This window comes from Lathyrus oleraceus, chromosome 3 (assembly GCF_024323335.1).
Source record: "Lathyrus oleraceus cultivar Zhongwan6 chromosome 3, CAAS_Psat_ZW6_1.0, whole genome shotgun sequence".
NCBI classification, from domain to species: Eukaryota; Viridiplantae; Streptophyta; class Magnoliopsida; order Fabales; family Fabaceae; genus Lathyrus; species Lathyrus oleraceus.
In genome coordinates, this window is record NC_066581.1 from 92521332 (window position 1) to 92593420 (window position 72089).

The 72089-nt window shown below is 39.2% G+C and overlaps 1 pseudogene; it reads left to right on the plus strand.

Annotated features, from left to right (window-relative positions):
• The first annotated feature begins 683 nt into the window (after positions 1-683).
• LOC127133763 (uncharacterized) lies at positions 684-783 on the plus strand (annotated as a pseudogene).
• Positions 784-72089: the final 71306 nt, after the last annotated feature.

Below are 72089 nucleotides of genomic sequence, written 5' to 3' on the forward strand. Positions count from 1 at the left end.
CTACTTTGCTTGCTAGTTGTTTAAGTTGTTCGCCAGTGTGTATGTTCTGGTTTAAGAAATCTTTATTGGTTTGTTGTTGGGAAGCTATAAAGTTTTCCATCATGATTTCCAAGTTGGATTTTCTAGGGGTATTATTGTTAGGATTTGGTTTCTGGTACCCCGGAGGTATAGATGGGGTTTGATTCGGAGACTGTCCAGGTGCGTATAAAGCATTATTACTCTTATATGAAAAGTTTGGATGATTCTTCCAATTTGGGTTATAGGTATTCGAATAGGGGCTTCCTTGAGCATAGTTTACTTGCTCTGTTTGGATTCCAGTCAAGAGTTGACATTCCGCAGGAGTGTGGCCTTGGATTCCACAGACCTCGCAATTCTGAGCTATAGCAACCACGGCGGTTGGTGGTGATACATTTAAACTTTCAATCTTCTGGACCAAAGCATCCACTTTTGCATTGACGTGATCAAGGTTACTTATCTCGTACATGCCAGTTTTCGGTTGAGGTTTTTCCACTGTTGTTCGTTCGGTTCCCCACTGATAGTGGTTTTGGGCCATGCTCTCGATAAGCTGGTAAGCATCAGCATAAGGTTTGTTCATTAATGCACCACCTGCAGCGGCGTCTATTGTTAACCTTGTATTGTATAAGAGACCATTATAAAATGTGTGAATTACTAACCAGTCTTCCAAACCATGGTGTGGGCAAAGTCTCATCATGTCTTTGTATCTTTCCCATGCTTCGAAAAGAGACTCGTTGTCTTTCTGTTTAAATCCGTTTATCTGGGCTCTTAACATAGCTGTTTTGCTTGGCGGAAAATATCGGGCAAGGAAAACTTTCTTCAACTCGTTCCATGTGGTGACTGAGTTGGAAGGTAGAGATTGAAGCCATCTTCTAGCGCTATCTCTTAATGAGAAAGGAAAAAGACGAAGTCGAATTGCCTCTGAAGTGACACCATTAGCTTTAACAGTATCAGCATATTGAACAAATACGGATAAATGAAGGTTTGGATCTTCGGTAAGATTTCCAGAGAATTGGTTCTGTTGCACAGCCTGCAGCAGTGAAGGTTTAAGTTCAAAGTTGTTTGCTTCGATTGCGGGCGGAGCAATACTTGAATGCGGTTCATCTTGCGATGGAGCGGCGTAATCTCTAAGAGCACGAGCTGGTTCTGCCATCTCGGTTAAAGAAGGAAAAATGTTTTTGATATCAGGAAGGTTTATAGGAGGGAGATTGTTTTCAGCACGATATTCCCGAATTCGTCGTAAGACTCGGAGATATAGTTCGATATCGTTGATTCGTAAATAGAGCGGTTCGCCTTGAGAGCGAGTGCGTGGCATACAAATCAACGAAAGAAAGAATAGAAGGAAAAAGAAACCTTAGTCTCTACAGCGTAACGGAAGAGTTACGATATCGATTGAATAAAAGTCCCCGGCAATGGCGCCAAAAACTTGATCGCTCGACTGTGCGAGTCGAGAATGGGATACAAACTGCAAGTGCACAGTTCTATCGCGTAGTTTTAAAAGATATCGATCCCACAGGGACTTATGAATCGATGTACCGTTATCTAAGGTTACTACGTAAATCTAAGGTGAAAATGTTTGATTGTTTGGGGAAAAGGGAGCTAAGAGCTAAACTAATATCTAGATTAAATATTAATAAAACGGATATCGGTATGTGGTTCGTCAAAACTAGGGAATCAATTCCTTGTCGGTCTCTCGGTTTTAAAATAAATCGTTTCGACTAACTTTATTGGTTAAAGGTTTTATCTCAAACTCTCGCTCTGTTGAAGAAACCATGATCTTATGTTAATGTTGCTGTCACTTATAATTAAGTCAAAAATCATATTTTGAAAACAATAAAGTTGCAGAAACTCTTTTTAAGAAAATACTGACCGTTTTAAACACCCTTATCTCAAACTTTCGCTCTGTTGACTTAGGTTATACAATTAAATCTAAATGCTTAACTCTCGTCCTCACATTCAATCTTTAAAAATACTTTTTGGAAAAAGGTCAGAATTTAATTAATTCTAAAACTTGCTCTCGCCCTGAGATAGATTTAATGACTAACTTACACTGTCCAGTTAAAACCTCAAACTCTCGCTCTGTTGGTTTCAACTTCTTTATGTCTTTTACCTTTGTAAAAAAATCTTGTTATTAAACCTGTAAGTTAAGACCGTAAAAAGATTGATTCTAATTTTAAGTTTGAATAGACCGACTTAGTTTTGATCCCTCTTTCTGCTTACTTTACATACCGATACCTAGGCAAATTAGCCAGACATGCTTACTAAATAATAATTAATATCATGCATACACAGACTCATTTCAGGCAGGCAATGCAAATAAACAATAGAATAAAGCATAAAAATTAAATAACAATTAAAGAACCTGAATGCGTAATACAATGGTCTTGAACACTCCACCACAAGCCGGTAGGATTTGTTCTTCGATTCTTCAATTAAACAGTAAATTAAATCAAGGAAATAAAAAAAACTCGAATATAACGTAAGGTTAAATCCGGTATAAAGTTGCCCAGTAGTTTCCGGTGTAGAAACTACTACGCGAAAAATATCTAAAAGCTAAGAACGGGGGAAAATAAATTGCAAGGGAAAAAGAAAACAAAGCTTGCAAAATAAAATAAATAAAATGGACGATGCTGGAAAGGAAGAAAAATAAGCAAAGGCGTGAAAAAAATAAATTTGGCAGAGCTTCCGCAAAACTGAGCGTGCAAAAACTGTGTGTCTTTTGGTTTGTGAGACGGCTATTTATAATGGCCTTGGTAGCAGCATTCCGTTTCTCTCCTTCTTCAGCGTGGCTATATCCACGGCGTGCATATAGGAGACCAATTCCTTAACGTTATTCTTCAAGTCCTTCTGAGGGCGATACTTGCGCCACAAAGGTAGTGGGGTTGCGTGACGCTCGTCACGCTATGTGTGACGTCCGTCACAAGGCTCCTTCGCGTGACGCTCGTCACGCGTCCTGTGACGTCCGTCACAGGCACAGCATTGGTGACTTGTGCGCTTTGGGCTGGGCTTTGGCCTTTGGTTCCTTTTCTCTCCTTTTTGTTGCTTTTTACACCTCCTTTTCTTCCCTTTTTCACTTTTGCTTCAAAATGGGTACCTGATATAAATAGAAGAGAAATACTGCATAATATCTGATAAAATGGGATAAATTAGTGTAAATGATAAAATAATTTAATTGAATTAAGTCTTAAAAAGCGATATAATTTCGTGTTATCACTTTCCATGTCTGAAATTTTTGCAAATAAACCCTTTAAGTTCCTTGAAAATTTTCTCTCCTTTTTGATGACATGAAATGCAGATGAATGCATGAATGTATGAATGCAACAATCACACTCAAGGATCAAGCAAAGCACACCAAACAAAGGTCATGGGAAAGCTCAATGTATCCCTAATATCAATCATCCATTTTGGTGGATTTTAGGTTTTCACCTTATCGACACCCAAGTTCCATTGATATTAACGGTACATGAACCGGCTCAAACATCCTTAATATCAACCAGCCGCTTTGGTGGATTTTGGTTTTACACCTGATCCGGGATCCATTGATATTAACGATGTTTGGACGACTCAACCATGAATCACGGGTTTGCTGAGAGTCACGAGCATGAAGTCTTGGTTAAGAACCACCCAAAGGGAATGCACTAGGGTTTAAACCTGCCAGACATGTTCTACCAGAGGTTCCCATAATCATCGTCCCATCTCTCGGATACTATCGGAGGAACGAATACTCGTATTCCAAAAATATTCTCAAGAGAGACTCTTATGAGTGTAGTATCGCGTGACAATCGCATCAGAACTTACATCTGAACGACCTCCGCACTACGTCCTAAAAATAGGCCAAGATGGGTTTGGTAAACTAAGGTCCTTGGCTTCTAAGGCACATGATTGAAAGAATAATGCCTAACCACAAATGACTTGTGTGACATTATTAATCCAACATGACCTCCACCAAGTGAATGGACTCGCAAGTCAACTGGCTAAGGACTACTCCACACCAGTCAACAAGACTATGCCATTCTCCTATCCTAAGGTGCACTCGAGTTCGGGTATAGAACTCATCTCACAGAGATCACCAAAGCAAACAGCATTTGTATATCAAGCAATTCAAACATTACAATCAATACAGTTATCCCAAATTGTACAAAAATATGTCAAATAACACATAATAATATATCACACAACAATGGTGAAAAGTAGGCAATACCACCAAGGAGTTTTTCTCCCCAGCAGAGTCGCCACTTTTCTGTAGCGGTGTATTCGTCGCTATATGATTTATCAATTAAATCATAAGCAATGTATACAATGAATATAGAGTCGCCACCGCACTTTTATTTATCCTAAGGACTGGTTAAAAAGCGAACAAAAACCTAAGAAGTTTTACACGTAGAAAACTAATGAAAAAGATCAGAGAGTCTGGATAAGGGGTAAATTACGCAATGGGAAGGTGTTAGGCACCCAATGCGTCCTAGGTACTCCTAGGGAGCCCTTTTCACACTTGTTGTTTGAAAATTATTATTTGTCATGACATAAGCATTGTGCAAACATGATTGGGATGATGAGGAAAGAATGTACATGTTAATTATTTTTGTGTTCGAACGGATGAACCCGCTGCCTACGTACCTTCCATCAAAGGTAAGGATCAAAACGCCGTAGTTCGGCTAAAAGATTTCCAAAACATTTGTGAGTTCAATTTTAAACAATAGCACTTAAGGTTCTTCATTATCAATGGGAGAAAACTCGACCAAGACCAACATCCACCATGTGAGGATAGCTTCGACGCACTAGAGGGGTTAACCCTGTTTTCAGTACGGAAGTCTTATTGTCGACTCACTAAGGATAGGGTGAGGTTTACATCAACCACAATGAGAATTGAAACCTATGGCTAATGCATGAAAAGATTAACAAGAATGGACAAAGCCAAAACATTTGAGTGAGTGAAATTAATGGATTAGGACTATTCACAAAAGGAGTCAAAGTATGATTAAGATTGATTCAAAATGAAGTATTCACAAAATGGAATTTGAAAGATCATGGACTTAAGGTCCAAGTTTCTAATTTGGAAAGAGTGAGAATGTTTGCACAACACTTATTTCAAGCTTTTTAAAAGTATGTGTGAAAAGGTAGGACACAATGGGATGAATGGAATGGATGTAAAACTTCTTAGAAGGGTCCGCCTCTTGAAATCATATAGAAGATGATTCAAGTGTGTCCTTAGGAATAAGCTACAAATGAGCAATAATCTGGTAACAGATGAAAGTTAAATAAAAGCGGATACTGGATGCCACTCAATGGTCTTATACCTGTCTCCTAAAACAAGTAAAGATATCAGAAGCCACTCTATGGACTTACTCTAATCTCCATCAGAATAAACAAAAAAAACCAAACAAGGAAGTCAACTGCCAATCTATCTGGACTTATGTTAACCTCCACAGTATGATCCTAGGAGTACAAATGCCACATCACAGGGACTTACAATGAATCCTCACATACAACAAACAAATGCACTAGGCAATGGGTATGAGTGACCAATGAGGTCTTACACTCTACCCCTTCCATGTCATGGGAACAGATGCCAACTTACAGGGACTTATAACTGGTTCCTCAATGGGTAAGCAAACAAATCACATAGGTATGAACTAATGGACATGCCACAAGGAGCAATGAATGATAGTAAATGCACTAAGGCAAGCAAGCAATCATGTACAAATGCAAAATAAATCACAGATAATCAGATAGCACACTCTATAACCAAACAAGGAGGCTCAATCAAAAAGGGTTTGACTATGAAAGTCCACTGTAATAGGTAAGTGTCGCTCTTAACCTGGCCATTGAAGGGCTCAGGTGAAGCAGATGAAAGGATATGAGGGGTGTGCCTCATTGCTTCTATCTCATGTCCGAGAGAGCATGTAAATATAAGAATGTGGGGGAGTTCAGAAAGATGGAACTCTTTCCCCAATTAGACTCTATAGATCTTGGGTTTGGATCTCAATGCTACAACCATGTAATTGGAGCAATGAGAAGACTCACTGAATAGTGGGAGATAGGCTACTTATCTCTACCTTCCACCAATTGCCTCAAATGAGGACTTTTCCTGCTTGGGACAAATATAAACATACACAATCAATGCCTCTTAAGGAGGACTTCAGACAATTTGCCCGGCCAAATAACAGGCCGGGTCTCCAGACTACATGAAGAAGAAGGTTCTATACCTCAATGCAAGTTGCTATTTAAGCAAAGCAACACAAGTTCTTAAGAGAACTGAGCAACTAAAGGGTACCTGAAAACATCCAACAGAATCAGCATCCCATTCATAAACAAACAACAACATAAGAATCGATTAACAATATTCAATCATAATCAATAGTGTGCATATCACAAGGTTCACATGAACCAAGTTCAAACATCCTACAAAACAAATAGGTTAGTCCACAAATGTCAAATAAGACAATCCAAGATGTGGAACAATTTCCTTAATCCTTAACTTCTTAACCTGAAAAGGCACAATCAACTTCAAAGGTAAGTAACATGACCACTAGGACTAGCCTAGGGTCAAAAAGATGGAAAAATCTTAAAACAGCAACCAATTCATGATCAAAGTCAAGCTATATCAAATACAAAGGGATACCAATTGGTCCCATATTCAAACTATACACCTATTTCAATCTATGCAACATGGAAGGCAAAAGATGCAATATTAAACCACATACAAGCAACCAGCGAGATCACATCCAAATAAATGCCGAAATGGCACCAAAAAATCCACAAAAATTACATTCTAACCAGAAGACATTCAACAAGCTACATGTCAATTTTTAAGCCATTTGGACTAGTGGAACTATGGGAATTAATTCAACATGTCTAAGCATGCAAAAACACAATCAAATGAAGTCCAAAAATATACATCAACTTCAATTAAATGGTAAACAGTGAGATTAAATGGGAAATGGATGGGACCAAGGCCAAATGCTAGCTTAACATGTTAGGAACTACCCTACCAAGTTTCATGATCATAGGGTTAAGGATGTGGATTTGGCAACATATATACAAAAGGTTACACAAGTAAAGCCCTAAAATGCTAGGCAGCAAGGAAAAATCCTAATTAATTAGGAAACGGATTATAAAAATCCACAAAAATTCACAGTGAATGTTAACATATTAAAGGTGCTACATGCAAAAAATTAAGGCCATTGGCCAAGGGGAAGCATGGCAAAAAAATCAGGGAATTCAGCATGTCACATTGTGTCACATTTTACTACTCACAAGTTCAATAAATCATATATCAAAAACCATAGGCCCAAAAATTATGAAACCTATGTCAAAAATTCCAGGGATGAGTTAGGAATCATTATCTAAATTTTCAATTCAATTGGATATAGCATGTTGATTCTATAATTAAAATGGTATAACATATGGAAATAGCATACATTAAAGATATCTCTAGGTCAATTTATTTTTCTACCAAGCAACAATTCATTCTTGATTTTTATAAAATAATAGAGAAAAAAAAAAAAGATGATTAACAAAAAAATCCTGAAATTATTTGGATCATCATTGGTCAGTTTATGATTTTTTTAAAGATTTTTAAATAATTATTTAATATTTATTTGGATTAATAATGATTTTTTTTTTAATTAATTGGAACGGATGGCAAAAGAGTAATAAGCGCTTCCTGATGCAAAACGCTGCCGTTCCACTAAAGTGATGTGTCAGCTTATGATTTGTTCTGGCAATTGAAAACATGAGTTGGAATTGAAACAAGATGGAAACGGATCTAGCAAGCGAAATATCCAGAAAACTATGAAGTTCATCATCTGTTCTTCAGCTTCATCAATGTTCTTGGCTGGGAATTCTAGGTTTCGGACGAATTGCCATGAAAACGAGCGATGCGTACACCGTTGGATTCGTCTTGGTCTCAGGAACAAGAATACATAAGCGACTTCAGCTATCAATTACTACACAGTGCGAATCGAGCGAAATAAGGAAACGCATCGAAACTTCAATTGCGAATAACTCACTCAAATCTCAACGAATTTACAATCCACAACTTGTTATACAATCTACGAAGCATACTCTACAATATCCCTAACACGATTTAGCAAATGGCGATGATCGAAATCCAACCTTTCTTGATTGTGCAGCAATGGAATCGCGCGGATTGAGCGTGAAATGTTGAAACAGTCCAAGATTGATGTTGTAGAAGTGTAGTGGGATCAATCTTCTAGCTCGATTGTGTTGCTAGCGACGGATTCTTCAAGCTGTTATGAAGATAGAAGTTGCTTCAACAGTGCAATTTCTTGATGATTTTTGATCTCACACCTGCAAACAGAAACTCAACAACCAATACAGATGATGAATTTGTCAAGAATTCGCTCAAAGATTCATGAGAATGCTCAATTGATGAAGAAAGTGTTATGAGATTTTTTTGGTAAAATGGGAGAAGAATGAGAGAATCGCTTTGGATTTTCTGTTATGATTCTGAAAATGTGATGGTGAAGTTGTGATTAGCTTTGTAATTCTGTTATGGATTTAGTATATATATGGATCACTAATCCAATTCTTAATTATGCTTAAGCAAAAAAGGTTAATTAGCAAGTATGCACACATGTGAAGCCTTTGGCCTTTTACTCTTGAAATGGTTAGAAACACCTTAGCAGCAAATTTCTCACTTGGAACCAATCACAAATATCATTTGGAAGCTGGTTGCATAAGTTTCATTTCCCAATTCCTCCTATTTTCCAATTTGGACCATTTTGCCCCTCCCTCTAATTAGTTCACTTCAAAAATGAGCTTTTGCATTGAGCACTTTCAAAGAAATCCAATTATGCACCACGAAAGCACATATTAAATGGAGTTTGTGCATATAAAGAACTTGCAATTTGGACAATCCATGTGGTAGTTATGCCCTCCTGATTACGGGTCTTTTTTGAAATTCACTGAGCCATATCTTGCAAACCATACATGAGAATTTCAAGTTCTTGGACTTTTTGGAATTGTGAGAACAAGATCTTCAACTTTCATGTTGGACAAATTTTGATTTGAAGCTTGTATCATGACTTCATCTTGAGGGGAAAAACTTTCCATTTTGGGCAGCTGAAATTACAGGTCCACTTGCCATTTTGGGAAACTGTCTGTCTGACTTCAATTCCTTCAACCTTGACCTTTGAAATGTCAAATAGGACTTGTATGGACATGAATGAGGTCTTTCTAACCATCTCACACCCTCCAAGCCCCGATTAAATGCACAGTTGACCACAGTTGACTTTTGTTGACTTTGGATGATTGGGCCATGTTCTGATGAATTCCAAGCCTTTTTTACTTGAGATCTTGATTCCAAATGATATCACAAGTTATATGAACTCTTTATGAATGATCATGGTGTCCAAATTCTTCAGGAATGGCCACCCTCTATTGTTCAAGGCCGGATTTGACTGCTTGACTGATGATTGCTTCAGCTGCAAGCAACATGGTTAGATGACAATATTTTTGTACTTTTGGTTAGTAAACATATGAAAAGCAATGATATACAAATGCAACACATGCTTGGTGATCAAGAATCACACTCACAAGGTATCCCACCCACTAGGAGAGGAGCTAAGGTATGCATTGATCCTTGAGGCCATGATATGATATGATATGGGCCATGAGGGATCTTAGGGCCCAAAATTGGGGTCTTACACACGTCTTCATTCAGAAAGAAGTTACTAGCCTGTCTTCTCAAGGTCTTCTTATCTTTGTTTGATGCCCCAGGTGGGTATTCTTGACTCTGGAGATAACACTTGATATCGTGGTACCATGGCTTGTCATCAGAGACTTCTTCCATTGCAAATACATGAGCGGGTCTATCAAGATGCATAACATCGATCTTAGGCACATCATTCCAACGATTCACAATGATCATGGAAGCCAAAGTTTCCAAGGCATCTTCCATTTGATTTTCCTCACGAGGGATGTGATGAAATTCAATCTTGTTAAAGAAAGTAGATAACCTCCTTGCGTAGTCTTTGTATGGGATTAGGACGGGTTGACGAGTTGCCCATTCTCCTTTAATTTGATTGACAACTAGAGTCGAGTCTCCATAAACATCGATATTTTTTATTCTAAGACCAATGGCTTCTTTTAGACCCATGATGCAGGCTTCGTATTCTACCATATTGTTCGTGCACTTGAATGTTAATCTTGCAGTAAAAGGGATATGTGAGCCATAAGGAGTGATGATTACTACCCCAATACCATTACCATAAGCATTAACTGCTCCATCAAATATTAAACCCCATTGAGAACCTGGATCTGGCCCTACATTTGGCAGTGGTTCATTGCAATCTTTGGCTTTTAAGTACATCACATCTTCATTTGGGAATTCAAAATTTATAGACTCATAATCGTCGATGGGATGATGAGTGTAACACCTCAAAATTTGCCCTCCTCTTCTTGGGACTAGTTTAACACATTGCATTTCATACTTTAGGACATTAGGCATTGCATATTGCATATCATATGGAAATAAGGAAGTCATCCTCCAAAGTCTTTTCAGAAGATGGAGAAATTGATGATCAACCATCTAAGGGTGTGCACTTCAATTAGGGTTTCCTGATTCTTCAATGGTCTTGAGCATTATTTTGTTTGCAAGGATATATTACCATCATCATGGTTATGTCATCATCAAGGGTTTCATCATTCAGTCTCAAGTTCCTCTGGATTAGGGTTTTGACCTCTGGTCAACCCTAATCAATTGCATTCTTTCAGCCAGGGTTTCTCAGGGAGACGAGGTATTCTATTGAGAGGGAGATCACATGGTTATATTGAAGAGCTTATATGGGCTAGGGTTTCATTTCTGAGCAATTTCCTCAAGTGGTGGAGGCTCAAGCTGATCAGGGCATGTCAAGGTCATCTAAGGACCATAAAAGTCAACTATGCAGTCAACTGAGGGCTGTGAGGTGGGGAAATGAGTTTTAACACCTCAATCATATTCAAAAGAGGTCCATTTGTCATGTCAAACATCTATCTTGAAGATTTTGAAGTCAGGGCAAAAGTTTCCCAAAATGGAAAGTGACCTATAATTGAAAGTTTCCAAAAATGGCAAGTTTTTGGTCCACATTCAACTTGACTTTCCAACATCAAAGAAGCTTCAAATGGATTTTTGGTGAACATGAAAGTTGAATATCTTCCTCTCCTCTTTTCAAAAAGTCCAAGATCATGTCCATCTGATGAATGGTTGAGAAGTTATGGCCAAATGATCACAAAGTATACATGGAAGTTCAACATGGCATAACTTTTGATTCAAAACTCCAAATTGGTCCATCCTTTTTGCAAAATGCTTGTCATGACCAATATTTTCCAAATCAATCATTGCATTGCATGAAAGAAGTTCATATGATCATGTGTTCATACATGTGCTTTTTGGAGGGAAAATCCATAATTTGAATTTGGTTGATTATGCAAGCCATTTGATCATTCCATTGTGTTTTTTGGATGGTTTTAAATGAGATCATAGCCATTACATGCACTGTTCACGTGCACATGTCCATGCATAACCTCATTTGCATGTTTTTGCACTTTGCTTCACATTTCATTAATTTTAATTAACCAAGCCTAATTGTGATTAGCATGGTGATTAGCACATCATATAAATAGATAATCATAACAGAATTTGCCATAACAACACATTCTAGATCTGAAAATTCATCTTTCCCTCCATTTTTCTCTCTCTTCAAATCTCAAAATTCTTCACACAATCACATAATTTCTTCATAGATTCATGATCGTGGAAGAGTTTTGAGCAAGAAGCATTCATCATTCGTGGCAATTGAGCTGGTTTTGAAGCTATTCAAGTGCATGGACATGGTGATGGAACTTGAAGATTGAGCAAGATCCAAGTGCTTTCAACCATTAATTCTTATTCAAAGCTTCAAATCAAGGTTCAGGAGGTTGACCTGGAGCTGGAGGAGGCTTGAGGACACGATTTCCATCACTGCCATTTCAAGTAGGTGCAATTTTCGTCCTCACCATTTGCTATTTCATGTACATGATTGTATAGATCCTATTATAGTGATCATGCTGATGTGTTTAGATTTAGAAATGAGCAAGAAATGAGTTAGATCTGATGAATTAAAGTTTGGATGTTGAATTTGTTTTCGTTCGATCCGTAAAATATATGATGAATTAGGCTTAGATAATGTGATATTCGTGTTCCTCGTGGAAGGACCTTTCCAACCATATATGGTTTGTTGAATACTGCAAGTTTTTGTGGCGGAGCTCCGCCGGAGACGGCCGGAGAAGACGGTTGCTCCACCGTCCTCCGCCGTCTACAACTCTTCCTAGGGTTAGCGCTTGTTGACCTCACTTTCCTGAGTTCGATCCCTGGCTAGCACGTGTTTGTGAATATTTTTTGAGCGCTTCTCTTTCCCCTGCCAGGCGCGTGTTCGATTCTGGCTTTTGCATGTTTAGCTGATTTATTTTTGAGCGCTCATGGAACCTCCTTGGCCTGGGATCGATTCCTGGCATTTTCACTTTCTGATATTTCATTTTGAGCGCTTTTGTTTACCTGCATGGCGTGTGTTCGAGACCTGGTGATGTGCACTTTCTGATTTAATTTGATTTTCGTTTTCCACATCATTTCATGTTATTCCATTTATTTCATTCAATTTCAAAAAATCATAAATAATAGTAGGTTAATCCAATTTGATCCAAAAAAAATTTCACATGTTTGTTTTGATGTCTAGTATTTTTTGATACTAATTGCATGATTTTTGTGTTTCTGGATTTTTATTTGTGGTTTTTTTATTGCACATGATGCCATGTTGATATGTTGCATTCATTTGATTGTAAAATACTCATGGTGAATCCAATTGACTTGAAATTTTGTATGCCTGATCATAACATGTGACTTGATTGTTGAGAATTGGTTTGGTATTTTTATCATGTTCTACCACTGTTTTGGACACATGAATATGTAGTGTGACAATTTGTGTCACAATTTGTATGTTGCATTTGTGCATTTTCATTTGCCTACCATCTGAGCTTTTCTGAACTTAATTTTTTGTATGATGTTTGCTTATAACATGAAGTGCTTGGATAAAAAATTTCATGATCATTGGATACATTTCTGTTTTAATTTGGATTTTATGATTTGATTGTCCATTTGGTGCTTATTTGTTGGTCTTTGTTTTACATGAATCATATGATGGCCTTGCCTTATGAATTGGCTTTGATCCTTTTGAGGACTCTTTCTTGTTTGATTGAATGTGCTTCATGTGAAATATTGACTTCTGTTTTGGTCATTTGACTTGCTTTTAAACCTAGTCTTTGAACTAGTGGTTTGTACACATACTAACATTGATTTATGTTTCAGGTTTGAGCATTTTGCTTTGATGGTTGGTGTGGTCTCATTATTTGAGATGCAAGATGCTTTTGATTACTAACCCTTGTTGTGTTGTAGGTCCATTGATGTGATGAACTCACTTGAGTGCTTGCATTTGTGGCTTGCATTGTGTAGATATTGGATAGTTTCCCTGTTTGTTGTCTGTTGGTTTTCTGAATACAATACTGATTGTTTGGCTTTTGTACAGGTACATTAGTCGCTATTAGCTCTTGCTTGAGCTTTGCTTTGGAGTGTGGTTGATACACCACTGAGGTAGTTTAGCCTTCTCACTCCATGTAGTCTGGAAGCCCTGTCGCTTTTTTGGCAGGCATTTGGCTGAAGTCCTCCTTAAGAGGCAATGTCTGTGTTTGTTTATATTTGTGCCAAAGACCTCTAAATGAGGCATGTTACTTGTTAAGTCCTCCTAAGTGAAGAGGCAATTGACAGATAGAAGGGATTAGCAATCAATCCCCTGTTAGTCTGTGAGTCGTTCACTATGCTCGCACCACGTGCTGATGCTCTTGAACAATGTACCCAAGATCCTTGTATAGAGTCAGTCAAGTGGAATAGGGTCCCTCTTTCTGGACCCCCACACTTTCTTTGATTTGAGCTCACCCAGGCCAGGGTTAAGAGCATGGGGTCTCATCCTCATTACCTTTCATCAGCTTCACCCTAACTCTTAATGTTAGTGGTTAAGAGCTTCAGAACACCCCTACAGTTTTGGCTTGTTTGTCGAGGTTGATATGACCCCTTGACTAAAGCCCAACCATTTGTCTGAGCCTCTTGTTTGTATATAGAGTGTGATGATTGTTGGTATGTTTATCTGCTTTCCACTTCTTATCTCCTTTTCTGTAGGAGTCGTACGATCAACTTTCGAGGAAGTTGAACGTATGTAGAGATAGACTTGAGTTGACTCACTTCCTGTGTGAGTCAAACTCTTGTTAGAGACCGCAACCTAGGGTTATTGTTTGCATGACGATTATTAGGCTCGAGTCAGTCTCCCTTTTAGTTCGTTGTTTCCCTTGGTCTCTGGTTAGGAGAGTTTCTCCCCTGTTAAGCGGAACTACGTCGCCCTGATTCTCATACCAGATGAGATACGTAGGCAGGAGATCGAGCGAGATCTCTCCGGGCACCCTTTTTCTTTTTCAACCTGTTGGTTTATTTTGACGTCTCAGCGTCTCTTCTTGTTTGTTTGACAACTATTAGGTCTGAGTTCCAGACTCCCTATTATCGCATCCGCGAAAAACAACCGGTGGGCTAAAACAAAAACAAACAGAGCCGCCACCGTGCATTATTTATCCCAAAAGAGGGAAAGGAAACGCTCGAAGTAAACCTGGAAAAGACATGGTCTCGCGACCAAAGAGAATGGGATCGGGAGTCGATTATGCGAAGGGAAGGTATTAGCACCCCTACGCATCCGTCGTACTCGACGGGATCCACGCTCAAAAGATAGGAAAAGGTTGTTAAAACTGCTCACAAACATCACACACACACACTGGAACAACACAGGTGGAGGAAGAGGGGAGAGGGCTCGCTAGGATATCGTATCCTATGCCTACGTATCTCATCTGGAATGAGAATCAGAGCTACCGTAGTTCGGCTCACGCACGCCGAAACAAAACACACACAAACGGGAAAACATGGAAACCGAATGCCAATCGCTGGACTTATATCAGCCTCCGAACCAACAAACACACATAGGAAACCAACTGCCAATCGATGGACTTACGTCGGACTCCACACAACAAACACCAATAGGATACGGACCGCCAATCGTTGGTCTTACATCCATATCCTAACACATACAAGAAGGTTAACCAACAAAACAAGTTACTAAGGAGTCTGGAACTCGAGCCTAGTAACTGTCAAGCAAACACATACAAAAAGAAAAAGTGTGCCCGGAGAGATCTCGTACGATCTCCTGCCTATGTACCTCATCTGGTAGATCAGGGCAACATAGTTCCCATCTCCGCCCGACGGAAAAATTTCCTCCAATATCGCACTACTGGGGAACATTGCTATTCCGACATCAAGATGCTAAACTCCTCAGAGCAACGTCTTCACCATCCGGTGAAACCAAATCTCAAACGGTAACCACGGTTTGAGTCGCGCTGATCGCGTCATGATGTTAAACTCCTCAGAGTAACATCTTCACCATCCGGTGAAACCAAATCTCAAACGGTAACCACGGTTTGAGTCGCGTTGATCGCGTCATGATGTTAAACTCCTCCAAGCAACATCTTCACCATCCGGTGAAACCAAATCTCAAACGGTAACCACGGTTTAAGTCGCGCTGATCGCGTCATGATGTTAAACTCCTCCGAGCAACATCTTCACCATCCGGTGAAACCAAATCTCAAACGGTAACCACGGTTTGAGTCGCGTTGATCGCGTCATGATGTTAAACTCCTCCGAGCAACATCTTCACCATCCGGTGAAACCAAATCTCAAACGGTAACCACGGTTTAAGTCGCGCTGATCGCGTCATGATGTTAAACTCCTCCGAGTAACATCTTCACCATCCGGTGAAACCAAATCTCAAACGGTAACCACGGTTTGAGTCGCGCTGATCGCGTCATGATGTTAAACTCCTCCGAGTAACATCTTCACCATCCGGTGAAACCAAATCTCAAACGGTAACCACGGTTTGAGTCGCGTTGATCGCGTCATGATGTTAAACTCCTCCGAGTAACATCTTCACCATCCGGTGAAACCAAATCTCAAACGGTAACCACGGTTTGAGTCGCGCTGATCGCGTCATGATGTTAAACTCCTCCGAGTAACATCTTCACCATCCGGTGAAACCAAGTCTCAAGCGGTAACCACGGCTCGAGTCGCGCTGATCGCGTAACATTTCCATCTCTGTCCGACGGAAAAAATTTCCTCCAATATCGTACTACTGGGGAACATTGCTGACCTGACGTCAGGATGCTAAACTCCTCAGAGTAACATCTTCACCATCCGGTGAAACCAAATCTTCAAGCGGTAACCACGGCTCGAGACTAGCTTATGCTTGCAATGCTGATGCATGATTTTTTTTAGCCTAATGCTCCATAATCTTGGAAATGCTACGCGATTTATTATGCAATATGCTATGCTTATTCTACATGATGAATGCATAAAAAGTATCCCCCTCAAGGGACTCTTCTGGGGAACTCGAGACACTCTGTTGAGGAACTCGACAACGCTCCAATCTCCATCCTGCTGGGGGATAGCACTGCTGCTGGGAAAAGGCAACCCTTGCTGGGGAAAACCTCCTCTGCATCCGATCCACTTGGGGACATCACTGGGGAATCAACCACCAACGCCCCCTGTGGGGATACAACGGTTTCTGACTTGCTGGGGAATATCAATCCCGACTCTGCTAGGGAAACCACAGACCTTGAATCTGCTGGGGAATTAGTCATCCCAACTCTGCTTGGGGAGATGAGGAAAGTCTGGTACCGAACACCCTTCGACTCGTCGAACCTTGGTATTCCATATCCAACTCCAATGTCAGCTTTCCAATTTTGAGAACTCCCAGACTTGTCTGGACTTTTCTGATTCATCACCTTATATTCTCGACTACCCCGCACTCGGCGGAGAGTGAACTCCTGGGATTCATACAGACTTTTCAATCTTCAAACTTTGAAGAGTCTTCTTGATTAATTCCCAGGATCGTCGTACGTCTTTTCACCGTCTTTTTTTTTCATCATTCGTCAATTCATTCATTTGTCCCTGATTGGACTCCACGGGGATTGTTTAGTCAAAAGCTTCCACAACACAACCTGCAAGTGAGGGAAAATACCTAACAGTTCCTGCAAAAGAGATCGTTAGATAAAACCGTGCCCCAGGCGTGTCAAGATTTCAACACTTGGGCCACTCAACCTTCCGAATAAGATTTCAAGCTTTCAATCTTATAAACATGCATTAGAAGGGACCTGTATGTCTTAAAATGCAAAATTCTTTATCACAAACAATTGGATGTTTTTGCAATCAAAGCGGTAACGAAAAACAAAAACAAAATTATTTGACTGAATATGCATTTTATTAACTGAAAAAGTGTGGCTCAAAACCGAGCAATACAAAGGAAGCAATTCCTGAAAAGAGGTAATTGCGCACAAAAGGAAAAATATATCCTAATGGCAATGTGAACCCGTGATCTCATCGAGTTCCAACTCGGTTACACCCCATATGTCCTCAGACTCTCCTTACTTTCTGCCTTCTGAACAAGAAGTTTCCGACTGATCCCTACCGGGTATTATCCATGTGCCTTAACCAAAGCAAACGATCATGCCGGATGCAGTTGTTCGTTTCAATCCCTCTTTTGCCTGGACCACCCTTTCGGGTTTTCAGTCCACCGGGATACCCTTTTTTGCCCAAGCCGCCTTTTCAGGTTTTCGACTTGCCGGGTGTACAATTTTTTCTCTTTTTATCCCTAATTTTTGCCCGAACCTTTTCATCACTTTTTTTTTTGGTTCGTCGGGATGTCCATTTTTGCCTGGACTATTTTATTCTTTTCGTCCAGCGGGTCTCTTTATACGAAGTATTTTTTAACCGCGTCTGCATTCACAGGGGATGGAAAATCTTCGTCATCCATGGTCGTTAACAACAAGGCTCCGCCAGAGAAAACCTTCTTGACCACGAATGGACCTTCATAATTGGGTGTCCATTTGCCCCTACGATCCTTTTGAGGAGGAAGGATCTTTTTCAGCACCAAATCTCCCACGTGATACACACGAGGTCGCACCTTTCGATCAAAAGCACGTTTCATCCTCTGCTGGTATAATTGCCCATGACAGATGGCTGCCAGCCTCTTTTCCTCAATTAGGCTTAACTCTTCATACCGGGTTCTTACCCATTCAGCCTCTTGCAATTTTACGTCCATCAGGATTCTCAAAGAGGGAATTTGAACCTCAACCGGTAGCACAGCTTCCATCCCATACACAGCTGAAAGGCTTTTGGCCCAGTAGATGCACGCACCGAGGTTCGATACCCAGGATACCAGCTTCATACTTAATCACACCGTCGGTGCATTCAAATGCTAGTCAGGCAGCACAAGGAACGTGGGATCTCTTCGGCGCAACCAGAACGGCACCAACTCCGCTTCCATTCATGTTAATGGCCCCATCAGACATCAGAATCCGTTCGGATTCAGGGTCAGGCCCCTCCTCCGGGATCGGTTCCTCATAATCTTTCGATTCGAGCACCTCGAGATGTCCTCATCAGGGAACTCAAACTTCCTCGGTTGATAATCCTCAATAGGTTGCCGGGAGAGATAATCAGACAATACACTCCCCTTGATTACTTTCTGAGAGGTATATCGAATATCGTATTCAATCAAAATCATTTGCCATCTCGCAACCCGTCCGGTCAATGCTGGATCTTCGAACATGTACTTGATCAGACCCATCTTGGAAATCCACAAAATGGTATGAACCAGCATATACTGTCTCAATCGGCGAGCAGCCTATGCCAAAGTACAACAAGTTTTCTCGAGCAGTGAATGTATTGTTTCACAGTCGGTAAACTCTTTGCTAAGGTAAATTGCATGCTCTTTTCGACCAGACTCGTCATGCTGCCCCATTACACACCTCGTAGACCCCTCGAAGGCCGTCAAGTACAGAGTTGATGGTCGTCCCTCCACAGGGAGACGTCAGAATCAGAGGCTCCTGCAACTCATTCTTTTATTTCTCAATGCCCCTTGGCAATCCTTATTTCACCTGACCGTTTGATATTTTCTTTACAGCTTGAATATAGGTTCGCACGTGGCTGTTAGGTGAGATATGAACCATGACATGTAGTTCAATCTACCCAAGAAACCACGAACCTCTCTTTCCATTCTCGGTTCAGGCATTTCTTGCTTTGTTTTTTTTCTTTTTTTTTTTAACAGGATCAACCTTGATTCCTCCTTTCCGCTCACAATAAGCCCAGCAACTAACCGGCCCGCACTCTGATAGTGCACTCACTCGAATTCAACCTCGGTCTGAATTATCTCAACCGGTCAAACGACTGGCCCCGGTCTGCCAGATGCCCCTTTTCTGTTTGGGACTTTGCTATCATGTCATCAACATAACATTCGATTTCATGATAAATCATATCATGAAACAAAGTCACCATGGCTCTCTGATAAGTAGCACCGGCGTTCTGCTTCTCTAGAGGACAGTCTTCTCTCCATGGTAGCTTGTGCACAACGACATTGGTACTCGACCTGGCATATCCTGACACGACCAGGCGAAGGTATCCACATGCTCTTTCAACAGGGCTACCATTCTGCTTTCGACTCGCCTCTGAAGCGGCTCCCAATTTTCACTTCCTTTTTGACCTCGGCGGCGCCTGGAATAACAATCTCGCATCGCTCCTCGCGCGGCTAAATCACCTTCTCCTCTTATTTCAACAACCTGGCTAATTCCAGCAGATCACAATCTTCTTCGCCTTCTTCTTCGGCATGATAGATCGAATTCTCGAAGTCATATGAGGTGTAACCAAATTGTTATCAATGAGATCCGGAGAATTATTTTTCGAAGTCGGAACGAGACAAAACACAAGGGGAAAAAAGAGAACAAACATTGCCATTTTTATTTGTTTTTTAAACTGCAAAAAATAAATGAAAAACAAGGAACACCGCTTTTAATTTGAAAAACATCCATTCATTTATGATGCAAAATGTTGCATAATGAAACACATGAGGTGGCCCTTACAATGAACCATTACGTGTCGGGAAAAACGTACGGTTTTCATGCAAATAATATTGAAAATAGAAATATTACTCTTCCAGTAGAGTGACAGTGATGATCTTTTTAGGCCTTCCAGTTCCCTGGTACGCATGATTTTATCCACGACTCCAGCTCGCGGTCACTGTCACTCTCTTCACCCACTGTATAGGCGTGATCTGGATCCAGCACTCCGGCACTGACAAATGCGAATGGTGGACGACGTCCTCTGTTCTGCTCAGACGAGTCTTGGCCTTCCTGATAGCCAACCCCAAACATATCCGCCTTTACCACAATGCCTATGATCTTTCCCCAGCCTGGGATTCCTCCATTTCTCACCACTTCCACTGCCTGTTTGTAAGAAGAAATGGACGGCTTTTTCTCTTTCTCAACAATAATGGCATTCTCCATCTTGACAGCTTCAACTGCCAGACTGGGTGCTTTACATCTTACATCGTCCATTTCTACCTTCATCATTCTCTGGATCGTTTCCCTCATCATTACACACCCGTTTGTGGCGACAGCCGCACAACAATTATCACAACCAGGGAAATCTCCATTCTTCATCAGAGGCCTCTGAACCACAGACATTGGAATCTTTAACTGATCCCCGTTCGTTTCATCCATTTTCCTCTTGTCTTTGGACATCACATTCACCCCCATAGGGCCCTGCATCGGCATGGGGTTAGTATTAACATCCGACATCAGTGCAAAATTGATGGCTTTAGAATCCACCAAATCTTGAACGACATGCTTAAAAGCTTTACACCCCTCAATGTGATGCCCGGGTGCCCCGGCATGGAACTCGCACCTGACATTCTCATCATAACTTGCAAGCCTCTGCTCCGGTTTCCCTGGAACCAATGTCCTTGGCTGCACCAACCCGAGATCCATCAACCTTTTAAACAGAGAGGCATAAGTCACGGGCGGTTTATCGAAATGACGATCTGTCGTCCTTCTTCTCACTTGGCACCCAGCTTTGTATGTTCTCGGTGGAGGTGGCTGATGTTGCTGCTGTACCGATGAATTACTAGCAGGAATAGTCAATGCGGCAGCATACAGGTGGTAACGATCTTTACCCCTTGCGGCATGCACATCCCTTGATTCAACCTCCTTCTTGTGCTGAATACTGCCAGAGGGCTGCTTTACTCCAGACGACAGAGCATCTCCCTGGGTTTCATCCATTCTCAGCCACTTTTCAATCCTCTCTACCTTCTCGGAGATCGCTTTCTGCCCCAAGGCGAGCCCCTGCACGACTTTGAACAACTCCCTCATCATCTCTTTCAATTCGAGAATGTCGGCGTTGGGAAGATTCATCATTCCTGTGCGAATCAAACAGGTTAGAAACTGACACCTGCAAAATAGAAGACAAGTTATTATGATTATGCATGAATGCAATGTCTACCCGTATAAGGAACACTCTGTCTTTTCGATCCTGGTTTCATCGAGACAAATAATGATCCGGCGGCAACATTCTGATATTCATCAAATGACCCCATGCAGATCAGAGATATATGATACAACGAAATACCACCCAACCAGGTATGTGCTGTGTAAGTGCATACAGTAAAGCAAATAAAGCTTGCAAATTGATCACTGAAAGAAAACAACCATGCGTATCACAAGTGCACACTAAGCGCCATAGTCATACATCAAAGCTGATACAAATCAAATACAATTCTCCAGAATCAGGGAGGAAATACAAGCAAGTGAATTCCGTCAACAGGCCTGACGGTAATCCACACAAATGATAACAAAAGACTACACTGAAGGAGGCCCCACAGAAGGTCCTACATCATCAACCATCTTCGCAAACTCTGCGACGAACCTGAGCTCGGTGTTCTCTTGCTGTAATCTCCCTATCTCCTTCTGGTGAATCTTCATCTGTCTGAAGTAATGATCTCTCTCAGCTTGATAATGATCTCTCTCAGCAGTGATCTTCACATTCTCTGCTTCTTTGGTCTTCAGTTTTGACTCCCACTCAGCAACTAGGACTCTAACTCTGTCTTCCCTCTGATCCCTCCCGAGGATTTGCCTCCTCTTCTCATCTTCAATGACCTTTGAGGCTCTGGCTAGCTTCTCCTTCGTGATGTCGTGCTCCTTTGTCGACGACGCTAGGGCTTGGCTGATCTTCCCATAGTAAGCAGTGTCCATCTCAAAGCGCTTTGCTTCCAGGGCATGTCGCTTGTCTTGATCTTCCATCCTTACTTTGATCTCCTGATTAGCCATCTGGATCCGAGCAACACTCATCTCCAATTCAATTTTCTCTGCAAGCAACTGGTCTCTGGCTCTCTTCATCTCGAGGAATTCTTCCATACTGACAGAAGAACGCGGACCCTCGATCATAGGACACCAAGGATCACTTCCCGGAAATGGTAGATGTGTGATCTCTATCCTCTTCCGAAGCCAATCATCAAATAGAGGGAAAGACCGGCTATTAACCCTGCCAAAAGGAACCTTGCCCTTCCTCTGAATGTCACGCCACTCATCCAACACTTGTCTCAACTTGGCCTGATTGCCCTCAATCGGGAAGTAGAAGGACTCCTGAATCTCTCGCCCGAGAGGAGGACCCTCTATAACAAATCCCATATGTCTCCTAAGAAGCACCAGGTTGTAATTGATGCAACCCTGAACCCCTATAAGAGGCACATTAGGAAGACTCCCACAACTGCATATGAAATCCCGTCCAGTCATACCGTTATGAGTCCAAGCTATATCAGCGGCCCGCAAACCCATCAATCTGACTGACCACTTGACCGTAGGGTCAAGAGAAGCAAAAGCACCTCGGGAAGGCAAATACCCCATACCCCATTTGTATAGCATCTGAGCACAACACCGGATCAGTCCCCCACGCCTCTTCTCGTTCCTGTTATGAACCGAGTAATAAACATCTCCAATTAGAGTAGGAATAGGGTTTCTCTGCATAAACAATCTGATAGCATTATGGTCCACAAAGCTCTTCTGATTAGGAAACAGGATGGTCCCATAAATGCCCACAGCAATCAAGGCACATACAGTCTTCCAATTACCCACAGCAGCATGTTCCTTGGCCTTAGCCTCTAAGAAACTCAAATGAAAACCGGGTAATTTTCCCTTCTCTTTCAAACCCCCCTTGGTCATCTCCGGACTCAAATAAAGAGCACGGGAAATCTCAAGGATATCAGGCTCTCCCCTAATGGCACAGAAAGGAATCTGATCTCGGATCTGAATACCCAAGATGCTAGCATAATCCTCCATCAGAGGTCCCAACAAATAATTCGGGAACACGAAACATCTCAAACTCGGGTCATAGAACTGGAGAAGAGTATGAATGGCGCTCCTGTCACTGTCTGTAAGCCTGAAAACCAACTTCAAAATACCACCGTATGCCTCTCTGAACATCCCCACATGGTCGGGCGTAATCAATGCTATCATATCCTTCAGCACACTGATCTCTGGGTCAAAGAAACTGTAGACAACATCAGCCTTCAAACCGGTCCTTATGTCTGGAGCAAAGAAGTCTCTCAACCAGGATCTCAATCAAAAATGTCCTGCATATGGATAAACATGGGTTAGATGCAGGTAAATGCAAAATGGGAATGATGCTGATGAATGAATGCAATGCATTGTGCCATCCTCCGAGTCATCTGAACAACTGTTGCACTGAATCCTGATCTCTGAACTGATCACTATCATCTGAGGTACTGATTAACCATAAGTCCGCCTTAAGGGTTCCGAAATAAACGGAACCGAAAGATACATCACCATCATCATCAGACAATCTCTGAGCAGATAACCACAATAACCTCTGAATCGGCCCGGGGAATCCTGAAATAAACGGATCCCCACTGATAAATACCACGGACGGCACTCCGGCATCTCAGAAATAAATGTCCATAAATCTGACTTATAAATAGGACTCTGATCAATGGAACCAATAGTCACCATCAAAGTCACCATCTGAACATGCATCTGTAAGAATCACCCTCCCCTCACAGGTAAATTCTAATCAGGTCATCCTAAGGCGGATAATGGTCTCGACAATCGGGCAAAGATACTCAACGGGTTTGCCCTTTCGGGTGTGCCGTTGTAGCTCTCTTAAGATCGTATAAATCAAAGATCCGGGAATGAACGGTCACCGAAGTCAATAGCTCAGATGAAGTAACTCAACCAAAGTGGATACTCCACAAAGGAAGAGTTCCCTCAAAAGAACCTCGTCCGGCTTGTGGTATGTCAAGTCGCCCAGATCATGTTGACCTAACATGAGAGGCAACCTGAGACCACACTAATCCTAGGTGTATACTCGGGTCTGGGTTTTAGCCCCACTCAGAACACCCACCCCAAAACAGAGGAACCACCTATACAGAGGACAGCCACATGATAGTATGATGCATGCAAATATTTATGCAAATATATACACAACAGAATAATAAATGCAATAAATAGAGCAACACAAGCAACCTAAACTATCCTAGAACGCTAGGAGAGACTCGCTTAGGGAAGATGGACCAGCAATAGGTCAACCTCTTTGTGTCCCCAGCAGAGTCGCCAGCTGTCGCATCCGCGAAAAACAACCGGCGGGCTAAAAGAAAAACAAACAGAGCCGCCACCGTGCGTTATTTATCCCAAAAGAGGGAAAGGAAACGCTCGAAGTAAACCTGGAAAAGACATGGTCTCGCGACCAAAGAGAATGGGATCGGGAGTCGGTTATGCGAAGGGAAGGTATTAGCACCCCTACGCATTCGTCGTACTCGACGGGATCCACGCTCAAAAGATAGGAAAAGGTTGCTAAAACTGCTCACAAACATCACACACACACTGGAACAACACAGGTGGAGGAAGAGGGGAGAGGGCTCGCTAGGATATCGCATCCTATGCCTACGTATCTCATCTGGAATGAGAATCAGAGCTACCGTAGTTCGGCTCACGCACGCCGAAACAAAACACACACAAACGGGCAAACATGGAAACCGAATGCCAATCGCTGGACTTATATCAGCCTCCGAACCAACAAACACACACAGGAAACCAACTGCCAATCGCTGGACTTACGTCGGACTCCACACAACAAACACCAATAGGATACGGACTGCCAATCGTTGGTCTTACATCCATATCCTAACACACACAAGAAGGTTAACCAACAAAACAAGTTACTAAGGAGTCTGGAACTCGAGCCTAGTAACTGTCAAGCAAACACATACAAAAAGAAAAAGGGTGCTCGGAGAGATCTCGTACGATCTCCTGCCTACGTACCTCATCTGGTATGAGGATCAGGGCAACGTAGTTCCCCTTAACAGGGGAGAAACTTTCTCCTAACCAGAGACTGGGAAATGACCAACTAGAAGGGAGACTGACTCGAGCCTAATAGTTATCATGTATTCCACAATGGTCCTAGGTTGAGTTTTCTATCTAACTTGCACAGGCAGCAAGCTATCCTAAACAGGCAAAGCAAAGCATGCAAGAACAATCAACACAAAGCAAACATACACAATTAGCACACACTATATACAGACAAAGTGGGCTCACACAAGGGGTAAGCTGCAAAAGCAAGCCAACTGTATCAGGTGATGTTAGCTCTTAACCCTAACATTGAGAGTTAGGGTGAAGCAGATGAAAATAGGAAGTGAGGGGTGTGCCTCACAGCTCTTATCCCTGGCCAGGGAGAGCTTTAGACAAAGGAAGTGTGGGTTCAGAAAGTGGGAACCCTTCTACACTTATGACTGACTCAACAGAGATCTTGGGTTAATATCCACAATGCATCAACACCAGTTGTGTGAGCAGAGGGATGACTCAACTGAATAGCAGGAGATGGATTACACATCTCTTGTATCTTCCAATTGGCTTATCAAAGGTCTTTTCCTGCTTGGGGACAAAAATAAACAATCACAAGCATTGCCTCTTAAGGAGGACTTCAGACAGGTGCCTGACCAAGTAACAGGCCAGGTCTTCCAGACTACATGAAGTCAGTGGGTTATACCTCAATTGGTTAAGCAACCAAGCAACAGCAAAAGCAAGTTCACAATGAACTATAGCAACTAATGTACCTGAAATCAATCTAACTCAGTCAGTTTACTGGTCACAAAGTCAAACAGACAAGCTAAAAGTCAACAGTTAACTGTATACAAGCAATGCATCAAGCAAAGCATAAGCCAATGCTCAACACAAATGACTTAGAAACCACCTACAAAACAAACTCAAGATTAGTTCAACATTGACCAATTGGTCAACTCAAGCCATGTGAATCAACTCCTCAATGCCATAAGCTTTTTGTCCTGAAAACACAACTCAAACATAAGAAGCAAACCCCTAGGACAAGGACTAGGGTCAAAGAAGGAGAAATAATTCAAAACAGAATATGAAAATTGGCACAAATCAAGTTCAATCAAATAAGAACAATGTCCAAGTGGTCTCAAATTCATATCATACACCAATTTCATTTCACACAACATTTAGTGCAAAGCATGCAAGTTCAAAGCTCATTGGACCAAACAGAATGAATCAATCCAAACTAACTCAAAAATAATTCAACAAATCTCAAGAAAATTCATGGTTAAACAGCATTCATCACATGATCATCACACCAAAATTCAAGTCATTTGGACAAGTGGAAGCATGTCAAATAAATTCATTAAGTCAAGGCAAGGCAAAACAAGCTCAATTAAAGCACAATTCCATACATCAATTTCACACAAGCCTAAAACAGAATCTACACATGATAAATGACCCAAACCAAAGCCATGGAAAACTTCAAGGTGTCTAGAATCACTCCACAAAATTTCAAGTTCATGTGATACATATCAAGAATTTCACAAATCATCTAAGTTCATGACTATCAAAAAAGGTCTACAAATGACCAAACAGAAAGGAAAATCTCAAACAAATTGGAAATGCACTCAAAAAATCTACAAAAAGTCATAGGCAATCCTAACATCTAGAAGTAGCATCATGCAAAAATTCACATCAATTTAAGTTCATATGGCATGGCAAATAAAATCAGCAAATTGGACAAGGAATGGTGTGACACACATTGTCACACCTATATTCATCATAGCATATCTCCACAACCAGAAATGATAAAATCACAAACTCAATGCCAAAATGTCCCTAAGGATCTCTAATTTACACATGCAAAATTTCAGCCTCATTGGATTAAGCATCATCATTTCACAACCAAAATAGCAAGCAAGGTGCAACCAAACACATGCAAACATAAACCCTAGGCCACATTAAAAACTACACGTGCACAATTTCCGGAAAAATCACCATAAAATAGTAGACATGATAAGGAACATTATGCAAAAAATTCCATGTAATTTGGATCATTATTTTATGAGACATGAATTTTGGAATGTAAGGAAAAAATAAAAAAAAGCATGGAAGCATGGTATGAACATGTGAGTGAAATGAGCAAAAAATACAAATGCCAAATGTGAAAATGCTTGGGATGGGAATCGAAGCCTGGCCAGTTTTAAAATTAAGTGCGCTACAGTCTAGTGGAGGACACGTGGTCCAATTGCATGGCCAGAAACACTTCAACACATGCAGGCGAAGCAAATGAAGATTAAACGCGTTCTGGACATGAAATTCTTAGGGTTTCATACGTGTTCTTCACAAATTCCCAGCTCAAGAACATTTCATCACCAAAATTAACAAACCTTATATCATTGAAATCCTCTTTCCACGTACATTAACAAACTAACATCAATTTAACCTAATTCATCCTAAATCAAAAGATTCGATCCAAAACATTTTTGTGCATCAATCTTAAAATCAACATAACTTCTTTGTTTCTCCATGAAATTCAATGATTCAACTTGCAGTGTACTCTGCATCCAAGGATCTATCAAAAGCATGCATTAATTTCAAGAATTATGATGCTCTAAAACTGACCTTCAAGAGATTGCAGTGGTGATTTTGATGCTTTCAAGCCTTGGCACAGTGAAACAGATGTTCTCCAGCTCTCATATGATGCTTTGGATGAAAGTTCTGATGTTAATCATGCACGATCTTGTTGAAAACTCAAACTGCCATTGATGAACACACTTGCAACAGTTCTTGAATCAGCTTGAAAACCTTGTGATCTTGCTTCCAACAACCTCAATAATGCGCATGGATGAAGGATTGATCAAAGCAAAGGCAATGTTTATGCAGAAAAATGGAGAAAAGTTGAGAGAAGAAGTTGAAGAATTTTTGGATTTCTAGATCTAGATCTCAATTCTGTTATGATTAGCAAGAAAACAGTTGTGATTTTCCTTTTATATGTGTTGTTAAACATGTTGCTAATCACAATTAGCCAAAATGCACATGATTAGTGAAATTGGAAGTTTTGGTGCACATTAGCAAATGGCCTTGTACATGTAGATACCAATGGAACAGTGCAATTTCTGTCTTGATTCACTTCAAAAATGTTGTTTCTAAGCCAAGGCAAGTGGAACCAAGTGAATTCAAAGCATAATTTTCAAATTTGCCTTTTCCCTCCAATTTTCAAATGGAATTCAAGTGAAAAGTTCAATATTTTTGTGAGGATAATTCATGGATTATGATGCTTGAATTGGATAGCTCATATCAAGAGTGAAATGTTGCAAAAAGTCCCACTTCATTTGGCCTTGTGGTTCAAAAGTTATGCACTTTTGAAATTCAAATTTTCTTGACCAAGATTTGACCATATCTTGCCAACCATGCATGAGAAATTCATGTTCTTAGACTTTTTGGAAAGGTGAGAGCAAGATCTACAACTTTCATGTTGGACAAAATTTCATTTGAAGCATTTTTGGACATGTAATTTTGAGGAGAAAACCTTTCCATTTTTGGCAATTTTGAATTACAAGTCACTTTCTATTTTTGGAAAGTTTCCATCTGACTTTATTTTCTTCATTGTTGATGTTTGAAATGTCAAATGAAACTTGTTTGGCCATGAATGAAGTGTCTCTAACCCTCTCCCACCTCCAAATCCATCAGTTGACCTTTGGTTGACTTTTGTTGACTGATAGATGAATTGGCTATGCACAGATGATCTTGAGCCTCAAACTCCTGATGAAATGGCTCAAACATGAAACCCTAGCTTCCATAAGCTCAACATAATCATAGAATGATCCCCATCTCAATGAAGACCTCACCTCCTTGACAAACCCTGATTGGCACAATACAGATGATTAGGGTTGACCAGAGGTCAAAACCCTAATCCCAAGGCATCTGATCAATTATAATGAATCTCTTGGTGATGAAAAGACCATGATGATGATGATGTACCATTTCAACCAAGATAATGATCAATCTCCTTGAAGAACCAAGAAACCCTAATTAGAAGCACCAACCCTCAGATGGTTAGTGATCAATTCATGAAACCCTCAGGCTTGCGTCTTAACCTCTTTATCTTCTGATCAAGACCCAGGAGGATGACTTGCTTATTGTTGCCACATGATATGCAAATATGCAATGACTAATGACCTAAAAATTAAATGCAATATGCTCAAGCTAGTCCAAGAGAGGAGGGCAAATTTTGAGGTGTTACACCTATTAGTTTGTTGTCACCCTTTTTCTTTTTCAACCTGTTGGTTTATTTTGACGTCTCAGCGTCTCTTCTTGTTTGTTTGACAACTATTAGGTACGAGTTCCAGACTCCCTATTAGTTTGTTGTCACCCTTTTTCTTTTTTAACCTGTGTGTTTCTTTTGACGTCTTAGCGTCTCCTTGGTGTTTGTGTGACAACTATTAGGCTCGAGTTCCAGACTCCCTATTAGTTTGTCAATCGGAGAACCTTTTTCTTTGGTGTTCGCTGGTTAGTGTTTATTTGTTCGAAGTCGGATGTAAGCCCATCTATTGGCATTCTGTTTCTTGTTTGCTTTTGTTTGGAGTCGGAAGTAAGTCCATCTATTGGCATTCTGTTTCCTGTTTGTTTTGAGGAGTTAGATATAAGTCCATCTATTGGCATTCTGTTTCCTTGTTGAGTTTTTCTTTTGACGTCTCAGCGTCTCTTCTGGGTGTTTTGTTTCGGCGTGCGTTAGCCGAACTACGACAGCTCTGATTCTCATTCCAGATGAGATATGTAGGCATAAGACACGATGTCTTAGGGAGCATGTCTCCCCTTTCCCCGAACTACGTCGACTCTGATGTTTGTTTCTGACAAACTACGTAGACCCAGGATGCGACATCCTGCCGAGTCCCCTTCCTCTATTTTCTTTCACCTGTTTATTCCAGTGTGTGCATTTCTTTGAGCAGTTTGTCAGCAACCTTTTCCTATTCTTTTGAGCGTGGATCCCGTCGAGTACGGCGGAGTGAGGGGTGCTAATACCTTCCCCTTGTGTAACTGACTCTCGTACCTTGCAATCTCTGGTCGTAAGACTGTTCCTTTCCCTTTCTTAGGTTAGTCCAGTGCTCCCTTTCCGTCATAGGATGAATAACGTCGGTGGCGGCTCTGTGTGTTTTTTCCGCCGGTTGTTTTTCGCGTTGCGATAATGAGCTAAATGATTGGCCAAGACACTTGCTTTGATAACTTTCAGGGTGTGATACTCAATGTCATATTCGGACAAGAGCATTTGACAACGAGCAATTATTTCGGTCAATGCAGGCTTTTCAAAGATATGCTTAATCGAGTCCATCTTGGATATCGACCAAGTTATGTGATTCATCATATATTGACAGAGACGCTTGGCAGCCCAAGTCAGAGTATAACAAGTTTTCTCTAGCATGGAATATCGGGATTCACATTCAGTGAATTTCTTGCTCAAATAATAGATGGAATAGTATTTTCTTCCAATTTCATCATGTTGACCCAAGACACAACCCATAGATTCTTCTAGCACTGTTAGATACATAATCAATGGTCTTCCCTCAACTGGTAGGGACAAGATAAGAGGTTCTAGTAAATACTCTTTGATACTGTCGAAGTATTTTTGACAATCATTCGTCCAAACACAACCCTGATCCTTTCAGAGGATCTTAAAAATGGGAGCACCAGTAGCAGTTGTAGCGGGGTATTCGTTACCTTTAGATTTATTGGCTAAATCAAAAGTAAACCATACAAGTCGAGTCGCCACCGCACTTTTATTTATCCAAAGGAAAGGTTAGAAAGCGAACAAAAACCGATAAGTTTTATCGAATCAAAAACTAATAAAAATGTCAAAGATCAGGGTAAGAGGGTTGGTTATGCAATGGGAAGGTGTTAAGCACCCAAAACATCCTAGGTACTCCTAGGGAGCCCTTTTCACACTTGTTGTAAGGTTGGTATTTTTGTGAAAATTTGTTTGTGCAAACATGAGTGGGGAGATGAGAAGAGAATATACAAGTTATTTACAATTTTGTTTGAATGGATAAACCCATTGCCTACGTACCATCTTAAAAAAAATTAGGATCAAAACCTCGTAGTTCGGGGTAAAAATCTCAAAACAAATTGGTGAATTGATTTGGTCCAAAAGCCTTAAGGTCTTTTGTTATCCAAGGGAGAAAACTAAACCTAAAACCACAAATCCACCATGTGAGGATAGCTTCAACATGCTAGTGAGGGGTTAACCCTATAATAAGCATGGAAGACTCATTGTCCATCACTAAGGATATAGGTGAGTGTTACATCTTCCTCAAGGATAACTCAAACCTAATAGCTAAAGGTTATGAAAAGTTTTTGATAAGAAAGTGGCCATTGAAACCACAAAAGTATTTGAATGGGTTATATTTACCAATGAAAAGTATTTACAAAAATATGGTCAAAGTTGACTTAAAGATTCAATTCAAAATAAGTGTTATGAAAAGAAAGTTTGAAAATCAAAAGCATAACGCTTAGGTTTCTAATGTTTGAAAACAAGTGTTAATGTTTGCACAAAAGTTTTGGCTTGGGTTAGAATGGAGGGAAGAAGAAGAATGGCTAAAGTCCTAATCATATAAGAGATGAAGGGAAACAAATAAGACCACAAATGGAGTTCCCTTCTTGAGATCATATTGATGATCCAAGTAGCTCTCATCCTTTGGAATAAGCAAGCAAGAAAGTGTATACTCAAGCAATCAATCAATCAATCAAGCTCTTAGAAGATCCCCAATGGCTCTTAGATCTCTCTCTTTAGAAGCTCATGACAATGGTTCTTCACTTAGGCTCAATGTTGGAATCCCTAGCACAAGAACACACACATCAAAAAGTTCTATAAAGCAAACAAAGAATGGACAAGAAAGGGTTTAGAAATTGGTCCTTTCAATTCCTCTTCAACATTAAGCATTCTAAAGGTAGGAGGCCTAGTTGCTCTTTGACTTTTATAGCACTCTAAAGGCCTAAGGCCTATTTGCTCTTTGACTCCATTTTTCATAGGGAATTTCCTAAAGTCTAAGTCCTTTTTGTCCATTTTGCAATTGGTTCACAACAATCAAAACAAAACACAAGCACAATAGTATATACACAATTATGTGCTCAAGTGAGCAAAAGGCAAATTGCATTAACATAAACATGTGCTCAAATGAGGAAAGGGGAAAAGCAAATAAATAATATGTGCAAGAATAGTAAATTGCATAAATGTAAAGTGCAAGAATTAAATGTTAATAGTTAATGGTTAGTATTAGTGTGCCATAAGGCAATTTAGCGCTATGTTAAGCAATCGTAATTGGACTTATGTAGAAGTCACAACTATCTGAGGTCGGACAATAATAATGTAGGCAACAACACAAGTTAGAGATTTTGATTAGTGAATCAAGCTCCTACAACTTGCCATGCCAAAAAGAAGAAGAGAAATGATCTTTGTCATACGGTGAACTGGACTTTTTGTGGTTTTAATCGCAATGTCGCGGTTAGCAAGAGTCGCCACCGACTTTTCTTTTATCCAATAAGGAAAGGTGGAAAAGAACAGGAAAGACCTTAATTTAGATTTTGGGTTCGGGAGGTACATTATACAAAGGGAAGGTGTTAGCACCCTTTGTATCCATGGTTATCCATGGGCTCTTAATTGCTCGATCACTTATATTATTTTTGTCTAAAAAAAGTGTTTGTGAGTTGTTTGGAAAATTGTTTTGAAAAGAGAATTTAACTTTGCAATGATTCTTGTATGAATGTATACAAAGTGGTTATCTCGTTTAGTTTTGAAAATTGTTTAGAAAAATATAACTCGGTAATGATTCTAGTATGAATGTATACCAAGTGGTGATTTTCTAAAGGTATTTTGAAAGGTGTGAGGTGCGAAAAAGTGTTTTAAGTTGTGAGCCAGCAATTAAGAGTTATACCGACCCAAGGTCTTTACGGGCATTTCCTATCCTTATGAGGGTAAAACTGTCCTTATTATTGAGAAATAAGTAGTTTTATCCTTTGGATGTAAAAGGGTCATCGTAGGGTCATCGATTGGTCATTGAAGGCAACAGTTATGAGGATACCTTAGCATTCGAAGGGACTATCATCATTTAATCGTAGGCAACATCGGAGGGTCATCGAGGGACAAAGTTGTATATTCGAAGGCAACATCCGAGGGACTATAATTTATTTTATGATGATTTAACCGAAGGGTCTTTGCTAAGGGTATCCCCACATTCGCGGGACATGACCGTAATATCGTAATCGTAAGGCAACAAAGAGAGGTCCAAGATCACTTATTCAAAGGCAAAGTTTTACAATTAATTAGGTGATTAGGAGGAATTCTCCCACATTAAAATTAATACATTAAAGTTAATACATTAAAATTAATACATTAAAATTAATACATTAAAATTAATACATTAAAATTAATACATCAAAATTAATTAGGTAATTTAGGGTGAAAACTCCACAAGGGTATCCCACAAATAAAGTGGAATACCTAGCCAATAACCTTTTCCTGGGATATGTGAACCTTTTCGAAGCTCAAAAAGAAACATGTCAGAATACCAAATCAGGGTGCAATCGAAGATTACACCGGAAAAATATCGCAACAGTAAATAGGATAGGATGAATAATGCATGGCTATGATAAAAACATAAAAAAAAACAGACTAGAAAAATCAGGTACTGTCTCGTTCGCCTCTGCCTCGCCTAGCGAAGACCAGGCGAACGGCCACGGATTTTGAATTTTGAGAAAAACAGCCCCATGTTAGGAACCTTGAACTTTATGGCATTTTATCACAGGAACAGCATGGTCAAACATTCAGGGTATTCAGGCATATTTAAATTCACATACGAAAGCAAATTATATATCAACATTTAATCATGATGCATTATATGTGTAGATATGGCCAATTGAAAGTATAAACAATAGAGATACGCAAACCTGTTTGCCAATTCAAGGTTGAAGGGATTGACCACTTGTGGTATCGGAATGAGTTAGGCGGCGGGAATTGGGCGGCGATGGCTTCGGGGCGGATGAGCTGCCTTCAGGGTTTCTTTATTCTGAATTCTCCGGGTTGGCAGGGTTCCTATGCCAAAGTTTCTATCCGTCCTTCTCTGTTCTCTCTCTTTCTTTTTCCTCAAGGTTTTGTTCCAAGGAAACCTCAGAGTGTTTTGCTTCTCTTCCTTCTTTCTCCAGTGAATCTCCCAGTGTAAACTCCAAGTCTAACTCCAAGTCCTTTTCCTCTACTGAAACTTCAGTATTTATAGACTAATTTTGTGGGTAATGGGCTTGGAATGAGGGAGACCCAAGTCCAAAATAATTTGTTATATTTTATTTATTTATTTATTTTAATTATTTAATTAATTAATTAATTAATTAAATTTTTTTTTCTTTCTTTTTTTTTTTTTTTCAGGAAAAATGATGGGTAAATTTTGGGGTATGACAGTTGCCCCTGTTCAATATTCTTGAACCGAGAGAGTTAGGATGGTGTGTATGCCATTCGTGGTCTGGAGGTGGAAGATTATTGAACACTAGAATGCCCCAAAAATTTGCACTTGAGGATCGACAGTTGGTCTTGATGGAGATGGGCTTAAAGATGCCATCCGGGAGGTTTGATGACGAAAGCTTCAGATCGAGCCGTACATTAGGCCAATTTGAAGACATGGGTGCCACACTGGGTCGTACATTAGACCGAATAATGAGTCATCCATTAGGCTGCCGACTTCGCTGGGGAGTCGGAGTGTGTCATATGCTGTTGGGGATAAAGGATCAGAATGGACCATACGCTAGATCGTATCTGAGTTGAAGAGAGAGCCGTCCGTTAGGCTGAATCTGATGATGAAAGTGGTAGTCGTACACTAGACTACACTTCAGAAATGTACCGTACACTAGGTAGCATCTGAGTAGTTGAGGATCCGAATGGGTCGTACGTTAGACCGCATTGGAGTTGCTGGAGCTCAGAATGGATCGTACATTAAATCGAATCTGAGTTGCAGAATGAGCCGTCCAGTAGGCTGAATCTGATGGTAAAAGGGAGTAGTCGTACACTAGACTACACTTCAGAAATGTACCGTACACTAGGTAGCATCTGAGTAAGGGAGTAGCCGTATACTAGACTACCATTCAGAAATGTACCTGTCCGAAGGTAGCATCTGAGAAAGGGAGTAGCCGTATACTGGACTACCATCCAGAAATGTACATGTCCGAAGGTAGCATCTGGGAAAGGGAGTAGCCGCATACTAGACTACCATTCAGAAATGTACCTGTCCGAAGGTAGCATCTGAGTAAGGGAGTAGCTGTATACTGGACTACCATCCAGAAATGTACCTGTCCGAAGGTAGCATCTGGGAAAGGGAGTAGCCGTATACTGGACTACCATCCAGAAATGTACCTGTCCGAAGGTAGCATTTGGGAAAGGGAGTAGCCGTATACTAGACTACCATCCAGAAATGTACCTGTCCGAAGGTAGCATCTGGGAAAGGGAGTAGCCGTATACTAGACTACCATCCAGAAATGTACTTGTCTGAAGGTAGCATCTGGGAAAGGGAGTAGCCGCATACTAGACTGCCATTCAGAAATGTACCTGTCCGAAGGTAGCATCTGAGAAAGGGAGTAGCCGTATACTAGACTACCATCCAGAAATGTACCTGTCCGAAGGTAGCATCTGGGAAAGGGAGTAGCCGCATACTAGACTACCATTCAGAAATGTACTTGTCCGAAGGTAGCATCTGAGTAAGGGAGTAGCTGTATACTGGACTACCATCCAGAAATGTACCTGTCCGAAGGTATCATCTGGGAAAGGGAGTAGCCGTATACTGGACTACCATCCAGAAATGTACCTGTCCGAAGGTAGCATCTGGGAAAGGGAGTAGCCGTATACTAGACTACCATCCAGAAATGTACCTGTCCGAAGGTAGCATCTGGGAAAGGGAGTAGCCGTATACTGGACTACCATCCAGAAATGTACCTGTCCGAAGGTAGCATCTGGGAAAGGGAGTAGCCGCATACTAGACTACCATTCAGAAATGTACTTGTCCGAAGGTAGCATCTGAGTAAGGGAGTAGCTGTATACTAGACTACCATCCAGAAATGTACCTGTCCGAAGGTAGCATCTGGGAAAGGGAGTAGCCGTATACTGGACTACCATCCAAAAATGTACCTGTCCGAAGGTAGCATCTGGGAAAGGGAGTAGCCGTATACTGGACTACCATCCAGAAATGTACCTGTCCGAAGGTAGCATCTGGGAAAGGGAGTAGCCGTATATTAGACTACCATTCAGAAATGTACCTGTCCGAAGGTAGCATCTGAGAAAGGGAGTAGCCGTATACTGGACTACCATCCAGAAATGTACCTGTCCGAAGGTAGCATCTGGGAAAGGGAGTAGCCGTATACTAGACTACCATCCAGAAATGTACCTGTCCGAAGGTAGCATCTGGGAAAGGGAGTAGCCGTATACTGGACTACCATCCAGAAATGTACCTGTCCGAAGGTAGCATCTGGTCAGATGAAGGTCTAACTTGGTCGTGCATTAGACTGTACTTGAGTTGAAGAAGGTCGGAATGGATCGTACGCTAGATCGTATCTGAGTTGTTGAGGGTCAGAATGGATCGTCTGTTAGATCGTATCTGAGTTGAAGAAGGTCAGAATGGATCGTACGCTAGATCGTATCTGAGTTGTTGAGGGTCAGAATGGATCGTCTGTTAGATCGTATCTGAGTTGAAGAAGGTCAGAATGGATCGTACGCTAGATCGTATCTGAGTTGTCGAAGGTCAGAATGGATCGTATGCTAGATCGTATCTGAGTTGAAGGAGTCATATGTTGAGCTGAATCAGAATGAACCGTATGTTAGGCTGTATCTGTATACGTTGTACTTGCAATAAATGTCTGGGATGGGCTTAAAGATGCCATCGCTAGGAGGATATCGAAGTGTTGTCAGAATGAATGTTCCCATGAATTGCATCTGGAATATGTATCTGAATCTTGTCTGTGATTGATAGAGGCGTCTGCCTGAATGAGCCTTTTACTTTGACTATATCAGGAGGATAATTAACCTGCAAAGAAAAGTTAGCTTTATGCCATGTCATGATGCATGAGATGTTTTATGCTTTCGAAAATAAATGCGAATGTTGTATGCATGCGTATGCTGTGAAATGATGCAATGAATGAGTTATGCGTATGAGAAGTTCTGCTTGGGGACTCTACTGGGGAAAATAAATCCCCATCTACTGATTGGAGATATTCGTGTTGAGGACCCTCTCTCGGCTGGGGGTTCTGATTTCTGTCTGATGGTAGAGATATTCAACAGAGCCTGGCTGGGGATGGATGAGATGATCAATCTGTCTGATGATGCCGACCTCTATTGGGGAATAGCTGGCTGTGCCGGGGAATACTGCCAACTTCTTCTGGGGAAAAAAACAGGCTTGCTGGGGGGAAGAGAATTGGTAGTGGATTCATTGGAAGCATGATTAGACCTTTTCCTTGATCCTGAAGTAGGGTAGTAATGGCTATTGCTATTCTATGCATGTATTTTGGTAAACATTGGTCATATTCAAATGCACATATTAATTCAAATTAAATCAATGGACATTTACGCAACCAAAACAGAAAAGTAAAAAACAAAAGCATCTTTTTTGAAAGAGGGTTATATTGATTTTTGAAAGAAGGCCTATAAACAGGCAAATTGTGTACAAGGAGACAGAAATCCTAGTAAGAGGAAATTGTCAAAAACAAAGAGAAAGCTATGCAGAAAAAGTCCTATTGATTTTAAGTCTACTACTGCCATTATGTCTTCAAGCATCTCATCCCCTGCTGTCGGATAGAAGTGATTGGCTTGGTCAGTCCCTTGAACTTGGATGAAAGTTGACTGAGAACGGGACATAGTCATACGCTTTAATCCCTAATTTTTGCCTGGACCGCCTTTTCAGGTTTTCAGTCCACCAGGATACCCTTTTTTGCCCAAGCCACCTTTTCAGGTTTTCGACTTGCCGGGTGTACATTTTTTTATATATATCCCTAATTTTTGCCCGAACCCTTTTGGTTCGCCGGGATGCCCTTACTTTTGCCTAGATACGTCGATCTAGCGGGTCTTTTTCATGCGTAGTATTTTTTAACTATGTCCGCGTTCACGGGATGCGGGAAATCTTCGCCATCCACTGTAGCAAGTATCATGGCTCCACCAGAGAATACCTTCCTAACTACAAATGGCCCTTTGTACGTGGGAGTCCATTTGTCTCTGGGATCAGTTTGCGGTAGCACGATACGCTTGATTACCAAGTCGCCAATTTGATACACTTGTCGCTTGACCCTTTCGTTGAATGCCTGGGTCATGCGTTTCTGATATATCTGCCTATGACAAACAGCCGCGAGTCTCTTCAATCAAATTTATCTGATCGAGTCGAGTCTGAATCTGTTCCTCTTCATCTAAGCCCGCCTCTTTCATGATTCTTAGCGAGGGAATCTGAACTTCCACTGGTAAGATGGCTTCCATTCCATAGACTAAAGAGAACGGAGCTGCCCCTGTCGAAGTGCGTACTGAAGTGCGATAGTCATGAAAAGCAAATGGTAACATCTCATGCCAGTCTTTGTACATTACTGTCATCTTTTGTATAAGCTTCTGGACATTGTTAGCAGCCTCCACGGTGCCGTTCATCCTTGGCCGGTACGGAGAAGAATTAGAGTGTTTTATTTTGAACCGCGTGCAGAGTGCAGTAACCATCTTGTTGTTCAAATTAGCACTATTATCAGTGATAACTCTTTCAGGAGACAACAAGTTTCTCGAATAGATATTTGATAGAACCCATCTTAGAAATCAATAAAGTGGTATGATTCAACATGTACTGTCTTAGTCGGCGAGCAGCCCAAGCCAAAGCGCAGCAAGCTTTCTCGAGCTATGAGTATCTTGTTTCACAGTCGGTACCTTTTGCTAAGGCGGTATATGGCATGCTCTTTTCGACCAGACTCGTCATGTTGCCCCAACACACCTCATTGGATTTTCTAACACGGTCAAATACATGATTAGAGGTCTTTCTTCAACTGGTGGTGTCAGAATTGGAGGTTCTTGGAGACACTTCTTGATTTTATCAAAAGTTTCCTGACATTCATCATCTCTTGACTGTCCTTAGTAATTTGAAGATAGGTTTGCAAGTAGCAGTCAAGTAGGATATAAACCGGGCAATGTAATTCAAGTGCCCCAAGAGGCTTCTGACTTCTTTCTTGTCTACTTTTAGTACTCAGATCGACAGTTTCAATTGACTCCTCATGCGGCTGTATAGTCCTTTCTTCTTTCAGTAACAGTCTGGCAAGTTCTTCAGGTACTTCACAATCTTCCTCACTTCCATCTTCGGCTTGGTAGATCGGATTTTCGAAGTCATAATGAACAGTAGCAGAACTATTATCAACAGGATCCAGAGTGGATGTGGATACGCAATTTGTTACGTGAGTGTGTGCAAGAAAGCATAGCTTATTTGAAAAATGACAGGAAAGATAAAGAGCGCAATATTTTAATGCAAAAAGTCCATTGATTTATTGAATATGAATATGCTTATGAGAATGACAAAACATTTAACCAAATTTGATACATTGAATAAACAACAAACAATTACTCCTGACTAAAGGAAGTTGGAATAGTGTCTTCAGCCTTCCAATTATCCAAGTTGCAATCGCTATTCACATCTTCTACAGCATTAACAGTCTTGTCATGATCGGGCATAGGAGCAGTGATGACATTAGGAATATCCAGAGGATCAAATTCAAATTCCCCAGCGTCGATCATATCCTGAATCTTGTTCTTCAGCGACCAGCAATCATTCGTATCATGCCCGGGGCTATCGGAGTGATAGGCACACCTGGCGTTGGGATTATAACGAGGAGAAGTAGTGTTGGGTTTTGCAGGAGGATCTCTGAGGGTAATTAAATTTACTTTTAGCATACCCTGCAGTGCTTGTGCTAAAGTCATATTGATCTTCGTAAACTGCCTTCTTCCCGGGTTAATGTGCCTCACAGATTTCTTGTCCTTTTTCTTCTTGAGCAAGAGAGTCTTTAGTTCCTCCTGCCCCTTGGATAAGTTCAAGATCATCTCCTGGAGTTGAGCATTCTGAGCCTGGAGATCTTTGACAGTTTGTTCGAGGTCCATTTTTCTGTTTGAAGGAAAACCGTGAGAATACTGATCCTTTTAGAGTACCTGTTATGCAATGTCATGTTATGCTATGCAATGTATGAAATGTTTTCAAGGACTTTTGGAATTTAATTTTGCATAAACTACCAAAAAAGAAAGCCACTTTTATTAATAATATTTGATTAATATTCATTATAATAAGAAGTAAAATACAATAAAAGCTCAGGTCTCCCAGGGACGGCTTCTTTTTGGGCGAAGATATGTATTGAGTCTTCGTTCCTCATTAAGCTGGCCGGTGAGCTCTAACACCTTCTTCCTTGTAGCACAGAACTGGGCTTCAAAAGTATCCCTTTCCTCTCTCAACTGGATCCAGGACTTCTTTAACTCTTCAACATCGGTAGGCATATCTGGATAAGGAACGATCTGAGGAGTACCTCCTTCAGCTTCTGGTTCAACAATCAGTGGTCCGACTGCCAGATATGGCATGACAAGTTCACGAGCTCTTGTGCGGACCCATCTGAGATAAGGTTCCATAGGAATAGAGTTTTTCTGTCCTAAAGTATTTCTTTTCACCATGCCCCAAGCTCGCACAAATCTTTGACGGAGACCTTGGGAATCGTTATCATAGTCAAACACCGTGCCTTGTATAATTATTTCATGTGGACCATCTCTTCGAGCACAACCAAACTGACGTAGGGCTAAAGCAGGATTATAAGTAATACCTCCTCTTATCCCCATGAGTGGTACATTAGGGAATTCTCCACAACGGTCAATGATGATATTGTTTTCTTTGAAATGAGGACACCAACGGATGTCTGAGTGGGAGAGCGACATTATCCTTTGAGACCATCTCAACCTTTTCTCATTCTTCAAGACTGACTGAGGAAGGTGCGAAATAAACCACCTGGATAATAAAGGTATGCAGCACATGAGAGTCCCTTGCCTCTTCATAGTACGAGTGTGAAGGGAATGCAGAATGTCGCCGAGCAAGGTAGGCACAGGGTTACGAGCGAGAAATATCTGAATAGCATTCATATCTATGAATTGATCTGGATTAGGGAATAACACCAAACCATAGATTAGTAATGCTAGAATCTCCTCGAAAGCATGGACATTCATGACTTTTAAGAATTCTCGGGCCTTATTCATCAGAAATTTGGCAAGTAAACCCTTAACTCCACTTCTTGTTACCCAATTAGCTTCAATATCTGACTTTGTCATGTGTAAAGCTGCGGCAACTTTTTCGGACCTCGGAATCTTTTCTAAACCACTGAGAGGTATTTGATCAAGAATAGGTATCCCAAGCAGCTGGGAAAATTCTTCTAATGTGGGCACCAACTGATAATCTGGGAATGTGAAGCAATGATGTTTAGGATCGAAGAACTGGAATAGGACTCTCATCATATCTTCTTTGAAACTAGTGGTAACCAAATCGAGGAGAGAACCATGCTTTTTGACGAACTGAGCCTGATCAGGAAGTTCTGACACTAAATCCTTGAGTTGAGGAGAGATGACTACAAAATTTATCCGGATAGTCTTCCTGGGAGCCATAGCCTTACAAAATAGAGCCAAGTTAAATCCCTAAGTCCTCGAAGTGATTAGTGCAATGTCATAATGTTATGATGTTATGATGTTATGATGTTATGATGTTATGATATTATGATATTAAACAAATAACAAGCATAAGCAAGTCATACAACAATCATTCCTAGGTTTTAAGGCTTGCATGAGTTCCATAGGTAAGTACCCTCCCCACTGAAGTTTGGTGGGTTCAACCTGTCTTAGAATAGTAACCGGGTTCTAGAAGGATCTCAAATCATTGACCTTTCCTTAAGTCCACTTCAGTGCAACACCAAGTGGTTGACCGACGCTTCCCTAAAGTCCAATCTCAAAGAGTGTAGTATCGAGTCTCAACCAACTCCAGTCGGAACCGAAGCCAGTTATCTCACTACTTTCTAATGGCCAGGATGAGTCAATTAGGGTTCTAAAGGTCTGGTTAATGCTTTTATGACACCACGCGAATGCCAAATATTTCCTCAACTAACATGAGGAACATCAGGACATCCAAAGTGCCACATTAACCGTAGCCATCATTTTGACCATTCCAGTATACGCCGGACAGTCGCGATGATCTCTTGCTACTTACCTAAGGTACACTAGATCCGGGTGTAGGATCTTTCACTCAAGCATAACATACCCAAGCAATCCCTTAAAAATAAATCAGACAAATTGAATAAGTGATCTTGTTTTTAAGGTAACCTCTCTTTTTAAATATTCCCCAGCAGAGTCGCCAGTTCTGTCATACGGTGAACTGGACTTTTTGTGGTTTTAATCGCAATGTCGCGGTTAGCAAGAGTCGCCACCGACTTTTCTTTTATCCAATAAGGAAAGGTGGAAAAGAACAGGAAAGACCTTAATTTAGATTTTGGGTTCGGGAGGTACATTATACAAAGGGAAGGTGTTAGCACCCTTTGTATCCATGGTTATCCATGGGCTCTTAATTGCTCGATCACTTATATTATTTTTGTCTAAAAAAAGTGTTTGTGAGTTGTTTGGAAAACTGTTTTGAAAAGAGAATTTAACTTTGCAATGATTCTTGTATGAATGTATACAAAGTGGTTATCTCGTTTAGTTTTGAAAATTGTTTAGAAAAATATAACTCGGTAATGATTCTAGTATGAATGTATACCAAGTGGTGATTTTCTAAAGGTATTTTGAAAGGTGTGAGGTGCGAAAAAGTGTTTTAAGTTGTGAGCCAGCAATTAAGAGTTATACCGACCCAAGGTCTTTACGGGCATTTCCTATCCTTATGAGGGTAAAACTGTCCTTATTATTGAGAAATAAGTAGTTTTATCCTTTGGATGTAAAAGGGTCATCGTAGGGTCATCGATTGGTCATTGAAGGCAACAGTTATGAGGATACCTTAGCATTCGAAGGGACTATCATCATTTAATCGTAGGCAACATCGGAGGGTCATCGAGGGACAAAGTTGTATATTCGAAGGTGTCGCATCGCGCGAAAAACCGGCGGGAAAAGAAAGAACAACAGAGCCGCCACCGTGCGTTATTTATCCCAAAAGAGGGAAAGGAAACGCTCAGAGTAAACCTGGGAAAGAACATGGTCTCGCGACCAAAGAGAATGGGTTCGGGAGTCGGTTATGCGAAGGGAAGGTATTAGCACCCCTACGCATCCGTAGTACTCTACGGGATCCACGCACACTAGAAAGGAAAATTGGTTGCTAAACACTGCTCAAATACTCACACACACTGGCCGAAAGAGACGAAGGAACTGACTGAAACTGACTCGGCAGGATGTCGCATCCTGGGCCTACTTAGTCTATCAGGCATAGACATCAGAGTCGAAGTAGTTCGGACTGGGGAAACGACACATGCTCGCTAGGATGTCGCATCCTATGCATACGTATCTTCTCGGACGAGAGAAGAATCAGAGCATTCGTAGCTCGGCTGACACACACACAAACAAACAAAGGCAAAGGCAAACATGGAGCCCGACTGCCAATCTCTGGACTTATGTCAGCATCCGAACCTAAAACACACGCAAGGAGGCAAACATGGAGCCTGAATGCCAATTACTGGGCTTATATCAGCATCCGAACCTAAACAACACAACAGATAGATAGGGAGTCCGGGACTCAACCTACAACTGTCAAACACAAACAAACAGACAGACAGCAAATGCTAAGGAGTCAGGGACTCGAGCCTAGCAAAGGTCAGACAACACACACAAAAAAAGAAAAGGCGCCCGGAGAGATCAGCTCAATCTCCTGCCTACATACTTCATCTGGTATGAAGATCAGGGCGATGTAGTTCCCCTACGCAGGGATAAAGGACTAGCCTAACCAGATAACAGAGGGAGACACAACTCTAGGGAGACTACGACTCGAGCCTAGATGTTGTCATGCAAAATCAACCCTAAGTTAAGGTTTCTAGCTAAATGGCACAAGGGCCAACCTATCCTAAGTATGGCTCACACAGGGAGCAAGCCACACACACACTTAACTTGCACAGGAAGCAAGTCTAAACTAATCCTAACTTGCACAGGAAGCAAGTCAAACTATCCTAACTTGCACAGGAAGCAAGTCAAACTATCCTAACTTGCACAGGAAGCAAGTCAAACTATCCTAACTTGCACAGGAAGCAAGTCAAACTATCCTAACTTGCACAGGAAGCAAGTCAAACTATCCTAACTTGCACAGGAAGCAAGTCAAACAATCCTACAAGCACAGATAGCACACGCTATACACAACCAAGTGGCTCAAACAAGGGTTAGGTTTTAGTCAAGGGGTCATATCAACCTCGACAAACAAACCTCTGGAACTGGGTGAATGTTGCTCTTAACCTTGCCATTGAGGGGCTAAGGTGAAGCAGATGAAAGGATGAAGTGAGGATGAGACCTCACAGCTCTTATCCCTGGCTTGGGAGAGCTCAAGACAAGAATGTGTGGGTTCAGAAAGTGGGAACCCTTCTACACATTAAAACTGACTCAACTGTACAGCTGTACAAGATCTTGGGTTTGTATCTGCAATGCATCAACACAGTGGTGTGAGCAAGGCAGATGACACACTGAATAGTGGGGGATAGATTGCATATCCCTACCTTCCACCAATTGCCTCTTCACTTAGGAGGACTTTGACTCTATGCAAGGACAAAGGTAAACAATCACAAACATTGCCTCTTAAGGAGGACTTCAGACAGTTGCCTGGCCAAGTAACAGGCCAGGTCTTCCAGACTACATGAAGACTAGAAGCATACCTCAATGCAAATTGCTTATACAAGCAAAGCAAAGCAAAAAGTTCACAAGGAACTAAGCAACTAAAGCACCTGAAACAGTCAAGCAGATGTTAGTATGCAACTTCAAACAAAACAAACAGAAACAGACACCAATAGTTAATTGGAGGCACATGGATGTGCAAGGCACAAGGCTTAGGGCATGTGAGCCAAGCCACCTACAAAACAAGGGGGTTAGACAACACTATTCAAGTAAGCTCAGTCAAAAGAATTGGTCTCAATGGCCATTTGATGGTCAACCTGAAATCACAAACCCAAAGGTGAGTAACAGGACCACTAGGGCTAGCCTAGGGTCAAAAGTGAATGAGAAAGTCAAGACAGCAAGGGGTAAGTATCCAAAATCATGCTCAAACAATTAAGAAACACAACCAATTGGGTTCACACTCATATCAATCACTATCATCATTTCATGATCAAATTAGGTCAAAACATGGCACACAGAAGCTCATAGAAGTCAACAGCAAGACTTAACTCAAAAGCAATCTTAAACATTTCCAAAAATCATCAAATAAATCATGATCAATCCTAACACATAGCATGGTAAGCATGTCAAATTTCATCTTATTTGGACAAGTGGAAGGCAGTAAATGAAAATCAGAAAGTCAAAGCCAATTTGAACATGCCCAAAGAAGTCAACCAAACATGCATCAACTTAGAAAAATCATAAGTCAAGAATGGTGTATGATAAATGAATGGGACTAAAGCCATGGCAAAGATGAGGATGTCTAGTTATCACATATCAAATTTCATGTCCATCTAATAAAGTATGAGAATTTCACAAATGAAATGGGAACATGTGTCACACAAAGTCAACAATTGACTGGGCAGGGGAGAAAATCTCAAACAAATGGAAAATAGCTCAAATAAATCCAAGAAAATTCACATGTAAACTAGACATACAAGAGTAGGCTCATGCAAAAAATCAAGTCATTTGGAGGTCAAGAAGCATGGTAATGAAATTAGGGAAAATGCATGATCATGTTGTGACACCAAATGTACACTTCAACTTCAAAAAATCATAACTCTCAATCCACACATGATAAATGCACAAACTTTATATGGAAATGAAGGTCAAAGTGTCTAGTTTCACCACAAAAAATTTCAAGCTCATTGGATACAAAATGACAATTTCACAAAAGATTTGGCACAATGTATCATTTATGCATACATGTTGGGAAAATAATTATCATTAAAAATCCAGCCAATGAAAAATTAATTAAAATTCACCATAAAATAGAGGACACATTCATGAACATGAGGAAAAAATTTCATAATTTTTGGGTGAAAATTGAAAGAGAAATGAATTGTGGAAGATGAGGAAATAATTGAAGCAATATGAACAAAATAGCATAGCAAAGTGGTCAACATAGTCAACAGCATGGCATAATGGTAATTCTGCAGTCACTTATTGAAGTGCTGCGTTTTGGCCTTGCAAAACGAAATGTTTTGATTGGCTCTCAGCCAATGAAACAGTGCACAGCCAAACAACCTAAATTTTCTGAGTTTCTAAAACCCTAGGGGTTTCTAACACAGCAAGGCTCATGTTTCAGCTTCAAGATCATCAACCAAGTTCATCATCATCATGTTATCATCATAACCAACAGCAAGCAAACAATGGCCACACAACATTAACCAATCCACAGAACAAACATGATCCAAGGGAGAATTCTGGAAATGTTTAGGGTTCTAGAACAACAGCATACAACCATCATCATCATGAACTCATTCAAAAATAAGCATCAAGCAAGCAGCATGGTAATCTCATCAGCATTCAGCACAAACAAACAGAACATGAACCAAGGTGGATTTCTGGACATGTTCATAGAGTTTCAAACAAACAGCATGGCATATTCAAGCAGTCAGCATTATGAACAAAACTAGACCAAGCATACAACAGCATAGCATAATTATGGACAAAGTAACTGGTTTAAACAAAAGCAGCATTCATCATCCACATGGATTCTCTAAGCATGTTCAGAAGGCTTCAAACAGCAGGGCATAATCAGTATGGCAGCTTATGTTCATCATTAACATCACAAAATTCGACCACCAAACAAAAGCAAAGCAAGTGGTAATGGTTCATGCAAATAACAGACAACAGCAGCCAACAGGAATCTTGGAAATGGCTAAGGTTTATGTGCTTGGCTGTAGCAGCAACAGGGTTCAATTAGCATGGCAGCTCATGTTGTCACCAACATCCAAACAAAATTCAATCAGCACACAATCAACATGGTATTGGTTTAGGTAATATCATCCAGCAACTAATAAACACAAGCATGGCAAATTTCTGGACAGTTCAAGGTTGCAGCTACAGGGTATCATCAATTTCATCATCATGAAAACAGTCATGAACAACCAAACATAACAGAAGCAACAATGATCCAGCATGGCCATGAAGTAACATCCTTATGCAACATCACTAACAACAGAACAAACATAACAAACAGCCATTCAAAAGGATTTTCATGGGCAGGGATAAGGTTTAACAGCAGCAAGCATTCATCATCACTATGCAACTTGGATTTTCAAAACACCCAGCATGACCAAACCAGCACATCAATAGAATCAATATGCAACATACAACATGAATGTGCTATCCATTTTCATTAAATCACCCTAGACAAGCCAAATCGAAGGAAAACAATCTTGTTCATGAAAATGAAATTCCAGATTTCTTCCAACATTGTTAACTAAATCAAATAATATAAGGCTTACAACAATCAGCAAGGCAAGGATTACAAAAAATATAGCATGGTTAAGAGAAAAAAGGGATTCGAGTTTTTTACTTGGTTGTGAAGAAAACCAAGATGCAGTGTTTGTTTTGATGTTGCAGCCTGAAACAGCCCTTCCTTATGCTTTGGAATGATGAGAACTTGAAGTAGGTAAGCTCAGCTATGTTTGGAAATCCTCAAAACTCGATTCACCATTGTTATGGCTTGAGGAAAACAGAAACAGAAAATACAATACAGCTGAGTTTTAATGAGGAGAAATACTTCCAAAGATGGTCCAGGTGATGATGCAGTGAAGGGAGGCTCGAGTCTTTGCAGGTTTTGACCAAAGAGAAACTATGCGCAACAAAGCAAGAATGAGAGAGTATGAGTTTTCTGCTGTTTTAAGGTTGTGGCTAGTTCATTTTGATGAGTGGATAGTGAAACATCACTGCAAAGCCTAGGTTCTGTGGTGTTTTGGACAGAAAATTGGGACAAGTGCCAAGGATGAGTCTTTTGAGAGTGATTTTGTTTGTGTTACGTTGGTTTGTGGCTGCCACCCTAGGGTTTTCACATGACAGGAGATGATGGAAAAATGTTGTCTCAGGCCAAGCCAGGTTTTGTTCCTTTTGTGAGTTTTGGACAGACCTTGGTAAAATGCAAAGGATGAGGTCGTTGAGAATGAGTGAGGGTGGTTGTGGTATCTCTGCTAGCAGGTTTTTTTAGTGACAGGACAGTGCAGTTTGGATGTTGAAAAAAAACGATGCAAGGCTTAAGTCTTTTGATGTTTTAGACAGAATTTTTGGAAATGCAAAGAATGAATGAGTGAAGTCTTGTGAGAGTGTGAGGTTGGTTGTGTAGGTTGGCAAGGCAATGATTGCTCATGACAAAAAAAAAAGGTGCTTCTTTCTTGTGACAAGCCAAGCCAAGGTCCTCTTTTTTGAGCTTTTGACAGTAGTGTTTTTGTTTTCTGCCCCATGCCAACTGAATGTAGTTTTCTTTTTAGGATGAGTGAGAGAGGTCCCCTGGTTTTTTGCTGCTATTACTGTCCCCACCAATATGCCCTGCTGTTACTGTCCTAAAAAGGACAGAAAAATACACCCTAAGATATGCTGTTGAGTCGTGCTTCAGTGGCAAGGTACTGTTTTTCTACTGTGGAGTTTGGAAGAAAATTTCTAAAATGCCAAAGCAAGGTTTGAGTGAAAGCATGGCCTATGGTCACTGTGTTTGGACAGAACAAAAAGAAATCAAAAGGCAAGGTAGGTTCCTTGAAATCAGCATGCCTCCTCCAATTGCCTTGGCCAAAGAAAAGGTTTTGTCCTACTGTCCTTGCTACTACTGTCATGACAGAAGAAAATGGCCTCAATTCTGCTGCATACTACATGGCATGGTATTGGTCATCTTTGATTTGCACAACAAGGTGTGGTCTTGGGCTGCTGCAGCAGGTTTTCTATTGTCCTATGTGTGTGTATGACAGAAAAATGCCAAGGGTTTTGATTCATTTTTGCCTGGACAGAAAAATTGGAAATCAAAATAGCCAAAATGAGGGCAGTTGTAGGATGAGGGAATTAAGCCAGGCTTTTTTGTTGCTGGTCTGCTATGTGATGTGATTTCAAAGAATGAAATGGTAAGTGAGACTTGGGAGCAAAATGAGAGGACAAGTGTTTGACTGTTAGTTTCAAAAATAGGTGAGAGGATTGTGAAGGCAAGGCAAGTTGTGACAGGTTTTTTTTTGAGGAAAATGCCAAAGGTCTGTGGTTTGTAGCTGCTTTCTTGTGACAGTACCAGCCAAGCCCTTGTCTTGTGTGGCAATATGACAGAAAATTGTGGGGAAAATTCTGCTATGAGAGTACAAGTTATGGTTGTGGAAGCATGGTACAAACATGTCCTTTTTCCAATTCTTAAGCAATTAAGCATGGTTCTTTGTTTTGCTGTTAATTTTAGGCTGTAAGTGAGGCTCTAATGACAGAAAAGTTGCTGCATAATGCTGTCCTTTTGAGGTACAAGGCAAGGCATGGACAAGTATGGTTAAATGGTACTTTTCTTACAATTCAAGCAACCAAGCAATATTCACATGTGCTGCATATTTTGACTTTGCAAACACCTTCTAAATGACATTTATGAGCTGTTCCAATTGGCCAAATGTTGAAAAAATGTTTGAGTCAAAAAGTCAACTCTTGGTCAAACTTACATTTAAATGAAAAAGGTCAAAATATGCCATTTTGATTGGTGAAGTTTTGGCTCATGAAATTTATATTTTTGGAAAGAGGGGATCAAATGTGACTTGTAGGAAAAAACCCCACCAAAATTGGCCAAACGGTTTGGGAGATATGGCCCTTTGAAGTTCAAGATTTTCTGAAATCGATTCGATCATAACTTGCCAACCACACATGGGAATTGAGAGTTCTAGGACTTTTTGGAAATGGGAGAACAAGATCTTCAACTTTCATGTTGGGCAAAAATTCATTTGAGGCTTGTATCATGATGTAAGTTTGAGGATCAAAACTTTCCATTTATGGCAAGTTTCAGTTACAGGCCCAGTTTCCATTTTGGGAAATTTATGATCTGGCTTCAAATTCTTCCATGATGGTGTTTGGCATGATATATGATGACTATTTGGACATGAATGAACTCTCACAAACCAATTCCAATCATCAAATCACTGATTAAATGGACAGTTGACCAACAGTTGACTTTTAGGGTTTCTGACTGATTATGCATTGACTGATGAATTCCAAACCCTAATTCCTTGAGGACTTGACTTCAAATGATGTCCCAAGTTGCATGAACTCTTGATTATTGACCATGGTGCCCAAATTCCACAAGAATGACCACCATCCACTGCTTTGACTGACAGTTGACCTTCTTTGACTCTTTGACTGTCTGTGTATGAACTACTGACCTCTGAGTCTTCAACCCTTGACCAAAATACTTCAAATGGACCCCCAAGTCATGTGAACTTGTTGGACAAACCCCAAGGCCTTGGTTCAATGAGAAATTCCTTTGCTTGTTTGGTTGACTGATCAGGAGATTAGTTTGACCTAATTCTTGATTGCTTGCTCTTGAGGCAACTGAGGGACAATGCAAATGCTATGCAATGGATCATGATATGCTATGACCTAATATGAAAATGTATGCATAATGATAGGTGCAAATTTGAGGTGCTACAGAAGGCAACATCCGAGGGACTATAATTTATTTTATGATGATTTAACCGAAGGGTCTTTGCTAAGGGTATCCCCACATTCGCGGGACATGACCGTAATATCGTAATCGTAAGGCAACAAAGAGAGGTCCAAGATCACTTATTCAAAGGCAAAGTTTTACAATTAATTAGGTGATTAGGAGGAATTCTCCCACATTAAAATTAATACATTAAAGTTAATACATTAAAATTAATACATTAAAATTAATACATTAAAATTAATACATTAAAATTAATACATCAAAATTAATTAGGTAATTTAGGGTGAAAACTCCACAAGGGTATCCCACAAATAAAGTGGAATACCTAGCCAATAACCTTTTCCTGGGATATGTGAACCTTTTCGAAGCTCAAAAAGAAACATGTCAGAATACCAAATCAGGGTGCAATCGAAGATTACACCGGAAAAATATCGCAACAGTAAATAGGATAGGATGAATAATGCATGGCTATGATAAAAACATAAAAAAAAACAGACTAGAAAAATCAGGTACTGTCTCGTTCGCCTCTGCCTCGCCTAGCGAAGACCAGGCGAACGGCCACGGATTTTGAATTTTGAGAAAAACATCCCCATGTTAGGAACCTTGAACTTTATGGCATTTTATCACAGGAACAGCATGGTCAAACATTCAGGGTATTCAGGCATATTTAAATTCACATACGAAAGCAAATTATATATCAACATTTAATCATGATGCATTATATGTGTAGATATGGCCAATTGAAAGTATAAACAATAGAGATACGCAAACCTGTTTGCCAATTCAAGGTTGAAGGGATTGACCACTTGTGGTATCGGAATGAGTTAGGCGGCGGGAATTGGGCGGCGATGGCTTCGGGGCGGATGAGCTGCCTTCAGGGTTTCTTTATTCTGAATTCTCCGGGTTGGCAGGGTTCCTATGCCAAAGTTTCTATCCGTCCTTCTCTGTTCTCTCTCTTTCTTTTTCCTCAAGGTTTTGTTCCAAGGAAACCTCAGAGTGTTTTGCTTCTCTTCCTTCTTTCTCCAGTGAATCTCCCAGTGTAAACTCCAAGTCTAACTCCAAGTCCTTTTCCTCTACTGAAACTTCAGTATTTATAGACTAATTTTGTGGGTAATGGGCTTGGAATGAGGGAGACCCAAGTCCAAAATAATTTGTTATATTTTATTTATTTATTTATTTTAATTATTTAATTAATTAATTAATTAATTAATTAAATTTTTTTTTCTTTTTTTTTTTTTTTTTTTCAGGAAAAATGATGGGTAAATTTTGGGGTATGACAATCTTGTATTGATTTAGGTTCTTTGCTTGATTAGGAAGCAACCTATCCTTAATGCAAAGCCATCCACTTGATCCATGATCAAGTTGAATTAGATTTGAATCAAGGAAGGTTAAACCTCCCATGTATCAAGGCTAACCACCAATCTTTAACTCATTGATCAAAAAAAGAAAAAGAAGAAGAAGAAGAAGAAGAAGAAGAATATTAAAGTGCATTAATGGAAATGAAATGAGATAATTAACAAGCATTGACCAAAGATAGAGGAGATCAAGGTCAAACAATAGTAAACAGAAGCAAAATGAATATTAGAAGTCAAGAAAAAAATAAAATATTTTTGGTATTTTTCCAAAAGTAAAATAATACTTGAATTAAAATAATAAAGAAAGGTCAAACTTCAAATTCACTTCAAATCAACTTTGAAAAGTCCAAGTGAATTATCCTAAGTTCAACAAGGTCAAACAAAGTTTGACAAAAAATTTCAGCATTTTTAGAAGTCAGAAACTATTTTTAATCAATTAAAAATGCATAAAAATAACCTAATTGAATTAAAATCTCAAATAAATCTCAAATCAATTAATAAATTGATGAGAATATTTTTCATAGATCCATCATCATTCAAAGAGGTTGAAAAAATATTTTTGTATTTTTTGAATATCAAAAACTATTTTAGATGAATTAAAAATAAGCAGAAAAGAGAAAATTCCTAAAAAATATCAAATGATAAAATAAAAAATATTAAAAATCATTTTTAAAAACTAGAAATTAAAAGAAGAAAAATGCAATTGGTCTCACATTTTTTGGACCAATAATGAAGGAGATATGAATTTTTGAAATGAAATGGAATTAAAGAAATAAAAAGAAAATGAAATCTGAAATTAAAAATTGCAAAAAAGGAGAAGCGTTGGATGAAGCTCATTAAATGAGCTGGCAGATCACACGGATCACACATGCGCGCCTACCAAACGCTTCAGTCAATGCAATCACACCTAGCCATTAATTAGGTCATAACATTGAAGGGCCTAGATCAAATCTGGAAATGGAAATGCACGGTCATGATTGAATCTGGAGACCAGACGGTGGTGTACACCACCGTCTTCTCCGGCCAACCTCTGGTGACGTCCAAAGGTGCAGAGAATAAAATGTTCACTAAAAGCCACGATCCAGGTACCAAATGAAAGCTGGGGTGATGTACATCACCCCTGTACCAACCAAATTCGCTCTAGGCTTCCATAGAAAGAGGAATCAGAGCTTGAATTTTATGGTGTTCAACTGAAACTTGTTGGATTTTGAAAATTCAAAGCTCAAAAAGATTGCCTCTATGTAGAGGACTTTAGACAACACAGCAACAACAAGAAACAAGCAATATACAAAGAGATTCGAAGAAAATAAAATCTGAAGTGAACCTCTGAATTGCAGAGCTTGAGAGCATGATCACTTGATGTTGAAGCTTGCAGTGTCTTGTATGGATCAAGGTGAGCAAGGCTTAGGAACTGTAGATCTAAAAATCAATCAAGGAAATTGAAGTTTAGATCTGAAAAATTTGAGAGAAAATGGTGAGTTCCTTTGAGTATGGTTGAGGAATGAATCGTACAGCATGTAAGGCGCCCTTAGGTTGCTGAAATGAGAAGCATTGGCCTTGTATTTATAGCAAAAGCATGGCTGAGTGCATGAACAAAGCATTGCATGGATGGAAAGGGCCTCCATGCATGGGCCTGTACAGGCGCATGGAGGGCCCAATTCCACTTGGATTTGCAAGCTTATGCCAAATGAAATTAGAATGGACGTGCAGATTCTGTATGCTTGGCTCATGCAATGCATTTTTAATGAGTTTCCAAAATTGTACCAATATGTTCATCTCTTCGAAAATGGCATTTTCCAAACTGAAGCATAACCTTATGGGTAATGGTTGGAAAGCTTTTTACATGAGGATCAATTGTTATGTTGACCAAAACTTCATTTGACATTTGGAAATTGGTGAAAAATGAACATGAAGTGTAGGGTGCAAAACATGTACATGTGACAATTTAAAAAATGGCCAAACTTTAAGCCCTTATGTTTCAATGATGCAATCTCCAAATGACAAAAACTTCAACATAAAAGTTGTACATCTTTTCAAGATAATCAATTTGGACTTATATCTTGCATCATTTGGATTTTGGATGAAGAATTTATGGGCACTTGAAGTTGGACTTTTTCACATTTCAATGCCTTTGGTCCAAAGGGACCTATAATGTTTTGCATTATCACATGTATTTCTTTTAGGATTTTGAAATTTTGCTCAACATAACAAATTAAGTATACACCTTAAACTTTCCAATTCATTTGATCCCACCTCAAAATCATGAAAAATGAAGGAGTTATGTCTTTGGTAAGTTAACCCAAAATTAGGGTTTCAGTCAAAATGACCTATAATGTTTTGAAATGGATGATGACCTTCCAAGTTTCAAATAAATTTTTGATGAACATGAAAGTTGTTCATATGGTTCTCAAGAACATTTTTTTCTCTTGGGGTCATCTCCATTTGACAAACACATTAAAAATTAGGTCTCAATGTACTTCAAAATAGTCAGATGAATTGACTGATCAACTTCTCAAGTCCAAACCTCATATCTTGATGAATTGATGATTGAGAAAACTCACATAAGTTCAAATATGCATGAAATAATGAATTAAATAACTTCCCTTGATTGCATTTGATCATGGGTTGAGGTTGCTTCATGAGAAAGGCATAGTTGATGAATAGATGAATTAGGGTTTCCTTGGGAAACAAGCCTCAAACCCATTGGTTTGCTTTGATCAAAATGATGAATTAAGATACTTGGGAGGCATATTTGATGGATGAGATCTTTGGGAACCATTGCCATGCTTGCTTTCATCTTCACTTGGCCATATCTATGCACATAGGATCTTCTAGAAGCTTTGGATCTTGTGACTGCTCAAGCTACAAACAAAAGATGTTAGTGACATATTTTTGTGCTTTTGGTTAGTAAATAAAATGAGAAAAGCAATAATATACAATTCAAGCATGCTTGGTGATCTCAAACCAACTCACAAAAGATCCTACCCAAAGGTAAGGATCCAAGATGCTTATGATCCTTGAGGCAAGATGCAAATGCAATGTTGTGATGCCATGAGGGATCTTAGGGTCAAAATTGGGGTCTTACAGCAGTCATATGAGATATAAACCTTGAAATGTAGTTCAAACATCCAAGGAATCCCCTCACATGCTTTTCTGTTTGAGGTGTTGGCATTTCCTGAATGGCTTTAACCTTGTCAGGATCAACTTCAATACCCTTTTGACTAACGATGAAGCCTAAGAGCTTTCCTGATTGGACCCCAAAGGTGCATTTATTTGGGTTCAAGCGGAGTTTGTGTTTTCTCAAATGCTGAAACAGTTTCGAAAGATACTCAACATGATCTTCCTTAGTCTTTGATTTTTGTATCATATCATCTACCTAGACTTCAATCTCTTTATGTATCATGTCATGAAAAAGAGTAGTCATAGCTCATTGATAGGTGGCACCAGCATTCTTTAAGCCGAAAGGAATTACTTTGTAGCAAAATGTGCCCAAGGTGTAATAAAAGTTGTTTTCTCCATATCTTCATACGCCATTTTGATTTGATTGTAACCGGAAAATCCATACATGAAAGAGAAGACCTTGAACTAGAGAGTGTTGTCGACCAACATGTCAATGGGTAGCAGAGGAAAGTCATCCTTATGACTGGCTTTATTTAGATCTTTGTAGTCAACGCACATGCGAACCTTCCCGTCCTTCTTGGGAACTGGCACAATATTGGCCAACCACTGCGGGTACTCTGATGTGACAAGGAAACATGCATCAATCTTGTTTTGCACTTCCTCTTTGATTTTGATCGCCATGTCTAGACGAGTTCTTCATAACTTTTGCTTGATTAGTGGGCACTCTGGCCTCAACGGTAAACGATGCTCCACAATATCAGTGTCCAACCATGGCATGTCTTGGTATGACCAAGAAAACACATTGGTATATTCTCGGAGAAGCTCTATAATCCTCTCTTTGACCTCTGGCGTGAGCAGTGCTCTAACTTTGACTTATTTTCTATCCTCTTCAGACCCCAAGTTGATTACTTCCACAAGCTCTTTGAATGGCTGAATGGTCTTTTCTTCATTTTCAAGCAGTCTAGAGATTTCATCTAGAATGTCTTCCTCTTCTTCTTCTTCCATTTTGTACACAGGGAATTCAAAGTTGCAAGAGGGCATAGGGTCATTACTGTTAATGGATATCTCATGAATTAATATGCACATGTGATTTTATGCTTGTTTTAGAAACAGATAAAAGTGTGAAGTTGTGTGCAACTATCTGGAAGTGTTTATTTGTTTATTTTAGATTACCATTTTCCAGAAAAAACAGCAAAATAATAAAAACAATAATATGGAAACAAAATAACATTTTCATTGATTTAATTCTTGAAACACAAGCCCAAAAATTGCCACTTTCGCCTTAGGCATAACGAAAGGATTTTTTTGAAAATAAAACAAACAACAAAATATTACTTTGAAATATGAAGAACAACAGGAACATCAATAGAGATCCAGTTTTGGCGAATCACTCTACGGGCTATGAAGTTGGTCGAAACATATTTAGGATTGTCTTCCACAATGGCATTGGCTTCAGCTACTTCGTCTTCTGACCCATGGGTATATTCAAGTTCTCAATGATGAGGAAGTAGAAAGGCACATATGCATCTTCTGTCTCAAGATCATATTCAGGATCGTCGCAGTAGGGTTCCCATGCTGAATCATCATCCTCAGTGATGGCATTAACTTCTGGAAAAGTGGGATTGATGAACCCTCCACTATGGAAAGTTTCTTTGATTTAACGAACATATCTACTTCCTTCTACAATCTTCTTGGAAGTAGGAGTAAAGCCTAAACCCTCTCGGTGTTTTTTTATTGGGAGATCCAAAATTGTTCCCCAACCATCGGTTATACTATCATTTACTAGTCGTTGTGCATCCTTATATGAAGAGATGGATGCTCCTCTCTTGACATCTTTGTCAATCAAACAAAGGGCTTAGAATTGAGTTCTAACAACTTCTTCAGGTTTAAGATAAGAGAAAGATGATAAGTAACTCACAACCAGTGCTTGCTCCCCAGAGACTGTCACTAGCTTCCCGTTCTTCACAAATTTAAGCTTCTGATGCAGAATTGAAGTGACTACCCCAACTTCATGGATCCAAGGATGACCCAATAAACAACTATACTCAACTTCTATGTCTATCACCTGGAATGTTATCTGGAAAGTATGAGGTCCGATGGTCATAGGAAGGTCGACTTCTCCAATGACTGTTTTTCTGGAACCATCAAAAGCTTTGACAATAATCCCATTACTCTTTATAGGAGCACCTTGAAAAGAAAGTCTGGAAAGTGTCAACTTCGGCATGACATTGAGAGACGAGCCTGTATCCACTAACACACTTGACAAAGAGTCATTCATATAGTTGATTGAGATATTTAGTGCCATGTTATGATTTCTTCCTTCTTCGGGGAACTCTTCATTACTGAAACTCAAGTTATTGCATGGCATGATGTTAGCGATGATACCATCAAACTGTCTGACCGTCACATCATGGTCTACATATGCTTGTTCTAAGACTTTCTGCAAAGCTTCACGGTGAGCCTCAGAGTTCATCAACAAAGATGACACAGATATCATGGAAGGTGTATGCAGTAATTATTCCACCACATTGTATTCACTTTTCCTGATGATCTTCAACACCTCATCGTCATCACTTTTCGGATTCATGTTGTCAGATTGGCAAACCGGTTCAAAAGGGATCTCAACATGAGCCTGTTTTTCTGCTGCGACATCCTCAGTCCTTTTTGCAAATATACGCCCACTCCTTGTGTCCCTGCTTACATCAGTGATGTTAACTATTGAGGGTAGATGAACCTCTTTTCCATTCTCAATCTTTGTAGCATTGTACTTGTAAGGCACAACTTTATCAGATTGGTAAGGAACTGGGCCCGGTAAGTTAATGACCAGTGGAGTCACAAAAGTCTTCCGACTGTCATAAGTAATTTGTATAGGCTCAGATTCGTTGAACTGAGGAACTATGACATTCACTTCGTTGTCACTATTGACCATATTGACCTGATTATAATCTTTGGCTTGGTAGGCTACAATGTAACCTTGATCCATTTGACCCTGAAGATCTGTTACAATTGTTAGGCATCCTTTGGAGTTCCTGGAAAAAACCTTGTAAGAGGCATAGTTATGTGGAGGCATAAAACCATTCTTGCTATATATGGCGTGTTTATTTACTAATTTCTCGCCCAACAATCGTACATCATAGATCCGAAAATTGTTCGAGCAACCATATACCATGTTAACTGAGGCTGAACCATGTTGTGGTAGAAGATTAACTTGAACATTGGGATTTATGTCCTTAAATGAAAGGATACCACTCTTGATGAGCCTCTGAACATCTAACTTTAGACTAAAACAATTTTCAATGCTATGTCCTGGTGCCCCTTAATGGTAAGCACAAAATTGATCTACCTTGTACCAATACGGAAGGTCCTTTGGCACGGGTGGTGAAGACCTTGTTTGGACATGATTTTTAGCTAGCAGTGCAGGAAACAATTCTGCATAGGACATTAGGATAGGATCAAACGGTGGCCTTTTTTTAGTACGATTTTGATTGTTGAATTGAGAGACAGATTTCACGCTGCTCCAAGAGAAGTAGTGTCTCTTGGAGCAGCATGATAAATGTTTTCTTCATTATAAGGAGTCGTATGCACCACAAGAGGAGGTACATACAACACAAGAGTCACTACTAGAGCTTCAGCGTTTTGAGGGCAGTATCCAGTTGGCATATAACCATGAGGAATGCCCCAAGGGAAACCGAGTGGCATGTGATATTGTTGATCATTGATGGGCGCCACTAGGATGGGCGTCGAGACGTTCTCAGAGATTGTTGTTCGTTGCACTAGATCTTGAGAATTGTTCGATGACTGATTTTGAGCAGCCACCAAAGTCTCCATCATAGCAGTAAGTCTTTCCAAACTGTCTTTCAAGGTGATTACTTCCTCCCTGAGCTCTTGATTTTCTTGTTCAAGCTGAATCATCCTTCTCCGGCGACTGGCTCGAGTATTGTACTGGTGATCCAGTTTGACTATTGGAGGGAGAAGACACGTGTAAGTTTCTTGAAATGTAGGAACTTGTGCTTGAATGATGCATGATATGCAGATGCAAAAGATGAGTTTTAATTTTTAATAAACTCAATAATTTATTGCAAATATTATAGAGACAAAATTTGGTATAAGCTGAACAAAAACCTCTTTTTATTAAACAATTGAGGGATTACAAAGGATGAAATACAATTTCAACGATCCTAAACAATACAAGAGGAAAAACAACTAAGTCTATGAGTCCTAAGGAATCCCATCTGTAGAAGGTCATGTTGCTGGCTGATGCTTCCTCTTCTGCCTCTTTAGCTAAGCATTCTCGATCATAAGCTTGCCGATGATTCCCTTCCAAGCATCTGAGGTGGGAGGTATGTTGGAGTACTCATGAAATGTCTGAACTTTAGAGAGAAGTAAACCTTATTTTTCCTCGTGTTTCTTCACAGCTTGTTATTCCAGAATTTCAATCAAATTCTTATCATTCAAGACATGGTACTTTCCTTCCCAAGTGTCTCTTTCCAATTTCAACCTATCCAAAGTTTCTTGAAACTCTTCCCTATTCTCAATAGGAATGGTGGATGGTGATGTTATAGCATAAGGGAATGATGGCTTCTCAGGAGCATAGGGAATCTTAAGTTCTTGGCTCTAGCACAAACCCATTAGGTGTAGGGCTCAAAATCAACACAATTCTTTCTTCCTAATCGACCTTTTTCCTTTCATGTGAATGTTACGCCAAGCATGTATGATTCTATCCTTAAAACTGGAACTCTCTTCTTTGTTGAGGTAAAAGAAACCTGACAATAGAAGGTTATCGGGTTTATCTACCATAGGATATCCTAACTAGCGTCTGGCAAGGATGGGGTTGTAGTTAATTCCCCCATGTACACCAAGGAGAGGTACATTAGGAAATTCACTACAAATGTCAATAATTACCCCAACATCATAGGAGGGGTCATACAAATGTATATTCCCTTGATCAATGGACATGAACCTCTGAGACCATCTGAGCTTCCGTGGATTCTTCCTGAAGAGCCTGGATCTGGGTAAGTGAGAAATAAACCACTTATATAGGAGAGGTGCACAACAAAGAATGGTTCCACCATCTTTCTTAATCATGTGATGGATATAATGGTAGGTATTTCCAAGTAATGTGGGTACTGGGTTACCAATTAAGAAGGTTCATACAACATTAACATCCACAAAGTTATCAATGTTTAGGAAGAGCACAATTCCATAAATGAGTAGACCAAAAATGGCTTCAAAGGCATCTCTACTATCTGCTTCTGCAAAGACAAAGGCTTTCTCCATTAGGAATCTAGAGGTTAGACCTAGAATCCCTCCTTTTTTAATGAAGTTGGCCTTCACAAAAGATGTTTCTAGGTGAAGTGCTTCTGCAATAGCTGCTGGTGTAGGGGTCTTCTCTGAACCACTGAATGGTAATTTGTCAGAGACTGGAAAACCAAACCAATAAGAGTATTCTTCTAGAGTAGGCATAAGCTGATAGTCTGGAAATGTGAAGCAATGGTAGAATGGATCATAAAACTGTACCAGGGTGTTGAGAAATCCATCTTCAACCTTGGTCTTCAAGATACCTATAAGTCTTCCATACCGAGCTTTGAAATCCTCTGGACTAACTATCATAGAACCAATCTTCTTCAACCCTGTTAAGTCATGAATTTTAAAAGTGTATTTCTTGGTATTCCTACTTCCAAGTTCTATTTTACCTATCGATATTTGCAAAATAAAACTATTGAGTTTCTTGGTTTTTATGCAAAGAGGTTTTTATGGGTGCATGAATGCATGTTTCACAAATACGAGTTTAGGGTTTTGATATTAAGCATGGAGCCAAGGGTCTTACCATCCCACAATGCATGAACTAATGGGTTTATTTTGTACCTGTAGAATAAGTTTTTAAAGTGGTCCCCAAAGTCATAGATCCATCTTTCGGATATTATCGGTTTAACGACTTGCTCACAGACCAATAATATTCTCAAGAGAAACTCGTCTGAGTGTAGCATCGCATAACAATTACCTCAAATCTTACACCTGGATAATCTCCACACTACATCCTACAAAGGCTTAGAGGGGTTGAAAGGGTTCTAAAGGTCCTCAGTTTCTTAGACTCCCAAGTCGAAGATAATAATGCCACTACGATTTACTCGCAACAACAAATATTACCATCAAAGGGGTCTCCACTGGGCGGGGTTATATCATATGTTAATCATGCTTAGGATTACTCCGGACATGTAACTTTGATTATACCACCATCCTATCTTATTTGTATTCTCTAATCCGGGTTAGGATTTACTCACCACTTATAGATCTCCATAATGAAACCCAAGAAAACATAGCAACAAATAATAATAATAATAATAATAATAATAATAATAATAATAATAAACACATATAAACAAGTTAGGTATCACCCACTTAATATTCTTTCCCCAGTGAAGTCGCCATTTCTGTCGCGGTGAAGAATCAGAGACCAAGTTATTGCTTAGACTTGACTCATGAATTAAAATATCACCACCGAACTTTAATTTATCCAAGGGAAGGGGAAAAGATTCAAAAATAACCCAATATGTATATGCAAAGCTAGAAGATTAAACTTAAGCTAAGAAAAGGGGGGAGATTCTAAGGCATGTGTGTGTGTTATGAAAAGGGAAGGTAGTAGCATCCTAATCATCTGTAGTACCCTACAGAAACCTTTTAAATATATGTGTTTGGTTTAAAATAGTTTTCTATTTGATTAGGGAGATGAGAAAAAGAACATCTTTTTATTGTTTGATGATTTGGAAAGATATTGAGTCTTATGCCTACGTACCTGTGAAGGATCAAAACCCCGTAGTTCGGGTTCAAAAGTAAGAAGGGATTTGTTGGGGTTGATTTTATGAGAAAGATACAAATTGTCATCCTAAGGAGAAAACTCACTTTTAAACCACCACAAACATGTGGAAGATAGATTTTTGCATCAAAATGAAAGAAGGGATCTCACTTGGATAAAGAATTAACAAGTATGCCACATACCTCTTCCAAATGGAAAAGAATCAATATCAATCTCAACAATGTTATGGGGTAGGAGATTTAAATCTCAACTAGGGATGACTCATGTCTAATCCTTTTATGAAAAGGTTTTAAACATGGAAAGGCCAAAGTGGCAAAATGGTTTGAATTAAGTTTGTGTATTTTAGATCTTATGAAAAGATCTTTGAATATGCTTAAGTGTTTTGAAGCATTTGATTAAGAAAGAAAAGGGAAAACAATGATCTAAGTCAAAGTTTATTATGAAAGTGGTTATAAGAAGGAGAGAGAGATAGAATCCTAAGGTTTACATTGAGGGGAACCTAAGATTGTATCTAAAAGTTTTGGATTAAGAGGAAGCAAAGTTGTATAGGATTCAGATGAACACACACATGCAAAATGACAAGAATGTCATGATTCCTTTCCCTTGGATATAAACAATAACAATGTTGGACATGCATTAACATTAAGGCACAAAATATGGCATGGCTAAATACAATGGCAATCACAAGGTGAGTGAGGTATGGATGAAAATATTGATCGTGGTTTTAGGAATTGAGATAAACATAAACAAGACATGACGAAGTTTCACATAACATCACAAGACACAACACATTGATGGTGAAGACAAAATCATATTTTACATGGTAAATGCATTCATTGATACATGGTAAACACTACATGAATCAATTTAGGTCAAACATGCATCACATTATAAGTCTTCACAAAATAAACATTAAACTTGAATCAAAGTTTATGATAATACCAAGCTTAAATGGAAACCCTAATCATGCATCAAGATGCTTCAAAAGATTCATCTAAACAAAACCCTAAGTTTCATCTAAATAATCAATCACTAATATTTTAAAACAAGACCATTTAATTATGGTATAATGCCCAAAATATGATCATGTTTAAGCAAACAAAATGCTACCAACATCAAACAAGACCTAAACAAATATACATTGGTCACACAAACATCTATTGAAAAATAAAAAATAACAAAGTCTAAGGGAAAGGGGGATTCGAACCCCAAATCTTTTGGTTGTAAGTGACTTAGGGCATACGCTCCTACCACTAGGGTGGCTATACATCCATTCATTATAACACAAGGAATTGTATATATCATAAAAAAGCGTTTGGTTTGACTTTTCCATGCCATGTCAGCATCTTCTTCAACCTCTAGCTTCTTATTTTCGTTTTTTTTTCTTTCATTATTTTTCAAATCTTCCATCAATCATATCTCTCTCATTTCTCAACCATTTTTCATGAAATAAAGATCAAAATTGCTTAGAAAAATGTAAGGAACACAATGGTACGATAGGTTTTAGTTAATACTCAAAGATGAAGATGCATGAAGGCCAAAACAAGAACTGAAAATTTAGGTTACATGCAACTTAAATTCACATAAACAACAAGATAAATGGCATATGAGTTAATGATCAACCTTAACACAATAAATGCTACATATTTGCTTCAGAAATCACATGGAAATGATGCATGTATAGTGAGTTTATAAGTGCAAGAACATACCTATTGAAGCAAGGTCCAATGCCTATTCAATACCACTTCCAGCTACTGTTTGATGCTTCTCCTAATGCTTATGAACTCCCAGATGTGATTGGAACTCTTGGTTGGCAGAATGCACGAGCAAGATGAGAGAAATTAAGGTTAAGGTCAAAAGCTTGCAAAAATGAAGTTTTGCTTAGTGAGCTTGGTGTGTGGATAGTTGAGGCTTTGTCCTCTATTTATAGTAATCCTTGAGAGTTCAAGAAGCTTCAGATATCTTAAAATAATCGTGGCTTGTACTGGTTTGCTTGCTTGGTTGGTTCTTGCACAAAACACCAAGTGGGAAGCATGGCAAAAGCATGATGTGTATGGAGTGTTTAGTTGAGCTTTATCTGAAGAGTATGAGTTGACTTGAGGTTTAGAGTTGGTATGTCTCAGAACCAAAGCCATTTGGGAGCTCAATGGTACTTAATGTTGGGTTAAAGTCACTTTACATAAATGGAAGTGTAACCTTTATGCCAAAAATGGAATGATTCATTGTGTAATGGCTTGGTTTCTTGGATAATGGATCAAAAGTGTGTGTGATCTTCTAATTAGAGTGATATTTAAAAGCAAGATAGTCTTCAAAATAAGATTATGTAGATTTGGCTCAAGGTTGCATGATGAACTTGCCATGAAAATTACCTAAAATTCAAATTTTGGAGAGCCAACTTCATCTCTTCAAAACTCCGAGCTCAAATATGATAATTTCATGCTCTTGGATGTTTAGAAAGCTAAGACCATCCTCTACAACTTTCATGTTGGGAGTTTTCTTTGAATCAATGTGGATCATGGTGAAAAATGATGATCAAGTAAGTCACTTTTTGAAGGCATATTTGGTTGAAATTTTTTCTAAGTGTTTCAATTTTATGGTACCAACTTCATGGCTTCATGACTTGAAATCCTTGAATTTTTTGGGAATCAATCATCATGGACAAAGTTGAAGTATGAAGCAAGAACTTTAATCTGATCATTAGAGAAAAGAAAATGGTGGCTTGGATCACAAGTTATGGCCTTGGAAAGTTGGGTACTTGAACATGTATTTTTTTTATAACTTAGAAAAATTTAGAAAACCAAATCTTGCCCTTTTTGCAAGTAACCTCCAATTTCTTGTTTTCTCTTAATCAAATGCATCCATCAACCATATTTTCATGATACTTGAGTTGAGAAGTCCATGATTGACCAAAAATGTCAAAAGTCAAACTTTGACTTTGCCTCAATTAACTTTGTATCAGATGAATCAAATTCTTGCAATCTTTAATGAATGAGATATCTTGGGAACATTGGATGATGTGAATGGATCAATTATGATGTATTTGAAGTCTTTGAACCATACTTCAAGCTTTAGGATCATGCCTTGGCTAAAAAGTCAACTAGTTGACTTTGGGTCAAAACCCTAGTTGAGGGTATCAGATGAACTCTGGCCTTGATGAATTTGAGATGGAATGATCTTGAACTTGATTCTTGTTGATGTAAGTCACTTGATCACTTGGGAAGGATGAGGAGTTTGAAATGTTGAAACTCATGACAAGTCTTGTTTGATCAATCTTTGAAAGCTCTTGGTGTAAAACCCTAACTTAAGACAAACAAAGTAGAAAATCCTTTTGTATTTTTAATAGGTTAGTAATGCAAAGATGCTAGATATCATGTAAATGATACAAATGACGGTGGCATCTTAGGGTTGAAAATTAGGGTATGACAGATGCTCATATTTACGTTTCTTCAATCTGGAGATATGAATATTGGAATTTTCATCTCGACATGATTGGAGAAACTTAAATACAAACATGCATAATTTTTGGCTCTAAGAGGCCACCAAATGCTTATGATATGATATGCATGCAGGACTCGGGAATTCTGTGAGGAACAATGTCACAAGGGAGTAATATTAGTTGAGAAAACACACAAGGATAAAGGAAAACCATTGTGGGGACAGATAAAAGGAAATTCCATTGAGGAAAAGATTACAACTTCAGCTGAGGAAAAAGATTTACAAATTCCAATGGATCCGAGCTTCCTGAGGAATAAATCATTCCAAAGGATCGTGACTTCAACTGAGGTAGGGGTGATGGCTCCAAGGTGATGAGATTATCAACCCTACTGGGGAATGAGACTACTGATTACCAATCACGTGGCAGCTTAAACAATAGGGTAGCTCAAGGAGGGAGGTATATTACCTACTACCAAACATGTGGTAGCCTAAGTAAAGGTAATCATCTTGTTAGCAACAGTTCAAGTTACTTAAGGACAAGCAACAATTTAAGTTTAGGGTTGTGATGACAGTCCATCATTTAGTATATTTAGTCGAAGAATCATAGCAAAATAAGTGAAAGTCGAGCAAATTTGAGGAATAATGACCAAAGAATGAAGCAAAAATAGCAAAGTATGCAAATTGTGGACACAATGAAAATTTTAGTGAAAAAGGAGCAAAAAAGAGTGAAGTTTCTGAAATAATCACATCCACAATCGCGGATGCGTTAGGGCATTAAAAGTTGCATCGCGTGATGCATGGTATCGTGCGTGCAATGGTCACTTTTCTGGGCCATTTTTTTTACGTGTGCTGGTCCATTCTGACGCCTTTAAAAGAGGTTTTTCAACACTTTCACAAGGGTTACAATTTTGGGAGATTGAAGCACAAATTAGAGAGCACAAATGGTGATTTTTGGAGCATTTGAAGCCATTGGAGGTCATCTCTTCGAGAGACTTCGTATGTTATCATTGTTTATCAATTATGGTATTTTTAATTACACTATGAGTAATTAAATTATTTTATATTAGGTTGTGTTATGATGAACCTGTTTCTCAATTGTTGGATTTTATGTTGATTTGACCACTGTATGAATATATTGATCTATAATTTTATTCGATTTCTTCTTGTGCATAATGATTTCTATGTGAGATAATCTTTTAATTTGATTTTGGGCACATAGGGAATATTGATCATTAGTCTATGTGTTAGACCTAGGTCAATTGTTGTACTTATGCTGGTTGAATGGGGATAGGAGACCCCGAGTATTGGCATAGAGGATTAAAGTTCTATACATCGTCTAACCCTTCTTACTTTGGAGGACTATGAATATAAAGCTCTTGGTAATGGTTATTGAGTTATTTCGTGAGGGATCAGCTATAACTATTTTGTTAACTCATCGTGAGGTTATAGTTATTCGATAATTCATACAGGGTATCAAACATAAACAAGAGAGGAAGAAGGGATTCTACAACACAACCTGGCCACTTTCTTGACATTGTTTACGTGTGTCTTGTTCTTTGAGGTCTGCTTGGGCATGCTTCACCTCTTTCTTCTTCCTCTCGAACTTCTCTTTCGACTTCATTAGCAGGTTCATCATAAAAGATTCTCACTGAATCTTTCTTGACATTCTCAGTCCAATCCCACTCTTTAAGCTCATCTATGATCACGTCCCTGTTGATCACCACTTGCCTTTTCACTGGGTCGAATAACTTGTATCCTCTGGTCGAATGATATCCTATTAGGATCATCTGACTCGACTTGTCATCAAGTTTTCTTCTCAACTGATCTGGCACATGTTTATGTTCTATAAATCCAAACACCTTCAAATGACTCAAGCTAGGCTTGACACCAGACCAACATTTTTCTGGCGTGATTCCTTCTAGCTTCTTTGTCGGACATTTGTTTAGGATATATGTCGGAATCGACACAACTTCTCCCCATAATTCTTTGGGTAGATGCTTACCTTTCAACATACTTCTAACCATATTCATGATGGTTCCATTCTTCCTTTCTGCGACTCCATTCTGCTGTGGAGTGTAGGGTGGCACCACCTCATGCATAATCCCTTATTTCACACATAATGCATCGAAATCTTTCGACATATACTCTCCACCACCATCAGTCCTCAAAATCTTGATCTTTCGACCATAGATTTAAACTTGGAAAATACCTCGATCACTTCACTTTTTTCTTGATCAGGTAAGACCACGGTTTTCGATTGAACTCATCTATGAATGTAACAAAGTATTTGTTACCTCCAATCGAATCCACCTGGAGAGGACCACATACATCAGAGTATATGAATTTAAGAATTGCCTTCGACCTTCTTCCTACATCCTTACTGAAGTTGTTCTTATGATGCTTCGCTTGCATGCATTCTTCACACACTTCGTTTGGAATGTCGATTTTTGGTAATCCTGAAACCATATTTCTTCTCTTCAAATCTCAGATGTCTTTGAAATTGAGATATCCAAGTCTATAATGTCATATACATTTATCTCTGCTGGCAACTGTTGCAAGGCACTTATGCTCCATCACATTAAGCTCAATCTTGAAGGTTCTATTATGATACATTGAAGCCTTCAAGATCAACCTTCCATTTGAGTCGAGAACTCTCATCATCTTGTCTTCGATCGACACTCTATAGTTCTTTTCGACTAACTGCCCTATGTTGAGCAAATTGCTCTTCATGCCTGGTATGTACAACACATTTGAAATTACTGACATCTTGTCATCTTTCCTCATAATCAGAACATCACCAACATTTTCAGTTGCTAGAGTGTTATCATTTGCAAATTTCACCATGTTCTTCATTGAGGGCTTTATGTTGACAAACCAATATTTTGTTCCAGACATGTGTGATGAGCATCCTGAGTCCAAGTACCATTGGTCCTTGAATCTCTCTTCTCCTCTTGTTGTAACCATCAGCAACATCTCTTCTTCTTCGTGTTTCGCCAGCTTTGTATAAGTTTCTTGGTTCTTCTGCTTTTCTGGACAATCACTAGAATAATGACCATACCTCTGACAATTGTAACACTGAATGTGACTCTTATCTGGCTTTTGACCACCACCTCTTCCTCTACCTACAGCACCACCTCTTTGGTTGCCCTGGTTCCAGGGTTTTCTCTGATTCGACTAGTTTCCTTCTTGCTGATTTCGACCAGTCGAATTGTTGTAACCTCCTCTTCCTTTGTTGCCATTCCAGCTTCCTTTGCCTTTTCTTTCTTTTGTTGATTGAGCCTGCAAAGCTATATCACTCTTTGACTTTCCTGCAGCTCTTTCATCCATTCTTTTTTCATGATATTCAAGCGTCCGTTGAAGCTCTTCCTTTGTCAATTTTGACAAATCTTTCGACTCTTCTATGGCTACTACCACGTGGTCGAACTTTGGAGCCAATGACCTCAAGATCTTTCCAACAACATATCTTGATGTCAACACTTCTCCACATACCTTGATTTGATTCACCAGTTTCGTAACCTTAATGAAGAAATCAGTTATGATTTCATTGTCTTCCATCTAAAGCAATTCATACGTTCTTTTATGAGTTTGTAACCTCACCTCTTTCACCTTCTCCACGCCTTCAAACGATTTCTCTAGAATTTCCCATGCTTCTTTTGCTGACTCTGCATCACTAACCTTTTCAAAGTTATCTGCATCAACACATTGATGGATTATAAAGAGAGATTTATAATCTTTCTTCTTCAATTATTTATGTGCATCCTTTTCTTGATCTGTCACGGCTTCTACAAGCGTTGTTACTCCTTCCTTCACAAGATCCCAAAGATCTTGATAACAGAACACAACCTTTATCTGCTTGCACCAATTCTCATAATTGTTGTTCTTGAGAATCAGAAGATTTGCTAGAAAATGCCTGTTTGGATGATTCGTTGTCATGGTTATTTTCTTCCCACAAATCGTTTAAATCAGAGCTCTTGATACCAGATGATGGAAATCCCCCAAAACCTATGGAGAATTTCAATCAATCTTGATGAACAAGATTGTTATCACCCACATAATAGCAATGAAAAGAGAAGAACAATGGAGAAAGAAATAAATAACGATGAAGGAAAAGAGTAATATAATTATGCAGAGTTTCTCCCTGCCCACAAACTGTGAAACCTTCTTATTCACTTTGCAACTGCAAAATACTGTGAATTACAAGTGTTATGAATATTCTATTCACTTCATTACAAAAATAAGGATTACTCCCTCTATTTATAGATTTAGGTTAACTTGGACCTCAAGTCAAAACCCAAAACTATAAAAGCCCAAAATAGCTAACACTACTAAAATAGGCCTAAGTCAAAATTTTGTGTGAAGTAACATGCTTCGACACTTCGACACACTAACACAACTCAACACACTAGGTGGTTCGACACTTCCTTGCTCTGTCGAGCAACCTACTTCGACACAAGAAATTACACTTCAACAAAAATATCCTCAAAAGAGAATCTAATAAATATGTTCACCAAATCATTATCAGATTCAAAGTTCAAGCATTATTTGGATTTGATCAAATTCGTTGAACAATGATTCAAACTTTCAAGTGAATAAGGTGGTTGGTGGTTAAATTAACATCACCATCAATTTAAAGTCTAAGTAGAGAACTATTGTATTTTTTCTTCAAACCTTAAATAAGAAAATAGAAAAATATATATTTTAGAATGGGCATATTTCTAGGTTTGTTAGCGGATATGTTCGCTAATGAGTCATACCTTGTTCCTGTTAAGGTTTTAGAAATTATAACATATTTTTCTCTCATTTGTTGTAAGACAATTTGTAAAATATGTATAAGGTAAAAATCCTATGAAAAGTAAACGATAGAAACCCAAGAATTATATCTTTAGGGTTCGGTAATCTTTTGGAGTTATAAAAGAGATTTAGAAAATATTTTAGATATTTTGGATTTATGTGATTCTTATATTGAGAGTCAGGAAGATTGAGAAATATTTGAATAAAAAATAGAGTTTAATTTGAAAGCTCAAACAGTTATTTTCTTATAACTCATATTATAATAACAATTTTTAAAGTCTAGTGAATCGAAAAACTACCCCCGTTCATTGTAGAATGATTTGATCGTATTGAATAAATATATTTTTTATGTTCTCATCTATTATTATTTTTAATGTATGAAATTATTTGTTTATTTTTGTTTTTTTTCACACATCAAAGCCTTGATATGTGAAAGTCTTTTATATAATTTTCTCAACAAGGAGGTTTGATTCGATGGTTACATAACAAAAGTGCTTAAGAATAAAATCTTAGGATGGTAAATTCGCTCATTGCATACAATCTCCCTCTCAAGTAGATTATAGTTTAAACCTAATAATTTATTGTTTTTCTCTATATTTTATTTATATTGAAAACATTAAATATTACTTAAATACTTTTTATAGCATTCCATATTTATTAATTCATTCATTTTTTCAAACAGTATAATTTTAATTAGTTATCTGCTTAAGTTAATTTTCTATAAGCCAAAATCATGTCATTTTTTTATTAATTAGAGCCCTTGAAGGTTGTTGAGATATCATAAATAATATAATAAATTAACATTATGGTAAAATCTGATAGAATGACCTTGTAAAAAAACAACACACAGTGTCAATTTAGTCCTTAAACTCTTACAATATTCGTATAAATTAAACTAAATTAAATTACAATACATTGTGTAGCTTTTAAAGTAAAAATAAATAAATAATTTACCCCTTTCTTCTCTTTATTATTCTTCTAACCTAAGAAAGAAAGAAAAGTACCAAGGAAGCACCCTGCGAAACAGATGGAAGGGAAAACAAGTTACGTGAGATGATGGCTTTTACTATATTCATTTAGTACTTAATTAATGTTTTTTGACATAATTTAGTACTTAATTATTATTAACATTCTTAATCCGAATCTGTGACTGACACTTGGGATTTGGGAGGTGTTGTGTTCTACGGTTTAAGTGTGTACGCTGAAGAAAAACTAGCTTCTTATGGAACCTTGAAATAAAATGTTAAGAATTAACCAAAAACAAAATATTACCATAAACAGATATTAATTTTTAAATATAATAAATATAAATATTTTTTAAATATATATTTAATTAAAATATCTCAAACAAATAATTAGTGGTATTTACGAACTAACCTAAAAAGTGATATTATAAAATAATATTATTGAATGCATAAAGATTTTAACTTGTCAACCCAGGTTTATACTTGA